General features: G+C 50.6%; 1 protein-coding gene and 3 long non-coding RNA genes across 7 annotated transcripts in view; 2 read left to right on the forward strand and 2 right to left on the reverse strand.

The window, feature by feature from the left end:
• SMARCD2 (SWI/SNF related BAF chromatin remodeling complex subunit D2) overlaps positions 1–1,037 on the reverse strand; it is a 14,931-nt gene extending 13,894 nt beyond the window's left edge. Inside the window, exon 1 of the mRNA XM_080564664.1 lies at positions 853–1,037. Within this exon, the coding sequence (XP_080420790.1) occupies positions 853–1,020 (168 nt within the window). The 5' untranslated portion in view covers positions 1,021–1,037. The remainder of the gene's footprint in view (positions 1–852) is intronic.
• Positions 1,038–5,226: 4,189 nt separating this feature from the next.
• LOC308181443 lies at positions 5,227–9,420 on the reverse strand. 2 transcript variants are annotated; one of them, XR_013941463.1, is made up of 3 exons: positions 8,773–9,420; positions 7,793–7,870; positions 5,227–7,172 (listed from the first exon to the last, which is right to left on the reverse strand). It is a non-coding gene; the product is annotated as an uncharacterized lncRNA (long non-coding RNA). The 2 variants fall into 2 exon arrangements; XR_013941464.1 differs by having other exon boundaries at positions 5,227–6,949; positions 8,773–9,418.
• A 62-nt stretch (positions 9,421–9,482) lies between these two features.
• Positions 9,483–16,792, forward strand: LOC308181444. Its single transcript, XR_013941465.1, has 2 exons — positions 9,483–9,713; positions 12,904–16,792. It is a non-coding gene; the product is annotated as an uncharacterized lncRNA (long non-coding RNA).
• Positions 16,793–27,518: 10,726 nt separating this feature from the next.
• On the forward strand, positions 27,519–38,340 carry LOC308181854. 3 transcript variants are annotated; one of them, XR_013941601.1, is made up of 5 exons: positions 27,519–27,702; positions 28,033–28,164; positions 28,843–28,902; positions 37,567–37,656; positions 38,067–38,340. It is a non-coding gene; the product is annotated as an uncharacterized lncRNA (long non-coding RNA). The 3 variants fall into 3 exon arrangements; XR_013941600.1 differs by having other exon boundaries at positions 37,567–38,340; XR_013941602.1 differs by having other exon boundaries at positions 27,521–27,615; positions 37,567–38,340.
• The last annotated feature ends 31,652 nt before the right edge of the window (positions 38,341–69,992 follow it).

The following is a 69,992-nucleotide window of genomic DNA, read 5'->3' on the forward strand; positions in this document are numbered from 1 at the left end:
TGCTGATCGGATTTCCTTTCCCGGCCCTTGCCTGTCCCCATTCTTCCCCCTAATATCTGCAAGCACCTGCATCGCCGTCTCTCCAGCTTCTTCCTGAAGACACGCGGCTGAAGTTTTAAACGGTTGCCTCTAAGTTTGCAAAGGATGCGGGCGAATGGGTTTCGGGGCATGAGACGTGCAACGGCGGCCGGGCTGCGAAGGCAGAGCCGCGCGCAGAGCGTCCTGCAGCGGCTCGCGCCTCCCCGCTGGGTTTTCTCCCATCGCCAGCGGCCCCCCGAGGGTGCCCGACGAGGACCCCCCCCGGCCCCAAACACTGCTGTAGGGCTGATCGCTTCGCCTCCTGCAACTTTTACGGGAATTTCCAAGCGCTCACGGCGGAGGCACAAGCAGGCGCTTCGGAGGACGCGGGCCTGGCAAACCTGCAGCCCCCCCGAGGCGCCTCGGGCTTTTTTGGGGGCCCGGGGGTGCCACCTGCCCTGAGCCGAGCCCGCGGGGGCTCCGCTGGGGGGGCTCGGGCTGCGTCCGCCCCACGGGAAGGGCCCCAACGGCCGGGCTGGGTGCCGGGGGGGGGCCTACGGGGTTCGAAGCTCCAGGGCTGCCCCCCCCGGCCCAGCGACGGCTCATGAGGCCTCCAAGACCCCATAACACCCCCCCGGCCCCAACGCCCTCAGGGCCCCCCCGGAGACCCCTCACTTAGGGCCCCCCGAGACCCCTCCGGGCCCCCCCGAGCCCTCCCGTCCCGACCCCAGCCCCCCTCAGGACCCCCCCGCCCCGGCCTTAGCCCCCCTCAGGACCCCTCCCGGCCCGAGCACCCCTCAGCCCCCTCCCCCCCCGGTCCCCCGGCCCCCCCACCTGGTACTGCGCGGCCGCGGGCCCCATGGGCCGGTAGCCCGGAGCCGCAGCGGTTGCCGGAGCCGGGCTGGGGCCTCTCATGATGCCGGGCCCGGGCCCGGGGGGCGGCGGGGCGGCGGGGGCGGCGGGCGGCAGGGGGCTGAGCGGGAAGGCGCCGCGGGCGGCCATGGCGGGGCCGGGCGGGCGGGGGGGGGGGGCGGGGGGGGGCGGCCCCGCCCGCGCTGCGATCGGAAGCGGCGGCGGCGGCGGCCGGGGCTGGAGGCAGCGCGCGGCACCCGCAGGCCCCGCCCCCCGCGCAGGCCGCGCCCCCTCGCCCGCAGCCCCGCCCCCGAGGGCAGCCCCGCCCCGCTCGTGACCACGCCCCCGAGGGCAGAGCTGCGGCCCGGCAGGGCGGGCAGGCGTGGGGGGGTGCGGGGGTGTGTGTGTGTGTGTGTGTGGGTGTGTACATGTGTGTGTGTGTGGGTGTGTGTGTGTGTGTGTGTACGTGTGTGTGTGTGTGTGTGTACGTGTGTGCGTGTGTACGTGTGTGCGTGTGTACGTGTGTGTGTGTGTGTGTGTGTGTACATGTGTGTGTGTGTACATGTGTGTGTGTGTACATGTGTGTGTGTACGTGTGTGTGTGTGTACGTGTGTGTGTGTACATGTGTGTGTGTGTGTACGTGTGTGTGTGTACGTGTGTGTGTACGTGTGTGTGTGTGTGTGTGTACGTGTGTGTGTGTGTGTGTGTACGTGTGTGTGTGTGTGTGTACATGTGTGTGTGTGTGTGTGTGTGGGTGTGTACGTGTGTGTGTGTGTACGTGTGTGTGTGTGTGTGCGTGTGTGTGTGTACGTGTGTGTGTACATGTGTGTGTGTGTGTACGTGTGTGTGTGTACGTGTGTGTGTACATGTGTGTGTGTACATGTGTGTGCATGCATGTGTGTGTCCATACATGTGTGTGCATGGGTGTGCATGTGCGTGTGTGTCAGTGTGTGCGTCGTGTATATGTGCGTGTGTACATGTGTGTGTGCAAGTGTACATGTTTGTGTGCATGTGCGTACATGCGTGTACGATGTACGTGTGTGTACGATGTACGTGTGTGTACATGTGTGTGTATGTGTGTACATGTGTGTAAATGTGTGTGAGTGTGTTTGCATGTGTGTACATGTGTGTACGTGTGTGTGTGTGCATGCATGTGTGTGTGGGGTGTGCACGTGTGAGTGTACGTGTGTATGCAAGTGTACATGTATGTGTGCATGTGTGCATATGTGTGTGCGTGTACATGTGTATTTGTGTACATGTGTGTGTACATGTGCGTGTGCATGCATGTGCATGGGTGTGTGTGTGTTTGAGTGTGTGTGTGCAGGTGTACATGTATGTGTGCATGTGTGCATATGTGCATACGATATACGTGTGTACAATGCACGTGTGTACATGTGTGTGTACATGTGTGAGCGTGTTTGTATGTGTGTACATGTGTGTGTGAGTACATGTGTGTACGTGTGTGTGAGTGTGTTCATTGCTGTCCACCAGTGCATGCATGTGCATGTATGTGTGCACATGTGTGCATGCCTACGCATGTGTTTGTGTGTGTGGGGGTGCGTACAGACGTGGGGGCGAGGGCACGCACGTGTGTGTCAGTGTGCGGGTGCGTGCACGGGTGTGCGCGTGCGCAGCCCGGGCGTGACAAAGGCTTTGTGCGGCGCTGGGCACTGAGCGACCCTGGGCACAGCCACGCGGGCGAGGGCCGCGCAGCGCAAGGCCTGCGGCACCGGGGCCTGCGGTGCCCTCCTGGCCCTCCGGCCGCATCCCTTTTGGCCCACACGGGGTGTGGCGGGGAGGGCAGCGGCCGGGCCATCCCCCAGATGGGATGCGAAAGGCTTTTTATCTTCTAGCACCGGATTGGGAGTAATAAAGTGGATGTTTAACAGACCTTCAGCTGGAACTGCAAGTGAAAATGGGCACCCTGAGGGGGACGGGGCCCTCTGGCAGCTCCGGCGTGCTGTGACGGGCCTCATAACAGGGTGGCCGAAAAATCCCAGTGTTCACGTAGGGGTGTTCGTTGTTTCCTGTTTCTCTTTTCCATCCCATGCTGCGAGGCTGCTGCTCGTCGCTGCCCTGCAGCTTGTGGGGTCAGGGCTGGCCCTGAGCTGCTTTGTGGCCGTGCCGTGAGGAGTCCCTGGAGGGGCTCAGATGGGGAGATGTGGCAACGCTGCCAAGTGCCCTGCTGTCGGTCTGCTTACCCAGAAATCAGGCCCCACAAGCAGGGTGTCCCCTTTGAGCTTTGCTTCATGAGCACTAGATGGAGCAAAGCACCAAAAAAGTGAATTTTCCTGTTAAATTACATCTCCCACATCACTGCTATTTGAGTCAGTCCTGGTGGTAGACCCCCACGTCTGGAAGAAATGGGGATGAAAGGAGGTTTGGGGGCACTTTGTGCTCCCTGCCTGGGGCTATCCTTGCCTGGGTCTCGCTCTGCCTCCCTGCCTGCATGCTTCCACCGCATGCACCATTATTAAAATCCGTGTCTTCCCTTTGGAAGGGCTGACACTTCATTAAGCAGAACATGAAGCCCTGCTCCAGTGGCAATTATAGAGCCGCTAATAACCCTTAATGAAATCCCATGAAAGGCTGAAATACCAATCGACACAAACCACATTAGTTCTCTGAAACGAACCCCGCGTTTATCAGCAGTGACGCGTGGAGCCAAGCCATGCTCAGGGACTGTGCCCCCTGCCTGGGAGCTCTCCCCCCGTGACACCCCCTCTGGGCCGGCTTCGTAACCTCGGTGCGGATTGGGTCACTGTCTGCCATCCCACTAAGTCTGCCACCAGCCTTTGGGGAGGTTTTCCAGGATTTCACGGCAATTCAGGTGCCACATAGTCCCTGTCATAGAATCATAGAATATCCCGAGTTGGAAGGGACCCGTAAGGATCATCGAGCCCAACTCCTGGCACCGCACAGGTCTGCCCCAAAATTCAGACCGTGTGACTAAGAGCACAGTCCAAACGCTTCTTAAACTCCGACAGGCTTGGTGCAGTGATTCCTATCCTGGGGAGCCTGTTCCAGTGGGCGACCACCCTCTCAGTGAAGAACCTCTCCCTGATATCCAGCCTGAACCTCCCCTGCCTCAGCTTGACACCATTCCCGCGGGTCCTATCACTGGTGACTAAAGAGAACAGATCGGCGCCTGCCCCTCCACTCCTCCACCCTCGTGAGGAAGCTGTAGGCCGCAATGAGCTCTCCCTTCAGCCTCCTCTTTTCCAGGCTGAACAGGCCCAGTGACCTCAGCCGCTCCTCATGTGTCTTCCCCTCTAGGCCCTTCACCATCTTTGTCACCCTCCTCTGGACACTCTCCAACAGTTTTACATCCTTTTTGTACTGCGGTGCCCAGAACTGCACAGCGTCCATTTGGTGAAGGCACTGGGAGCAGTAAGAATGATGCTGAGTTTCCTCTCCAGCACCTTCAGCAGTGTCCAGGCACTGGGACACATCAAAATGGCAAAACTGAAGGTGACAGTGAAGCCTCTTTTTATCTCCGTTATCAGTGAAGAGCTTCCTGCCAGCACACTCCTTCACAGAAATAGGTCAGCAGAGGATCCTTTCAGCCCTTTCCCTCTCCTACAGGGCTTGACCTCAGCGGGACTTTGTCATGGTCTCGTTTCTGGTGGCTTCTTAGCTCAATGGGATGGCAGCAATGCTGGGTTTTAATTTTCCTCCCTTGTTTCGCAATGGGCAACACTGGGCACCAGTTTCCTTTCTCATAGGAATGCCATGCTCCAGGGCTCAGGGCTGCTTTTCCTGCTCATTGGTAGGAAGGAAACCAGAGACAGAAACATCACCTCTTTTTTTTTTTTTTTGTCCTTTTTTTTTTTTTTTTCCTTTGCTGAAATGTAAGAGATGCCACTAAAACCAAATAAACTTGGGGAAATAAGGTAGATAAACAAAAGGCTTACAATGAAGAAATGCCAGCACAACAGCAATTTAATTTGCCTGCATGTGTGCTCTGCAGTCAGTAGGTACAAGGCGTCCTGCCGTGATGCTGCAGGGCCCTTGCACAAACTATGGGCTTGCGGGGAGAGAAGGCGAGGATTGGGAGGATTACAGCTTTATTGCTTTTCCAGCGCATTTTTTGTTCCTGTTGTTTTACCGTGAGCACACAGAAATCCCCAGGGCTTGGAGCTGAGCACGGCCAGCTGAATGACCTTCTGCAAGTTGCTCCTTCTCCCTTTTTCTCCCACCTTTTCCACACGGTTGCGGTGGTAAATGCTCCATCCCAGCCGGCCTGGTGCCCCCTCTATGGGGCAGAGGCTGCTGATGCATCACGGCCTTGCTAAGCAGAGCCAGGCTGCACGGGAACATCTCCTGGGGGTTTCCAGACCCACGATGGGTGCACTTTGCAATCATTTTATTGCTTGAGAGATCCTGCAGCTTGATCGCTGCTTCCCTGCTTCAATTCATCTCCAGGGGGAAAATCCTGCTTTCCTTTTCCCCTTAGTGCTGAGAGCCTGGAGGTGCCAGGGGAGCTGATGGGACACGGGGTGCTCGCAGCAAGCTCTGCTCAGGGAGCTGATAAGGAGCCCACTGGGCTTTGGGCAAACTCCGGTACCCTCCCAGCACCACGCCACCTCCTCTCATTACTCTGACACTAGTTTGATTTCCCCCTGTGACATTTTCCGAGGTGTGGAAGCCCCAACACTTACTTTGCTGGAGTTCCTCTTCAAATTTTGAACTTTTCCACTAACCCACCAGGTGCCAGATCATTAGCACAGGGTCAAAGCGCAGAGGATGCTGATTAAAAGACCTTCTCCTTGCCGACTAGGAGCAAATGTAATTATCCCAGCTTCTTTTCCTATCATGTGGCACAAACTGATGCCTAATTAGTGAGGCCCTGTTCATCAGCACAGACGAGGTTTGGTGCTGCTCTGGACGGGCTGCCTGTTAGCGCAGACTGCAGGGAACTTCCTCTCTGGATGAAAAGTCAGGAGCATCTTTTGCATATCTTTCAATTAAACCTCCCTGTCTGGAGGTCAGCACAGTCCCTTGAGGCAGATACGATTAACATATAAATTGCAAATCCATGCCAGTGGCCAATTTGTGCTTTTGGGGATGGAAGTGAGATATTTAGCTTATCACAGTCACACTCTCGGGAGATGGAAAGACAGGCAGGGGTGGCGGAGGAAGGCAGCAGGGAAAAATATCATTCGGTGAGCAGCCTTGGTTGTGTCAAAGAAAGGCCAAGATGACTGCACAAGTCTGTAAAAATATCCAGATTTTGCAAATTCTACCAGTTACGTTTTATTTCTTGGGGGACTGAAGCAGTTTTTCGGGTACAAGCCATAGACCCGGTCTGGACTGATGACCAAGGGCCCTTTGTGTGGGTATCCCGCAAGTGGGACACGAACACAAGCTCTGGTGAAGCAGCAAGGCTGTGCAGGCTGACATCCCCAGGCTGACATCTCCTGCAAATGGAGAACCTGCCTTTGCTTGACCAGGAGGAAAAGGAGTCTTCCAAGCCCAGCAGTTGTTTTTTTTTTTTTTTTAAAAAAAAGTTCAGCCCACTGATATTTGAGCTCCAACACAAGGAACGGCCCCTGCCCAGCTTACAAGGAGGTCCTACCTTTGGGACACCTTGTGAAGACCACTTTGGACCTTCTCCTTGGCCACCTCCCTCAGGTGTAGGTCTCCCAGCTGGGAGCCTGAGGCTCTCATCTCTCCCTGGTGTGGTGGTTTCTGAAGTCCTAAGCTGGGCGTCACCACTCAACCTCCCTTCTCTTGCCACGGAGAGGAGCTGGAACAGCTCAGCCAGATAAAGGGCTGACTTTGCTGAGAAGGGTCCCCTTGCTAGGATGGAGTGGCAAACCCTGCTCTCAGGGCTGCAGACCTTGTTTTCACACCTTGTGCTTTCTTCCAGCATTAGCAATCCTCTGCTTCATCTGATCCGGACCTGAGCTGATGACTTCCAACCTGAGCTGAGGAGCAGGGAGCTCACTGCTTCCTCACTGAGAGCTCCTGGGACTGAAGCAGAAGAGGGAGATGTGGATGGAGGATGAATGACAACAACTAAATCATTCTTCCAAGCTGATTAGTGCAGAGCATGTTGGAGTCAGGCTTGAGAGAGCTGGAAAAAATGAAGGAAAAGGTTCCAGCTAAGGGATGGTTTTCTTATCTTTCAGCATTGCTTTTCACAACCTCCAGAGGTTCCCCAGCTCCCGTCATGTGGCAGGGTTGGAGACGGTGGCCGCAGCATTTCCCAGCCTGTGGGGATATTTGTAGAGGGAGGAGAAAGTTTTGCATGAACCTCTGGGCAGATCTCTGCTGTTTGGGTGGCGTACAGGTCGTGTCTGTCAAAAAAATGACAGAAACCACAACTGGGCTGGATCCCACATCTTCTACCACATCACCGTATGTGCAAGAAGAAGCCAAAGAGAGGGGCCACAGCCCTCTCCCACCATGCGTGGGATCACGCCGTCACCAGGTAAAGACCCTGCGGGGCTACATCGCACCCGCAGCCTCCAGCCATGTGCATCTTGCAGGCGGCTGGGTATGAGCCTGCTCTGTCCCGCTCTGAGCCCTGCCATTTGTTCGTTAGGGATGATTTCCCCTCCTGGCTGTAGGACCACGGGCTTCGTGGTGCCCCTCTACATCTCAGGGCTCCACAGCCTGAGCTGGCTGCTGCTGGAAGTCTCCCAGCCATGCAGGTGCTGTGGCAAGCAGGCTCAGAGGTCACCAACCCCCCCACCCAAGCAGGTGTGCTTCTCATTTTGGAAAGAAACCTTTCTTTTTAGGTGATTCTCGAGCTGGCTGCTGCAAAATCTCCATCTAGCCATGAGTGCCTGTAAGCACATGCCTGCCCCAATCCATCCCAGCTCCGTCTGGGTCCAGCCCTGACACAGCCCTGCCCACAACACACACGATCAGGATTTGAGTTATCAGCCAGGGAACCAGGTTTTAAATTATTTACCTGTGCAGGGAAGGCTTCCTTGTCAGGAGGGATTTAAACCGATGCTGGGAAGATGACTCCAGTTTAACCTTCTCCGGGCTGTAATGAGATTTAATTTGTCATCTCACCGCGGCGTCGTTGTTCAGTGAATGTAAGCTTTCAGGCTGACTCTGGAGCCTGTCAAACTCCATCCCTGCTAAAGGGTTTTGTGATGGGCTTGGGATGGGTCGCGCTGCCTGGAGGCTGGGGACAGTTGCTCTTGGTCCCCTCTGTCCGCGTGCGTTGGGTGGCAAAGGCTGGGCTCGGCAGGCAGCTCAGCCACGTGGCACTTGGTACTGTGGGATGGAGCTGGCACAAATCCCTTGTTTTGCGGCACGTCTCAGCCAAGAAGCTTTGAGAGTATCGGCTTAAAACCACTTGTTAATGCTGAAAATTTCAGATACCAAGAGCTGGGAAGCTGCACCCCTGCTGGCAGGTGAGCCAGGTCCCCCAGCAGAGCTCCAGCATCATTTCCAGCCCCATCGCTTCCCCCCATGCCGCTCCAGCAGCGACGGGCTGCCCCACTGTACTCCGTCTGCACAGGCAGTGACCCCAAGCCACCCTCACCTTCCTAGGCACCTGGTATTTAAACAGATTAAATCTCTCTCTCTCTCTCCTTTTTTTTCCCCCTCTTTCTTTTCATTTTTATCCCTTCACGGGATAGCATTAGGTCAGGAGCATGCCAGAGGTGCTGATCCCAGTGGAAAACCTCCCCTCTTCCCCAAACCACCCGTTGCCACTGGAGGGACTTCGCATCAGCATCAGCCCCTCCACAAACGCTTCGTGCTTGGGCACAAGAGGGCACTGAAACACCACCACGATGGGATGGTTTATGAATGCAAATGGTGCTGCCACAGCCATGAAAACCCTTCTGCACCTTCCCTGGCTGCGGACGGGGGTGGGGGGTGAGGAGGATGGTCCTGTCCTGCACCCTGACGTGCATGCCCATGTTGCATCCTTACCATTAAACTGCATCATTTTAGGAGCCAACACTTCCTCCTGTGTGAGCAGAGCTGTATTTCTGGGCCTCGGACACCATCGCTTCCTGGGACACCCAGCAAAGCAAGAGCAACAAAATCCCTTCTGCTTCGTTCTTGCTCAACTCAAACACCTGCTCTGTGCTTGCAAAACCAAAGAGCACCTTCGTCTGCTGGGGCTGGAGCAGGTGGAAATCACCCATCTGTGCTCTGCAAACCAAAGAGCGCTTAATTGATATTAATCTAATCAATGCAAATCATATTAGCTCTCCTGGAAACACTGGGTCTTTACCAATAGCAACACTGACTATTCTATATAAATCAAATTTACCAGCCTATAAACATTAGCACATCCCACAGACATATTCACCCTCATAAAAACATCAATTGCTGCCTGACTATATTAGTGGAAATAAATTACAGAACTTTATCTCTCTGCCACGATTATGGGCAAAACCACATAAAAGAGACACTTGGAAGACGCTTTTGTGTCGATTGTTACAGAAGCTGCTGATGCTGTTCTGCTTCTTCAAACCACTATGAATTGCATATAATTAAGGGATTTGAAAACCTTTGATGACTAAACGATAAAAATGCCCCCTCTGCAAACCCTGAAGCACCTGTGTGAGCAATTTTGTGCAGGTGAGGAGAATAAAACCAACTTACTAAGCATCTCACGTTGGAAGGGGAGCATAGGATAGGTTCTTTTATGCTGCTCCTCCAGTGAAGGATGAACAGGAGAAAATGTCTGACTGGGGGGGGGGAGAGAGTTTGTGCCATTCAGCTCCTCAGAAAGATGGCTGTGAGGTGACTTTATTTCAGTGTGAGCATCTCTAGAGCAGCAAAGTGTCCAGTGGAGAGAGACACAGGAGGGAACTGGATGAGAAACAAGGCTTGTGCTTCAAGCAGGCAGGGTGATTAACCATGTGAGCAAACCTCTTAGGGAAGGGGTGGGTTTTCCTGCGGAGACTCGATGGTTTTCAGAGAGATGTTTCATTCCCATGTGAGTTATTGGGGAACTTGGGAAGATGGAGTGGCCTGAGCTGCCAAGAAGGTTGGTCCCAATGACTGAACATCGGATGCTCCTGTGAACCTGTGGCCGGAGGAACAAAGGGTTACGTGGGGAATTGAAGCCTTCAAAGCCACGGGACGTGTCTGCAGGTGTCCCCATGCAAGGGACAAGCTGTACCTTTCCCAGACCCTCCAGGGTACCCATGGGTCTCAAACCACATTTCTCTCACCACCTGATGATCCTTTTGCCTGATCCTTCTTCCCTCCTTGGTGCTGGTACCCAGGCTGGTTTAATGTGCTCTGCAGCAGATGAGCCTGGGGACACCTTCTCCTTAAGTGAAGACCAGCTTGTTGGCTTCTCTGCTAGTTTCCCACCCCGTAGGGTGTTGCCGGCTGTCCCGTGTCTGTCTTTCCTTCCTGAGCAGGGTTTTGTCGTCCGTTTTATCCCATATTCAGGCTGGGTGACAGCGCGGTGCTTGCTTCCATCAGGCGGGAGTTAGAACAGGTCTCCCATTTTTCTGCACCTCTCTGCTCTTTTTATGGAGGCCCTATCCTCCCAGGCTGTCTCAGGTACGCGGCAGTCCCGTTACCATAGTAATGTCTCGCCGTCTTGCAGCCTTCAGCGCTCGCATCCCGATAACGGCCCTGCACAGGAGAGCAGTGCTGCTGTCCCCCTGATGCTCGCAGTGGAGGTGGGCACTGGGACAAAAAAAACGTGAGTGAGAGGTGGGGACCGAGCAGCCCCTGGAAGTCTCACAGACCTGGTGTGGTTGCCCAGGTCGTGGCGAAGTGGCCGGGTCCACTGGGGACCTTCCCTGGCTGCTCATCTTCACCCTGTCTTGGGTCTCTCAGCTGTCCCTGCCGCTTACCGCCTTGTCATTTCTCCCTGTGCTCGGTGACAAGAAGTGATTAAGGGGTTTAATAATTTGGATTTCTCCCTTGCTTCTGTCCAAGGCTGTTCAAAGAACAACAAAGTGACTCCAGTACGATTACGGCAGAGTACAAGCGCCCAGGGACGTTTCCTTTGGCAGCGCATCCCTTGCTGTGCTAATAACCACGAGGGCAGTGACGCCTCCCTGGGGCACGTCTCTGAGTACCCAGGGTGGGCTCCTCCTGGGCACGTATAAAGGCTGCACAGCCGTTTGCAGTGGATTTTTGATGTGCTTTCCTTTGGGTGAATGCAAAATAGATGCATGTGCCTGACAGCTGGGCTATAGAGCCCTTGGTGCTTTGTAGGTTATTCATTGACAGGGCCGGCATTTAGTGCAGGAGCCTGGCTCCAGCCCAGCCTGCTGGGGCTTGCTGTGATGTCTTAATGCTGTACCTGCCCTCTGGCAAAGAAAGCACAGAAACCTGATGCTGTAGGGCTGCCGGAGGGGCAGGGAAGTTGGCTTGGGGCTGGAGGCAACAGTCTTTGTTTGGAGTGGCTGGGAGCTTGGCTTTCCAGTAAAAGTGAGAATTTGGTGCTCAAAACCGGGGTGTGGGGGGGAACCCTCTGTGGCAATGTGATGCCAGGACGAGTCTTCAGCAGGTCTGAGATCACAGCTCAGGGCCTCCAAGGGGGTGCAATCACCCTGTTATGGTGCCACATTACCCATTCCACCAGCCTGGATTTGCCTGGATCTGCACCCAAATGTGTGGTCAGCCTGTAAAAGCTGGTTCCCCCCTAACATGCAGCTGGGGCAAATGCTGGCATAGATGAGCTTTGGAAGGCTCCTGTCTATGTGCAGTCCAGCAGATCCCTCCAGCCGAGCCCTTCTCCATCAGTCAACGGGAATGGGATGCTGCTGGGTCTTTATCCCAAAGCCAACACCCCCTTGCAGCACCCAGAACCCCGCCACATGCTTTGGTCTAACACTGACTAATTACTGGAGCAGTTTCCAGCTTGGACAGCTAGGAACAACATAAATCCTTCTGTGGAGGCTGGACTTCATGGGCAGAATGGAAAAAGTAGGAGGCAGCCAACAGTGGGGTCTGACCTGCCTGTCCGACTGGCACTGGTTGGACGTCCCGACAACTCTAACCGACTTACTGCTGGTTCTGCAAATTGCCCTATTAATGACAGTTCCAACTCCAGGGTGTGCAAATTATCCGGCTAATGACACTTCCAGATGCACTGAGTGCCTTGGCTTGTTCAGAGCCAGGCGGGAAGTCAGGGAAAGCTGAAAGGTGAGGAGCAAGAGCAGGATGGGATGCCACCATCTCGCTGGCAACTGCTTGGCTGGACCTTGTCTGGGAGGTTGTCCCCCGTGTCCTGCTGTCACCGTGCCTGGCGCTGCTGCTGCTGGTTCACCCTGCTGCTCCTCCTCCTGGGTGTAGGTGCAGGATGGGCTCTCCCCATGGAGCAGGAGCGAACATGGACCTTCCTCCCCAAGTGTCCATGCACAGGGATGCTTGGGGACAAGGAGCAATGTGCAGAGGGGATGAGCCCATTCTCTGCAGTGTGACAGTGTGAAAGCTGATGTAGAAACCAAAGAGAGGGCATCTGGTCTCCACTGATTTAATTAATTAGTTAATTAATTTTATTTTTTTTTTGCAAGGAGGGGGCTGTGGGACAGGGGGGTGCTTTCTGAGCCACCTGGGTTTGCTGGAGCTGAGTCCTGTCCACCAGCACTGCAGCAGCTGCTTGCGCAGCTCCTGGGCTGAGGGATGCAAATAGCTTTGGTATGTCAGAAAAGGCTAACGACTGCTTAATTGGACTCCTCTGCATGCTACCTGCATGTTAGCAGCTGGTTTGGCTCATGACCAAGGCAATCCGGGCTCATGGAAGCTGTTGTTCCCATGCTAGCTCTGAGTGAAAGCATTTCCCTGGCTGACTCCGGTGCTTCGGTGGCTTGGGTTTATCTGAAACCAAAATGAATCACCCTTTAGAGCAGCGGGTGATGTGATAAGCAATTAATAACTCAGCCACAGCATCTTAAAAAACACTTTCCTTGCTGGCGTGCCAGCATTTTGGCAAGCCTCAGGACATGGGGTCATGAGGACAGCAGTGTCTCATCTCTGCTGGTTGATGTTCAGTGGGGGCGAGGGGATGCCTGAGCTGCCCACTACACGTGGGATAGCTAGGTTGAGGATTCAAGCATGTTTCTTGCTTTCTGGCTCCAGGATTTATTATTTTCTCTGAAGCTGAACAATTTTATCAGGAGCTGCACAGCAGTATCCCCTGGTTTTGTGTCCGGTGTCTTCGTGAGTGGTGGACTGAGAGCATCCAGTCAGAGGGAGCGATGAAAACCTCTCCCCGCGCACACCAACAAAGTGTCCCCACCACGGCGGGACCTGGGACCTCTCGTCACTGAACTCCATCAAACTGCAGAGCAGTGTGAGGGCTGGTGGAGGTCCTACAGCTTTTGTGGTGATTCTTCGTCGAACAGAGAAGAGCAGCCCAAATTAAGGCCTTGCCCAAGAGGAAAATGGGCAGAACCTGGCCGTTAGATTGGGAGTTTGGAAGCAGCCAGTCGGCCAAGGAGCAAGGTGTTGGCCTCTTCTACAGGACATAGGAAGGAGCTGGTGTTACTGTGGGATGCAGATTTAAGGCACTGAGCACAACAATTCATGAGAAATCAGACTCTCTCTTAATTCCACAGTTCACAGTTTTTTTTGTTGTTTGTTTTTTTCCCTTTGGTATAACTCTGGATTTTCTTATTATCTGCCTAAAATGGTGATCCCTTTCTAAATGCTGCCAGATGATAGATGATGGCAATGAGTTCCAGAGGCCAAGTGTGTCATGCCATTATGGGTTTCTCTAGTGAATTTTGCTTAGCTGTTTCAATCCCTTGCTCATGGTATGGAGCTTCAGAAGAGCATGATCCTTCCTTTGGTGCAGAAAGAAACCCGATGATGGAGCTGCCCACCAGGAAGTCATGCTCAAGGTGGTCCTGAGCACTTCTTCACCCACTGATATGTCTTCAGCTATGTCCAACCATAGCTTTAAAGCATCCATAATTAATACCTCTGCTAAAGACAAACAGTGTTCAGGAAGATTTATCACTTCTTCTCTTGTAATTACCTGTCAAAATTAAAATAATGGCCTTTTAGAAGGAATGGAGAGTTTTTTTCTTTAATTAATTAAGTATGCAGCTTGTCATGCAAAATCAAGGTCATCAAGAGAGAGATGCAGATGACTGCCCCACCGGCGTGGCTCTTCTCACAGCCCAGCACATCCCCTTGGGGGAAGAGTGGGGAAAGCCATCTGAGGAAAGCAGAGTGCATTTACTCGAGCATCTAGGTCCTGGTGGACCTTAAGGAGCTGAAATGATGTTTTATATGTGTATATTCTCTGCGCTAGAGGCCCATCAGCCTGTGCACTCTGGACAAGGATGCTTAGAGGAATCTGTCCTGGGCCAGTCTGTGCAGGCACAGACCGAGACACGGTTACTACCCCCAGGCGTGGCTTTGTCAGCAGAAGCATTGCGAGAGCTGGTGTCGCATCCAGCAGACAAATCCCCCCGTACAGGTGGGCAGCACTGCTCTCAGGGAGGTGTGAAACAATCTCCAGTTGCAGCTACTCCCAGCTGAACCCTGTGGGGCACAAGGGACTAGGACAGAGGCTGTCAGCACGGCAAGGATGCTGCTTTTCGATCGGGACCTCAGCATCCCTGTGCTTTAAGATGCTCTTCTCTGGGGAGCCGGTGAGCTGGTTGTGCAGGCTTATTTCCCTCTGATAACAGACTCTATTAGCATGAAGTATTGCTTTCAGTGCTCCGGTGAAAAATGTTAGCTTTCTTCGTGAGAGGTATCTATTGGGTTAGGATTACACTGCCCATAAATAATGGAGACAGGCTCGATTCCAGGCGCTTTCCCAGCCCATAATTGGAACACCATTATAAATTGTAAACATCTACTTTGTACTATAAATGCACCTTTAAATGCAGCAGACAGGGGATTGTCACGGACTGGCTGCCCGGAGAGCATGGAGCAGCCCCCTGGTGTTGGCTCCAGGTGATGAAGGGGAGGGGGGCTGCAGACGTCCTGTGGGGCTCTGGGGGCAGATCTTCAAAATCTGGGGGTGCCCTTGGTCTGCTTCATGGAAAAGCTCACAGAAGTAGAGCCCCCCTCCCCCCCCTTTTTTTTTCCTTTTTTTTTTTTTTGTGTGTTTTCTTTGTGGAGAAGTAATCCTGCTTCTATATCTTGTCCTTGAAGCTTGGCTCTGTGTTTTTTGGTTTGCCCACATCTCAGCATCCTTTTCCCCATCCCACATCTGAAGCCTGCAGCAAGAACCAGGCTGGATGTGGAAGGCACCTGCAGAACATGTGGACTTTTAATTGGGAAAGAAAATAACCTGAACTTCTGAGGAAGCAAGACCTTCTCCTGTAATGTGTTATTTTTGGCTTTTCATTTACCGTGTGCCTTTTCATCCTGCTGAAATGCTAATTTTCCATCAAAAAAACAGCCAAATTTATATTTTTCAGCCATCCCTGCTCTTCATTTAAACTTTCTCTGGAGGCATTTATAGGGTGCGAGAAGGGTCCTGCAGTGGCAGTGGGGGCAAATGGCTCATTTACCTCCCCTCACAATATGTGGTGACCCAATGTTGACATTTATTTTAATGTATTATGGGGCTAATGATTTTTATAAACAAGATCCTTTTAGCCATCAATGTGTTTGATTTCTCCAGAAATCAATCTCTAAAGGAGCCAGTGACCTTCTGCTGGCTGCTGCAGTTCCACAGATGCTCAAGGAGGCTTTCTGGCACAGCAGCAGCCGGAGGGACCTTCATTTCCAGCATGCAGAGGTGCAGGAGAAGACCTGGGAGTCCAGGGTATGGGATCACATTGCCATGTGGGATATAGGACAGAAAACAGATGTACATCTCCAGGAAACTGGCTTCCATGGTGCACTTCCTAAAAGTGCTTGGGGCAAAGAGCACAGGATGCTTGGCGCCACAGTAAAGGGGATTGGAAATGATTTGGTTCTGGTGTTGAATTACCTTCAGAGTGAAAAAAAAGAAGGCATCAAAGTGGGCTTTAATCTAGCAGAGAGAAGAGCAGGCAGTGCTCATAGTCGTGACAAGAGGTCCTATCTCAGAGTGGGAGATCTGGAGGACGGGGCTATCGGATCTGATGGTGTGGAGGCACCTGGCAGCTTGGGAAGTCCCTGAACCACTGATCGCCACAGGGAGACCAATGGAGCCAGGAGGAGGCTTGCTGGGGACATCTTCTCCTTGCCCCCAGGCAACATTTGCTTCTGAGGATCAAAAGGACCTGGGCTTTGGTCTGAGGCACAAAAGCATCTGTGCCATCCTGTGCCTCCTCGTCCCTTCTGGATCATCATGCTGGAGCACCCCTGCAGCAACCGCCTGCATCAGAAGCTGGCACCCAGTCCTGCAGAGCAGCAGAATTAATTAGATAGCAAAGCCTGAGCGCCGGGCAATGCTCATTTTCTTCTACTTGTACTTTGGTATTGTTTATTAATTAGATAATATATACAAGTTTATGTGAATCTCATTTCATATCCCAGCAAATTTGCTGGGCAAATATTAATGGCTATAAACACCAAGAGACTAGCAGAGCCATGAGCGGCTTAGGTTTATTAAGAACAAATCATGCTAGACAAACTTAATTACATTTTTGATGGAACTGCTAAATTAGGGGATGAAGCAAAGGAAGTAGACATCCATATATCTTGATATAGCTAAAACTGCAAAGCCTGAACATGAGTCCTGTCCACAAAAGGGAGAATGCCAGGGCTGTATTGCAGCATGGTGGAGGTTTGCATTGCCAGCTGCAGCTCTCTGGAGTTTCTCTTCCTCAGGTATCCTTGGCTGTGAGCTGGGAAAGATCCTGGAGGATATTAATGAGGATGCTGCACCATTTTGGCAGCAGGCTTGTTTTTCTCCTCACCCCGTGCATGGGCAGCTTGCTGCAGTCAGGGTTCAACACGTAGTCAAGCCCTGCCATCAGCAAGAGAGATTTGTGCTTAATGCAGCCCCTGGGACTGCCAACGCTGCTATGGGGGATAATGCTGTAATGCTAATATCAGCCTAACTCCGTAACAGCTCTGCCAGCACGACTGTTACAAAGAGAATAAGAGAAATGGCACTAAACGCTCGCCCTTATTAAGCCCCTAATCCCAGCTCTTTTTTTTTTTTTTTTTTTTTTTAAATTTTCTTCCCACTAATCAGTTCAGACATTGATGGAATAAATTGTTGGGTTTATAAGTTGATTTTCCCTTGCTTCATCTCAGATCAGGTACGTTGGTGTGAAGCAGGGAACAGGACTCTGGGAGGGCTCATGGCACCAGGGTTGCAAAGGGAAGTTGGGATGGTATCAAGAGGGTCATTCCCATTTAGATGGGGTAGTTTGGGCTCCTGCATCTCCTGTCCCCCTTCTACCTGCATTGAAGCACCCCTGATCCTGCTTGGGTATCGTGCAGACAGGCAGGGCTGCCAGTGGAGCAGCATAAGGGGACAAGCCACCAAACCTGCCCCAGGCACTAGGGGCAAGAGCAGCATCTTTCAGCAGCATGTTGCTTTTGGGGTACTTCCATACCAGCAAAAGCCTTGCACAAAACCATCACTTCGCATGGCCTGGATGAGCTAGAAATGGGGAAAAACAAAGCAAAACAAACAAACAAAAATTTCCCTGCAGTCTGACCATGCTTTGTGAAGATGAATGCTGCTACCAGCCTCCCCGGCAGCACCACCGAGCTCTGCTGCCATGCCTGGGTGGGTTTTCAGAGCCTGCTGACAGCAACACCCCCTCCTCAGCTCAGCAGCTGCCCCAGGATGCTGTGAGCCTGGGAACCCATCCCTGGGGCATGCTGAATGTTTCAGACCTTGCTGTTTTATCACAGCACCTTCATCAGAAGGATGCCATCTGCGTTGCCTTGTTTAGCCTGATTTGCTTTGTTCCTGGCCAGGAAAAGCATTTGATCACCTGGAGCAGCCGTTCCCTTTGTTCAGCAGACCTGCGTGCTTTTACGGCGCTTACCTTCAAAGACAGAGGGGTTTGAGAAGGAGGGAGAGCTTTGCGTGCCGCATGGGGAGGCTTTTGCTGGGATTTGTGTGCTTTTGCTGTATTACTGCAGCCATGAGCCTGGGTGCCTTTGAAAAAATTTCCATTTCCATTACAGGAATGAAAATGCAGTCATTTAATGTTTTCATTTTATTTATTTATTTATTTTTATTTGCTCCTATCCCCTTCTCTTTTTTCTCTCTCTTCTGTTCCTTTCCCTAAGAGGGAAATAATGCTGATGCGCTGCAATGAATGCTGTTGCTTCATTTTGGGGTGCTCCATTCCCACGGTCCCTGAGTTGATGGCCATAGAGAAATCAGGAGCTTGGAGCTACATACTCAAGATGTATAAAAAGCATGAGGTTGTTCACACAGAATCACTGGTCCCTTTTATTCCTTCTTTGCCCTTTGAGCACTGTTTCAAGGTGTTTTATTTTATTTATTTATATTTATATAAATATATTTATATATTTATATTTATATATACACATATATTTATATATTTATAAATATTTATATTTATATTTATATTTTATATATTTTTATTCTTCTCGGATTCCACAGAATCTGGGAACCTGCTTGAAACAACAGGGAGCGCTGATGTTCCTATGGAATGATGAGATGCTGGGGCTTCAAGGAACAGCCTCGCTCCATGAAGCTGGTGCCAAAGCTGAGATGCAGGAGCCCCATGGTTGGGATGGGTTTGGCTCCAGATTGGGGCCAGGAATTCAAGGGTTTCCTCTCCTTTGTGGCACAATTAAATAGAATTACTACCATGGGACTTTCCAAAGCAGGTCACTGCTCTCTTCCCCTCATCACCAGGATCCCAAGGAAGTAGTGGGTTCCCTGGAAGTGGGGCAAAATCACAAACTTTTGATGCAACCTCTTAAAGGTCTCACCCTTCCTTCTCCAGAATACCTTGGTTTTATCCACCAATATGAACCACGCGGTCGTGCTTAAACATCTTCAGCTTATCTCTGCACTTCCTCTTTATACCTCAGGTATGAGTCATTTCTGGTGTATGTTGGGTTGTTAATAGCCCTGGGTGTTCATAGGGTCCAGCTCAGAGAAAAGGGACAGGTCAACCCAACGTCAACACCCTCTTATCAGAAGGCAAACAGCAAATCCGAGGATGTGCAGCAGCTCCGTGCACTCTCAGCCTTTCCCAACAGCAGGTGCAAAAGGCACAGACTCTTCCCAGGGAAAAACTCATTGGAAAACAGAGATTTTAGCATCTAGGAGCTGGGAGCAGCTGCTTGCAAAATAAATGGGTGTGAAGGGGCTTGATAACGTGATGAGCCAGGCAGGTCTGCACCACCTGCCGCTGCAGCAGTCCAGTTTTGCACCACTGTTCCTTTTTTTTTTTTTTTTTTTTTTTTTCAGCTGAACATAACCCAGGTAAAATTGATTCACTGCCTGGAACTTTGTAACGAAAATTAATGTCTTCAGTACAGAGCTGTTGTTTTCTGGGTGCTTGCAAACCAACAACCAAAATGTAGTGTGGTGTAAAATCAAGGTTACCTATGTTTTGAATGTTAACGTTTTGTTGTTGTTATTATTTTAATTGTTTTGATTTATGAAGTGTTTCTCTACCAAATTTCCCTGATATCCATCATGATTACTGCAACTTTACTGAGCATCTGGATGAAGTTCATTAGGAAAATGAAACACGTAGCTGGTTTTGGAGAGCTGGGCATTGCTTTTACGGACACTGGGACATTGTGGGTTGGTCAGAGCAGGGCTTTGCAGAGGTGGGATTGCAGAGGTGGGATCACAGCTCTGTCTTCTGCTGGTTTCATGCATGTTCGTTAAGGCTTGGCATTTCTGTCCCCAGGGACATAAGGAGGAAATTTTCTTACATTGTCTAACAGGTTATGGAGCTACCATCTGATAAGGTGGCAGGTGAGGACCATAAACTCAGTATCTTAAGTGGCATCAGCCAGAGCATTATGTCTGGCCACAATTGGAATCAAAACATCACAATTCAGATATTCTTACCGAGGAAACATCATCGGCACATGCATGCAGAGTGGTGACGGGACAAAAATTTGAAGGCACCACCAGAGATTCCTCTACACCTGGAGGAGCATCCCCTGGCTGTTGGGAGCCCTCAGAGGAGCTCCAACAGTGAAGGGATTGCTTTGGGCAACCAGCTAAGGAAGGAGTTCAGAAAGTGCTTTAGCACCATTACGGCTTGAAATGTGTTATACAAATGAAAATCAGATGTTACTCCCCTGAAGGCCTGCAAAGGGCTTTCCTAAATGGTGGCCTATTTGTATACATCCAGCTGAGAGGTCTAACCTCAGGAGTCAGTTTGTGCAGCAAAACTGATTAAATTCTCAACAAAACCAGTTAATTGCATGAAAACTCCCCATTAGCTGAGTTCCCATCCACAATGAACCCTATTTGATAAAGATGCATAATAACGAAACTAACCTGGGACCAGAGTCAGCTCTTCTGAGGAGTTTGTGCTGCCGATCAAGGGTGTGAAGATACTCACTGGGATGGAAGAATAATAAAGCTTGAACCAGCCTTTAGCACTGAGGGCTGGTGGTGCAGGCCAAAACAATGAAGTGACGATATCTTTTAGAAGATGACATAAAACAATTAATCTTTGGATTTACTGAAACGTGATAAAGCCAACCATGAATTGTTACAGGAGCAGAGTTTGTCCTCAAACAGCACATCTGCAGCACCATTGCTGCTTTCTGAAGGCTTCCCTGGAGAACCTACTGCAGCCAGTTAGGAGCCTGGTGCTGAGGTGCAATCCATGGCTAAAAAACCCAGCCATGAACTAGGACAGTCACTTGTGGTGACCATTCCCTGGAGGTGACCTTTAGCTGCCTCTTCAAGAGGGAACACAGAAAGCAACAGCAACCAAGACTTTGCTATTGCTCTGGATGTCCTGATAGTCTTGCTGAGCCCCCAGGGCATCAAACCTGCCCCTACAAAGTGGAGAGTTGCCCATATCCCTTGGGATACCAGCCAGCATGCTGGGGGTGATGCATCAGCCCCCCGGTTTCCTCGCAAGAGAAGGGCTCGGAGAATCCCATGGACTCGGTAGGTTTCACTCTAAAGGTAATCATTGTAAGCTCCAGCAACTATTTGTTTACCAATGGGGGATAAAGGGAGAAACCCTCTGAAACTGCCCTTCACACAGTCTTGCTGAACCGAGCAGGGACCAGCTCAGCCTTCAAAGCCAGTCTGCAAACTGGGGAGTCTGGTGGGGGTGGTGTTGAGCATTTGTTTCTCTACATTTATTGGGAAAGAGTTTTGCAGGGTCTCTCCTGCCCTTCACACTTCTGCAGCTGATGCCTTTTAAAGCTCTCAGGCCCCCTGCCAAGGTGCCAAGATGAAAGCAGCAGGGAGAGGGGGAGGCTGAGTGCATCAATATCATTACTCCGTCCCCACCATGAAGGTCAGGATGGGAACAACGGGGATATGGGGACACCAGTACACAGGAGCCAGCTGCTCTCCTCCTTACGAGTGTCCAAATGTCTCTGGTGGGGACCAGCACCCTGTAGGTGAGGACAGCAAAAACATCAACCACAGCCTGATGGGAGCAGGGCAGGAGTGTGAAAAAGAGAGAGCAGAGAGCTGCTGTGAGTGTCCTTACAGCTGGGGAGGGAAGGATGTGGTAACTGTGCAAGAGAATCAGGCTGAGAGGCTGCATGGCCACGGGCATCTGTGCTGCAGTTCAAGGGTGTTTGTATAAGTAAAGTAAAAACTTTCTTCTCCGAAGAAGCCACTCTCCCTGGTCACATGCATGCACACACGTATGCACATACACTTAACAGCTGCACACCTGCATGCACACACACGCACATGTTTCTTTCTACTTTCCTGCACTGGCCAGCCCTGCATGCTGTAGATGAGGTTCGTCTCACCTCCTTTTTGATCCCTGCGATGCTGACGCGGGGGCTGAGCTCATGCCTCTGCTCCCTCTCACAGCTAAGGCATCCAACCCACTTTAGCTTTCTGCCTCCTGGGGAAGCTGAGCTGGATGGAGCAAGGAACAGGTATAATCTGTCCTCTCTTTTCTTCCTCCTGCCTTTCTGAACCCCATTGCACAGAGCTACCAAGGCATCTCTGGCTCTCACCCAAGTCCTCGTTGCTTGGAAAGCCTTGGCTTCTGGCTGCACTCCCTTTACCACTGACATTATGGATTTTACAATGATTTTTTCCTTGTTCCTGGCCACAAAAGTGCTGTTGTTCCTGCTGCTGAAGCATCACTGTAATTGCATTGGGACTACTCCTAGATATTCCCCTTGGCTAGGTGAGTCTTGCAGCTGATCCATATTAAATGCAACATGAGTGTGTTGGACACCCTTTCCTTAATTTTTATGTATTATTTTTTTTTAGTAATTAAAACTAGTTCCAGGTGACTGGGTGGATACTCTCAGAGGTTTGGGGGAAGCAGGCTGAGTAGAGGCGATGCCTTGTGGGGGCTAAGCATGGTGCAGGAAGGACAGGGCTCTACATGGACACCGCAGGTGCAGAAGGACCCACAGAGCCCTCCAAGCTGACATTTCCCCCTGCAGAACCCAACTGCTCACCCAGCCCAATTCGCTCCTTTTTAAATAAATTTCTTAAGTACCTAACAGACTTGTCCAAATGCCCCCACGCAATTCGTCAGCACAGTCTGGCACTTTTTGCAAGCAGAATCTTCCCTGCCAAGCTCCCACTTCCCTTCTCCTTGGGGACGGTGATGGGATGGGTCCACTTCTGCCTACGCTGTGCATCCAAGCAGCTCTTTGAGGATTTAATTATTACGGGGGTTTTAGGAGTGTGGGATTTGCCCATCCATTGAACACCTCTGCACCACCAAGTCCCAACTTTCCAGTTTGGTTGTGCGCAGCTCCTTCAGGTGAACTTCAGCAAGGTTCAGCTCCCAGTGAAGGTCACTGAAGCTTTAGGCTTCCCATCCCGACAGCGAAATACAGCTGAGGAGGTCTCTAGGAAAACTTGCTCTGGGAGCACGGTCCACCTTTCTGGTTGCAGCCCACTTCTCGTGATGCCCATGCCTTTCAGCAAAGCGTGGCAGTGGTCCCCCTGGCTTGGCTGCAGGGGTTTCCACCACATCAGCACCTGTCACTGCCTTCTGGCTCTGTGTTTTGTGGATTTGAATTTTCATGGCTAAGTCAGCTGCATTGTCCACTGTGCTGCTTCAGCCCTGTAGGCAGGTGGGATGGAAGCTTCATGGGGAAACCACTTGTTTTCCTGCACTCCTTTCTTTCTATTAAAGTGACAAATCATTAGTACCATGCTAACAGAATCCTTTTGGTTTCTCTGAACTGTCTCCTAGCTGTCTGATAAATTGCTTCATAAAGGAGTAAATGAACCTGGCTGGTGATCAATTGCTATCCAGCATCAGTGCAGACGGTAGCAGCACTTCTCTTCCCTGGGGTTATCAGCAGGGATGGACACTCCCAAAGGTCCTGGAAAAGCAGGGAGCAAGGGAAACAGAGAGGCTGAGCATCACTGCATGGCACGAGGCTCTCATGCTCAGTCTTGGGATGCAGGTGAGTGGTGTCTGCAGGCCTGCATGTGCTGCTTTCCAGCTGAGAGCATGCTCCAAGCTGGTAGCTGGCAATGTGCTGAGAGTGTCTGGGAGGGCAAGAGAACGCTGCTGGGATGGTCCGATGTGTGCTATGTGCACAGCAGACTGGGCAGGATACTCCCCATCTCATGGGAAGGAGGTACAAGCTGTCACTGCCTCTCAAAAATGGGTCCGGTAGTTTTGCTCTCTGTTGTAACAGAACAACAAAGTCCTCAACAGACATGAAAATTGCCTGAATCAAGCTTAAATATTACAGTGTGAGTCAGAGGCAGCCCCTGGTATCTCTGCTGGAGCATGCATTAGGTGACTTCTGCCTATTTAGCTGTGAAAGACTTTGCCTACTGCCTGCTGGCTTCCTGGGGATGGAGATTGCCATCAAGGTCGACGCTTTTTTAAGAACTGAAAATAGCTGAAAATAAGGCGGCATGTTTTATACTCTTCCTCTAGCAGTGGTGGCTCGCTCTGCACCATGCTCCTTTATCCTGCATCCCGTGCTGCTGCACCCATGGGACACCCAACAAATGCAATGACCTGGGTCCCTTCTGCACTTCCCAAAGGACTTCAGAGATGAGTAAAACACTGATAATTAGAAAGAAAACTGTAACAGAACCAATCATCACCTTATTCTTGAGATTGCTTTAATAGATCATGATATATCTACATTGCTTCTCCAGTTCCTGGGGACAGACAATACCTGCATTACTCCATTGATGCCATTGACTCTTCATATCAACAGTGGGTATAAATCTGCAAATTGCTTTCTTCCTGCATGTCTGTTCGCCTTCTGCTCATTTCTCCAGGCTCCCAGATACCTTGAAGAGAGTCTTATGCTCTGCTCATCTGTTTTTTCTCCCATCTACGTCTTGAAATCTCACCAGGTGATCGGTTCCAAGGCAGTCACGTGCTGCTTGTGTGCAGAGCAGGGGGTCGAGGCGGGCAGGGGTTTTCCAGCATTGAGGCAACTCGAGGCAGCTGAGGAAGCTGCCAGGGCCCGGCAGCCCTCGCAAGGGTGGCTGATGAGGTGCGGGAGGAGCTGGCAGTGCCCTGGCCATACAAAGGCGGCCCCTGGGGAGCGCGAGAGACTGAGGAGGTGGAGAGATTAAGGGCCATCAGGGAGTGTGAGCAGGAGTTAGACTGGTGGAGCAGCTCCCTGCCATGCCTTCGAGAAAGGCATGGGGGTGATACACCCCAAATACCTGTTGACCCTCTGCCCTGTTGCTGTTGGGCAGAGGGAGGGGAGCTAAGAGAAGGAGAGGACTGGAAAAAGGTCCTGGAGCTCAAGGGATGGGTACGTGAGGATGTGGGGGAAGGTCCACACAGGAGGTTGTCAAGGACAAGGAAGTCGACTCCACACCTCAAGACTGCCTCCACCAAGAGGGAAAGAAGGGTAATGGTCATAGGCAACTCCCTTCTGAGGGGAACAGAGGGCCCCATATTCGGCCAGAGCCTACCCATAGGGAAGTCTGCTGCCTCCCTGGGGCCCTGGTCAGGGACATTACCAAGAAACTCTCTGGCCTGGTTTACCCCTCCGCTTATTACCTCTTACTGATAATTCAGGTTGGCAGCGATGAAATTGCTGAGAGAAGCCTGAAGGGCTTAGATAAGGGCTTAGCCTGAAAGCTATCTAAAGGGACTTAAGGGAACTGGGGTGGTTAGTAGATGGAGTAGGAGTACAGGTGGTGTTTTCCTCTGTCCCTTCAGTGGCAGGGAGGGATACTGAGCAGACATGGAAAGCTCAGCTGATAAATACATGTCTGAGAGGTTGGTGCCATTGTAGGAATTTTGTTTTTTTTTTGACCATGGGGCGATTTACTTGGCACCTGGCCTGATGACTGCAGATGAGTCCCACCTGTCCCAAAGGGGGAAACGGATCCTAGCTCAGAAGCTGGCCAGGCTCATTGAGAGGACATTAAACCAGGTATAAATTGCTACAGGGGGGGAATGAGGCTTGATAGAGAAGAGCCTGGGAGAGCAATGCCAGGGCTGGGGGTGAGGGCAATGGCATGACTCAAGTGCATCTACACCAGTGCATGCAGCATAGGCAACAAACAGGAGGAGCTGGAAGCCATTGTGCAGCAGGCAAACTATGACCTAGTTGCCATCACTGAAACGCGGTGGGATCACTCCCACGACTGGAGTGCTGCAATGGATGGCTACAAGCTCTTCAGAAGGGCTAAGGAGGGGCGGTGATGTGGCTCTCTATATTAGAGAGTGTTTTGATGTTGTTGAGCTCAGGGCTGGGAATGATAAGGTTCAGTTCCTATGGATAAGGATCAAGGGGACGGCCCACAAGGCAGACATCCTGGTGGGGGTCTGTTATAGACCGCCAAACCAGGATGAAGAGATGGATGAGGTGTTCTATAAGCAGCTGGCGGAAGTCGCTCAATCACCAGCACTTGTCCTCATGGGGTACTTTAACTTTCCGGACATATCCTGGAAATACAATTGGACTAGAAGCAGTCTAGGAGGTTCCTGGAGTGTGTGGAAGACAGCTTTCTGACGCAGCTGGTTAGTGAGCCTAGCAGAGGGGGTGCCCCGCTAGACCTGCCGTTCACAAACAGAGAAGGACTGGTGGGAGATGTGGTGGTTGGGAGCCGTCTTGGGCAGAGTGACCACGAAATGGTAGAGATATCTATTCTTGGTGAAGTCAGGAAGGGGGTCAGTAAAACTGTTACCTTGGACTTCCAGAGGGCAGACTTTGATTTGTTCAGGATGCCAGTAGGAAGGGTCCCTTGGGAGTCAATCCTGAAGGGCAGAGGGGTCCAGGAAGGCTGGACGCTCCTCAAGAAGTCTTCAAGGTGCAGAAGCAGGCTGTCCTCATGTGCTGTAAGATGAGCTGGAGGGGAAGAAGAACAGCATGGCTGAACAGGGAACTTTTGCTGAGTGTCTGGGAGAAAAGGAGTTTATGTCCAGAGGAAGAAGGGGCAGTCAGCTCGGGGAGAGTACAAGGCAGTTGCCAGCATATGCAGAGAAAAAATCAGGAAGGCCAAAGCCCAGCATGAGCTCAACTTGGCCATGATCTTAAAGGTCTTCTCCAACCTTAATGATTCTAGGATTCTATGAAATGTGCTTTTTGTATCCCAGTCCTTGGTGGAGCTGACGTGTCATTGACGATGAGATCAACATCTTGGACTTTCCAGCCCCTGAATGAAAAAAGCTGCTCTCCCTTTTTAGGCTGCTGAGGAGCAGTGTCAGGTTTCCCCAGCAGGTGCCCACATCTCCTGTGAATTCAGAGAGGGTTTGAGCTTCTCCGGGACACTCAGACATACAGCATCCAGCCATGGCTGCGTGGTTGACTCAGTAGACTGGTTCCGAGAGGAAACCCGTGAGTGTAGGGTGAAAATTGACTTTTTACTTCTTTGTGTGGCCACAGACTCTTGTGTTGCTGCTCCCCGTGGTCCTTGGTGCCCACGCCTGTCCTCCTACCACTTTTTCACAAGGCTTCTTCCCACTCCCATCAGTTCATGTCTCTACAGCTGCTTGAGGCTCTGTGGCACCAGCCAGACCACGTCTAAGCCATCACGGCACACTTTGGTTACACAAGCCCTGTAGTTTCCACCAAGTCATTCCTGAACTGAGAAATAGCTCTTACACACCACTCAAAGAAACCTTTCCTGCTCTTCATACAAGCACTGCCGGCTTTTCCACACAAAACTTGGCATTACAAGAGATTCTGAATATCCGTATGAATTCCAGGCACCAGATGACTCCATGCAGCCTGCTGCTGTCCTGCAACACTTCTATTTCCATCCCCTGCCTTGCTCTGTTAGCTCTTCTGTTCCCCCTCGCCAGGGCTGGAATCCATAAACAAGTACATTGTTCTGCAAGAACAATGGTTTTTCTGGCTGAAATATCTGGGAAAAAATATCTCTGCTTGAATCTAAATGAGAATGCATTTTTTTATTTTTCCCTTGCTGAAAAGAATTAATTATTTGGGGCAGAAGAAAAACTTTTTGGTTTCCATATGGGAGTTGGGAGGTGCAAGGCCTTTGGTGGGAGTTCAACCATGGCCATGGTGCAAGATTTGCATGAAACTTTCCCACCACCTGTGGACTGTGTGGTCTCAAGCAAGAGATGTTCTCAGGCTGTGTAAAGACCTACACCAATCAATCCCATCTGTTTCCAGTTAGCTCCATTCCTGCCCAGACCCTTTTGGGCACACCCCAAAGGGTATATAAGCCTTGGCTGGCCCCTCTATGAGTGGTGGATTTGGTTTTTGAGGGTCTTTGTTGTGTAGAGCTTTGTTTTAAGTGGCTTGACTTGTGCTCAGCTCCATCATGGGGGAGGAAGATGCTTGGATGGTGAAGTGGGTTTTGGTGTGGGGGTGTCCTAACTCTGCCCTGGGTTTCCTCTTTTGTGACTGCCAAGCTTCTGAATTCACAGCTAAGCATGGGTGAGCCAAAGCTCAGCTTCTTTTCAGTCTGTAAGCTGTCCCTGGGTCTTTCTCTGAGGCTTTTATTTGTCTTTCTGGGATTTCTAGCCCTTGGTATGTGCATGTTACTTTTCCTTGCACCATAATCAGCTCCCCAAGAAACTCTGTAGATTATGTGGTCTTCTTCAAAGAGTCTTGTAAAAATGTATTCACAGGGCTGGCTTAACTTAAATCTCTTACAAACTCCCTTTCTGCTTCTCCCTCGTTCTGTTCTTTGCAAGTAAAACCTTCTTAGGCAAAAAGCATCCTCAAATACTTCTGTTATTTCTCCAAATCTTCCTTCCCCACCAGAAGCTTTGTGTGCATCCATTGCACTTGTGCCCAGCTCTGTGAGGTGTAGAGCGATCTCTGCACCACCCTCTGGTTCCTGCCTCGCTGGGGTTCACCTATAGTGGCCTGCTGGGTGAATCCCTCCTGGGGCTGGTGAGTGATTTAGCTTCAGCTGCACTAACTCTCCCCTAGTCACTTAATGTTACAGCTCTCTAAGTTCTCCAGTGCTTAGTACCTCCTGAATCTGGCATCTCTGTTAGGCAAGACTGATTGCAGAAGAAACCCGTTATTTAGAGCTGTTGCAGTGGATGGAAGTAAAGTAAAACATGTGTTAGCATCAAACCGAGTGCCTGCAAAGGAGTGTGTAGGGGACTGATGAATCTCTTGGAGGAATTTTTGTGGCATGTGTTGGAGGCATCCCTTTGGGTCCTGAAGCACTCTGACAGCTTGGCCTTGGCATTAACAGTGGAAGGAGCTGGGATGCATTGTCTTGCAGGATCTATGACTGAAGCAGCCACTTTCTTCTTCTTCACCATAAAGACAAACCAGGGCACCTTGTTAAAAGCAGCCCTGTCCTGTTTGAGTTTCTCTGGGGAAAACATTGCTCCAAGTCTCTGCACTTCTTGTTCACCCTAAGACTTTCAAGAATGACACCTACTTTTGTTGTATTAATCTTCCTTTAGTCCTGGACTAACTTTTACTGGCTGAACCCAAGGCAGGCTGCTGGCAGGCTTTCCAGCTCTTGGGGCGAGCCTGATTAAAAACTGCACAGATGATGTCTTGGTAATAGCAAAAATAATACAGCTCAACTGTGTTTTTTTTTCTCCCCAGGAAATAAAAAGAGGGCAAAGGGATGAAGACATGCTCAAAGCCTTTTCTGAGTTCCTGGAGGTATGTAAAAATTCATCAGGTGTTTAGTGTTTTCACCTAATGGTTGAAATAGCCTCCTTCATGGAGGAGGCTGTAATGAAATGTGTGTTGTTATGATATTACAGATAAGTCTCAGTGAATCCTTTTCAAAAGGAAGAATTTGCCTGGGTATGGGCTTTCAGTTATAACTCATGTTAACAGATTGCCTGGTTTGACAGGCACTGAACATTTCTTAATGAAAAGCCCTGGTTTTTCCATTTTTTTTTCCTCTAGAAAATTTTTGTTTTGCTGGAAAACTGAAAAGTCTCAGACTACTAAAACCTTGAACTGGTTCCAGTCATAACTGGAGGAATAAACCCAGCTATATTTATATGACAGAGATTGATGGGCAGTAAACTTGCCCTGTAATGTGGTTTCAGCTGTTGCACCTCAAACATTCTGAGGCTTTCTGCAGGTGCAGGTATTTCCAGCAAGGTCGGCTCAATGATGTTTTGTTTCTAGGCCTTTGGGAACAAGGCTGGCAGTTCAGGACATTCTTTTGTTGCGGGATGCTGACTTTATGAAAACATACTATTTGCATGGCAGATGATGAAAGATGGCCCAGAAAAATCAACTTTCTGGAGCAAGGGATATTTCTTTCTGAAAAGGGCCAGTATGATAGGCAGAAACTGATTATTGGTCATGGTAATAAAAGGTTAGGCAAGAAGTTATCCAGCATCTTGTTTGGCTCGGCAAGTTAACTGGACACTTCTTGTAGAGAAAACAAGCTGTGTGGAGCTCCTGAAATTTTTCCTGGAAACTGGTTTTCTGCAGGAAAGATCTTGACTTTTTGGATGGGGGGAGGGGGGGGGGGGGGAAACCATGTTGGGGAAAAAACCCACCTGATCTTTTCTGGTTCTCTTAAAACATAAAGGTGCAAAAAAATGACAACATCCCAGGAATGGCCATCACCCTGCACCCATACAGGGCTGGTGGACTTCCACTGGGAGAAGCATTGTCCCAGGGGGATTTAAGTGCAACTCCAAGTCCTTGACATGGCCCCAAGGAAGTATTTAATGTTTGCTTGTAGTTTGGGCATGGTGCCCTATCAGGGCAGGGGGCAGCAGTTGCGATGCCCTACAGAGCAAATCCTCAAGGGCTGGAGGGGCTCTGAGCACGGCTGAGAAGTGTGCAGCCCCTTGTGCACCCAGCTGTGCACAGAGCATCCAGCTGTTTCACACAGAGCTCTGTGCTTGCAGACAGATGCACCTCTGTGTTTAACCCATGGGTTCCACCAAACAACAGATGGGAGAGTGATACAGAGCACAGGAAATACATCTATTTGTCAGTAAAGAGATGAAGATTAATCCAAGGCAGGGTGTGTGTGCTCCAGGCAGGGCTGGCTCTGCATGAGGGTACAAATGTAGCTGCGAATGAGATAAGAGGCTTTGCGTTGCAATAAAGCAAAGAAACACTGCTGACAATGTGCACAGCGCTGCTTCCTGAGGGTGGGCTTAAAGCTGAAGCTTGCGAGAAGGAGGTGAAAAAACCAATTTATCTGTAAAGATATGGTAGGGAAAGGGTGGGATTTCTGAATTTCGGTGATGGGAGTAGGTCAGAAGCATGTGGGCAGAAGAAAGTGGTGCAAGTACTGAGCCTCCAAACCCCCAGGGAACCCTTCTTCTGCAGCAGTGAGTCCCTGCAGACCCCAGGAAACCTTCTGCCTTCAGGAAAGCTGGGCACTTGGCTCCGTCTGCAGTGTCTGTGCAGAGATGTTCCTCCCCGGGACTTGGGCATCCTCCCCTTTTCTGGATGACTCCATGCTTGGCCAAGGGTGCTCAGTTAGCAGCCCTGTGGCGTGTCCTTATGGGATCCAGTGGCTGCATCAAGCGGAGCTTTTGAGGTTTGGTTTGTGAGCAGGAAAACCTACCTTGAAGCTGAAGTGTACCCATTGAGAAGCCAGCCTGTGCAACCTGGCTGTTGCTGGGACTTCTTTCTTTTCCTTTGTTGTGGCAAAGAGCAGTCTTTTTTTTTTCTTTTTTTCTTTTTTTTTCCTTCCCCCAGAGTGCTGCAGCATGCAGCTGGCCCAGTTTCTGGGAACCAATACAATCCTGGTTGTAGCCTCCTCCTCTCCAGCTTAATCCTGCATACCTTGGCTTTGTTTTCTGTGTTTTTTTTTTTTTGTCACCAGCCCCAGGTGGCATGTGGCATCTGTGCAGTAATTAGGGCTGTTTGCTAATGGCTCTCTGCAGATAGCAGTACACCTGTAAGGTCATTAGCGGAGGTGTGCTGTGAAAAAGATGGTCCTACCAAAAGGACAAGGCTGAGCCAGCCTGTAGAGAATGCCCCTGGCCATATGGGAACAGAGGGGAAGCCCAAGTGAAGGGGTTTGGGCAGTGATGGGTCAGAACTGGGGGTGCACTGCACTTTGTGACCTGAGAACCAGGTCATGGCAACAGGGAATGAAATCGTATTTCACCTGGATGTTTCCAGCAAGGGAACATTTGAGCTCTGGCTCCTGGGACATAGGGTTTATTTCCTACCCGTCCTTTTTCTGGCTCTGCTCATGGGCCTGGGTATTTGGGACCTTCTCAGGCTGTGGCCGTCAGGAACTGCTCACAGCAGCAGTGTTTTGAGAGCCTGATTCCCAGTTTCCCCCTTCCCCTGATGGAGCTCCAAAGAGATGGGTGCAGGTGAGCTCCTGCAGAAATGCCAGTGGCTTCTTGATTCAGATTGACCTCTCTTAGTGAGGAAAAGTTTCCCCAAAGGTGTTTCTCTAACGTTTTTATAAGCAAATATAGCAAAATGCAATAAGCAAAGGTGAGAGGAGCGTTTAGGGCAGTAAAAAATAAGTGGAAAAAGGGTTGTTGGGCAGATCAGAGCTGAAGATGAGGCTTCATCTAAGCAAGAAAACAGGTGAAGTGACATTTAAGCTGTATTTTATGGCAAAAGCAGTAGCAAATAAACTCTGCAGAGCATCTTACTTCATTTATTGCTTCCCTGTAAACCATGGTGACTGTTGGAGTGTTGGGCAGAAGAGGGAAACCTGCAGGGCTTAATAACTTCAGGAAAAGTGGTGTGGCTTTTTTTTTTTTTTTTCCACTGGGAAGAGCAGCTCTTCTCCCCTTTGTGACACAGGGAGACCTCTTGCTGCTTATTATCTCTTTGCAGCATCAGTCCTTCTGGCTAGCAGTTCACAGCAAAGGATTCCCAGGCCAGCAGAGAGAATGTCATTAACATATGGAGCTAATTGCACTCTCAAACAAGAGCCATTGGTTTCTATCCCCACAGGAACGCTGGTTTTTGAAGTCAGCGCTACACTTGGCATTGGTGTGACAAGCAGACAGTGCAGAGGGAGGTGATGGGGACAAAGGGCAAATGCTGCTCCTCTGTGCTTCCAGTGCAATGGAGGCAAATCACACTTTGAGTGTGATGTGGGTGAGTTGTTAACGCTAATGCCATGGCTCCCCAGCCATTTTGAGCAGCACACTATCCTCCATCATATGTGGGTCCTGGCGAGCAGATGCTGTGGCATGCTAATACAACCTGCTATCGCTGCTGGGTAATGAAGTTCACCCATTATCGGCTTGTTCTGCATTAGCCTCTTCAAAGATGCAGTTATTTTGCCGCTTGTAGTGCTGGACTATTTGGGGACAGGAGATTCATAGCTGTTTGCACAGGAAATGAAGCGTTCTGTCCTTAATCAGATTCAAATAGAAGCAAGTAGCAGCTTTTCCCGTCAGTTAGGAAGCGTGAGTATGGCTTTTCCCCTGCTTATTTGTTTCTTGGCTGTTTCAGTGCTGGGTGGAAGAGTTGTACATGGGGTGAATCACAGATCTGCAAAGTGCTGCTGGACCCACTTGAGCGTGACATAGTACATAAATATGGGAGATTATAAGAACTGATTCCCTGGAGATAGAGGAGAATAAACAAACATCAACACTTCCCAAAGAGAAATGGAGTTCACTAAAAATCCCGGGTAATAAGTTAGCTATGGAAAAGGGGTAGGAAATCTAAACCTATGCAATGTTTCGAGCATCGCATTCCGACACTTGGGGAGAAGTGATAGCTCTATTTTGTTTTTTCCTTTGTGCTTGACCATTAGTCTTCGGGGAGGAAGAGATCTGCAGCTCTGCTGTAGCTGCAGAAGTGCAGAAGCATCTGTGCTGCCTGGAATAAGTGGTTTTCTTAGTGATTTATTGGGAGCATGTCTCTCTTGTCTCTTGGGGTTCCCCAAAATACTAATTTGCCAAAAATCTGATTTCCTGCATGCACATGCTGTTTCACCCCTTGCAATCCTAATGCAGTGGTCCACCAGAGTGGCTGCCCTACACTGTACTCTCAGCTTGGTCTGGATGTCCCCAGGGTTTTGGGGGCTGGAGCTTGTGAGTCCACATAGCATAGCCCAGGTGGGTGGTTTCAGCACCCTGTCACTATGCTTGGGCCTTTTTTAGGTCTGAATGGATTGAGTTCAGGGGTTTTAGGAGCTTTTGCATCACTCTGCCTGTGAACCCTGCTCTGGGTTAGGAGGACCAAGCAATGCTGTGGGCTCCCAAATGCCGTGTTGTTGCTAGTGATGCTCCATCACTTGCTTTTGCTGTTTTCAGCCTTATCTCTTTAATGATGAGAAATGTAGACCTCTTCCCAAAGCTGAATTTCTCACATTTACAGAAATCCAGGGGCTGAATCTTGAAGGGAAGCCTCACCCTTATTGCAAAAATCCTCTTGAAAGTGAAAAAGAAATCCTTCTAAAAGCAAACTGGGATGGCTTTGATTTTGTTCTCTGCCTGTAATTTCTCACCGTCCCCAAACCTGGCTGCTCACCCAACTGCTTTTGAGGTACCCTTTAACAGAGCAGCCTCCTTCATGCTCTTCATGACAGCACCGCTCCCCTCTGTTAGATCTGTTTAAATGACACTCCCAAATGCTGCTGTTCTTCTGCTTTTAGCAAATCACCATATAGCCACTAATATGATATGAAGAAGCATAAACACTTTTTACGGCCAGCAATAGTCATGGATAACTTCTTCATATTTAAACTTCCCAGCCCATTAGACCTCCTTAAATAATTCATGTTAAATCATCGTTTAAGTATGTGTGGTATTGCTTTGAGTTGATTGTGGACTGTAATATACTTCCACTGGGAGTAGTAATGTTAACACAAGTTACTGATTTAATATAGGTGACTGCAAATGTTGTGATGCTGCCTTGGGGCTAGGGGTGACATTTATTATCCATCACTGGGTTAGGTAGCGGAGGGGTCTGACCAAGCCATGATGCTCCAAAACGGGCACAGACTGCTGGAGAGAGGGCATTTGCAGTGTGCTCCGACTGTGCATCTGCTATGGGGCTCCTAAACAAAATTCAAGAGGGTTTCTTGGTCCCAGATGTCCCACAAACCAGTTCTAGCAGGTGATGGAGGTTGACTGTCCACATGATGTTTATCTCTAATCTCTTCTCTTGGTTGGCATCCATGTTTGTTTTCCTTTACAGTCTTTGCCTGATTTGCCTTCATGTTTAATGGATAAAAGCTTTTCCCTCCTCCCCTGCTGCAGATGGCAAGTGGAGAGCTCTGCTGTGGCAGCAAATTCCTCCCAAGACAGATGGAAATCTTGTTGGAGCCGTAAACTTGTCTTGGCGGTGTCAAGTTGGCCATAGAAAACTAAAATATTGACCTGCTCTTTTCCCACAAAACATGACTAATTAGCTGAGCTGAGTGCAGCAACAGAGGGTGGCTGGTGTTTCTGTAAGGTCTGATCTGACTGTTGGAAAGGTATTTGCTTCCAATTGTGAGAATTTTTTACATCATTCAGGTGGAGGGTGGCTTTTGGAGACTGGACCTAGCAAAGCTGTTTGAGGTGGGTTGTCCCCATGCTGGTTCCTGAAGTCACTCGGGAAACTTCTCAGAACTGAGCCCTAGGAAACAACGTTCTTGTCCTCTTTGGAAATCTGGTACTTGAAGTGTCCTGTTTTAATGATTCTGCCCCAGTTCTTGAAATCACTTGTCTGTGTAGAGAGCTCCAGGATGGCTTTGGTCATGGTAAACAGGGCGCACAAAGCTGTGAGTCAAGCCAAATTGAAATCTGCTTAATCCTTCTTAATCTGAGCAATAATAAAATTAATGCCTCCTGTTCAAGTGGGACCTTGGCTCTGTATATCCTAATGCTCACCCATGGGAACAGTCCCCAGCTGCTCTCCTCCCTGGAGGGGTGAGATGTGGCTGGATTCAATGCCCCATTTTAAGTCAAATCCTGCTCCATCAGCTGCAGCATCCCAGGCAAGAAACCAAGGGAGGTTTGCCTCTCAGCCAGCATGCATTGCAGTGGGGTGTGCACAGCAAATGCCCCCAAACCACCACCAGCAGCTCGAGTGTGACTTACAGCTCCAATCTCTCTCATTCGGGGTAGAGATCCTGGCGGTCCCCATTTGCACTCTGATTGCTGTGGACCTAGCAATTTTGCTTCTTCTATAGTTTCCTGAGTTAGTTTGGTTAGTAAACAATAATGGAGGAAAAGAGATTTCTGACTTTGGTTTTGTTTTTTCTAAGCTTCAGCTAAGACCAGCAATTGGAGCTCTGTGCCTGGGGTCAGGGAGTGGGTTCAGCTGCTGTTGCTGAGCCATTTCTCTGCCCATGCTGTGCCTCCCATTGTTTCATTGGCATCCATGATCACATGGCTGCTACAGCCTCATTTAACCCCCCAAAAATGACTTCAGCTTCCACAAGACCCACTGTCAACACTTCCTATATGAAGGTTTTCTGGGGGCTCCCGTGTGGTTATATCTCTTACAGCAGAAATCAATACCTCCAACAGGGAGCAAAAGCCTCTTTGTGAAACATGTCTTGAACAAAACACTTCTTTATTTTGCCAGTGAAAGTATTCAGCATGTGACTGGTTCAGCAGTGTTGCAGAACTCTGTGATGTGTTTCACCAGGGATTTCCCCAAGGCATCAGCTCTCATCCCTGTGAGCAGCTTTTGCTCCAGCTGAGCAAGCCCTCAGGTGTTTTAATCCCAGTCACCAGCTCCAGAGATTACAGACATGTTCTGGCTGATGGCAATTCTCCCCATCTCTTAAAGATCTGGGCAAAATCCCTCTTTAAAGATCTGGGAAAATTTCTCTCAGCCCCTGCAGCGTTGTGCCTGAGCAGCATTGCCTGCTGTCCATGGGAAGGAGGGAGCAAAGTTCTTGGACAGCAGCATCTGCCCCAGCAGCTTGTATCTCAGTCTTGTTTTCCTGCAGGGCTTGGAGCCCCTCCTCCATGGAGGGATGGAGGAGAGCTAAGCTGATTAAAAGCTTTAAAGAGATGTTTTCCAGTGCTGCCTCTGAGACCAAAGCTCTGCTAGAGCAAATGACGAGGACGTACAGTCTGTCCTCACCATTCCTGTGCTGTACTTCTCTCCTCTCCCTGACTCAGCAGTGACCTGGACTGCTAGGTCAGAGATCAAGCCAAGAAATGAGATTTAATTCTAGTTTCCCTTCTGTTCCATGCATAAATCTCCCCCATGCAGGGCTGTTTTCATTTGTACCATCCCTGGTGTATTCCTGAGATCTGATAAGGAACAGCATGGCTGGGGGGGGGGGGGGGGGAGGTGGGGGAGAATGTCTCCATGTGCTATTTTGCAGCCCTCCACCAAACCCTTATTATGGAGCAAGCCTTGAATTTGTGTTAATTTGGCACTTGCACTGAGTTTGATAGCGGTGCTTAAGCAGCTCTGTGCTGCGGTGGGGATCTCTGAGATGGATCCCTGCTGAGATGGTGTGATGTTCTTATTCTTCTTGCACAGAAGTGTTGTCCAGAGAAGCCTTGTTCTGCAGCTAGACTTGTCCGATTAATAGCAAAGGCAGAGTTTTGCCAAGACCAGGCTGGCAGTTCTCAAAGGTCAGCATGTGATGGCATTTTCCTCCCCAGCCCCTACCCTGGGGCTCAGATGGAACAGCCTTGCTGTGCATGCTCAGGGCTGTTTGCAGTGGGGAGCACCAGAATTTAGTTATCCACCAGTTCTTCAGCCCTGCTCAGGCTCCAGGAGGGGCATGGAGATGTTGAGGAGATGAGCATTAGGCAAAGGCTGCCGTTTCTTGTCCTGAATGTCTTTGCTGTTGGACAGAAGCTGTTCAAATGGAGGATCTGTGGTGAAGGTATGCACCTGGGGTTCCAGGTGATGATGGGGACCAGAACCCCGTGCTCCAGGCTTGGAGGTCCAGCCTGAGCAATGAGAACTCAAAGCCCCTCTTCTCCAGGTGCCCATCCACCGTGTCCCTTCAGCTGGTCCCCATCACCCAGGACATGCTTTTATCCCATCACAGTTCCGGCTGGCCATGGCAGAGTCCCCCTCTTTAATAATCTGGGGGTAAAAGCAGGGTGGTACGTGACCAGTATTAGCACAGGGGAGTGGAGGAACCCTCATGGTGCGTCTCCGCAGCATCCCCACCTCTTTCCAGAGTGGGGACCTGCCACAGCACCGGTGCTGTGGCCCCTCGGATGCAGTGGAGGTGCCCGATTTGCTGCTCAGCTCTGGCAGGACGAAGTCTCCAGCCCGGAGGGGTTGTAGATGCTGGGTTCAGTCACTAGAGGGAGGGATGCACGCACCGGTGGATTTCCAGGCAGAACTGGCAGCGTTTTGCTGGCATGACAAAATCGTACCCCATTATACTTCACGCATTTTGGTAACACAGCTTAAATCTTTTCTCTCTTTCCCTCCCCACAGGTGGTTGGTTGTGTGTGTGGCAGCTGGTCTCTGGGAGAATAACAGCAAGGCTGAAAGCACACAAACAGTGCTTGATTGGGGCTGGGCAAGGTATTGAAGCGGGACAAAGCAAAGGTTGCTGGCACTTCTTGTCTCCTTGAAAAAATAAAGGGATGGTGGCTCTGTGCCAAAACCCCCAAGAAGCCTTCTCCATCCCCAGACCAGGTGCAAATGCAGGGTCATGGGGGAGCAGACCTCGGTAATGTCTGGGGGTTAAACTTCTGAGTGCATTTTGCTAGGTACCTAAATCATAGTAATGGTACCTTGGGTCTCTGAAGGGTTTGAGTCCAGGCCAGTTAGAGGTTTCATGACCCACTTCTGCCCAGTCTAACCAGTAAGACAGGATGGAAAGTTATGCCTGGTGTCCTGTGGGATTACTTCTGACCTGCAAGAACAGGATTGCACAGAAACAGCCAATTTCTGTTTACAGCAAGTTTTAGTGAAGTAGAAACTTTTTGCAGAATGTTCTTCAGCCTTTGCTGCTGCTGTTGTTATCAACCGACACCCACATCCTGGCATCTCTGAATGCAGACAGTCCAGTGAGGAAAAGGATAGGACTGAAATCCCAAGGTGAAAAGTAACTACAAGCTCCTGGGCACCAGGAAGCTGTGAATCACTCAAACATGTGATCTTGCAGCTTTAATAAAAGCCTGACTTCCTCCAAAATCATTCTGCTTTTTATTTCCATGCAGTGGGAAAACAGCAAGATAAAGGGGAAAGTGGCCTATAGCTTTGCTTCTTGGAGAGCTTAGATTTTCCCAGGCTTGGCTGTATTGGCAAGAAAAAGATGTGGAGTTGAGGCAATTTAAGAAGTAAAGGGGAGGATGCTTCAAGGAGTGCTCCAAGGTAACTCCCAGGGCCTGCACAGGAGCTGTGAAATAACTGGTGACACACAATCCACATTACAGATAAATGGGGAGAAATTTCCCATTTTTCTCTAGAAATAGAGCACAATTTCTGCAATTTGGCCAACTCTTCTCCAATTTTCTGTTGACCTGGGATGCTGCATGTGATACTCCACCAGCCTGATGGCAGTGTGTACATCTGCACTTAATGATCTCAAATTGCATGGTGCGAGGCAGCTGCCATCCACTACTCAGCTAAGAATGCCTCCAGAAAGCAAACAGCCCCTTCTGCCCTGAGATGCTGACTGCTGAGACCAAACACATCCCAGCAAGCCCCATTTTGGGCTGTGCTGCTCTTGACAGGTGAATTCCTTGAGGTTATTCGAGATGTCACTGCTAACTGCTACTGGGCCCAGGGGTGTTTATTTAGTAATCATTGTAAGAGAAGAAGATGCACTGTGATTGATTTTAAAAGCAAGACAAACATTCCATGAAGCTTTAATGCTGTAATTGCTGATTGGGTGCAGATGAGCATGGAGGGGTGGAAAAGCCAAATTCTGGCTGCTCATAAAATGTGCTGCTCCATGTAGGAGAAAATAGGGACCTCCCCCCCCCCCCCCCGGGTTTTATTTATGAAAGGAGATCCAGAGTCTGGGGATGCTGGCATCCCTGGGATAAAGTCTCAGCCCAGTAGCCCCAGGAACTGGTGACTGCTCTGTGCTTACCAAGTTGGCAGAATTTCTTTGTGCATGTCCTTACAGAAATGAAAAATTACTGGAAGAGGCTTTTGTACCTTTCCTCCCTGCTTTGGGTTGTAACCATGGGGCTGGCACCTACTGCGGAGCTTCCTCTCTAGGTCTGACTTGCACCTTCAGCAGCCTTCAAAGTCTCTTTCCTGAACTGAGTTTTCTGTGCCCCTGCAAAAAGCTTGTTTTCAATAAATATTTCCTATAAAATCTTCAAGTGGAAGTCTTGTCCTTGGGAAACCCCTGGGCTTCAGTAGATGTTGCTGGGGGAACAGGGAGGACTCTGCAGCCCCATTGCTACCTAGTCCCAGAGCTGGCTTTTCTGGGCACCCTCTGTGGTTGAGAGGCAGAGGCATGGCCCTGTTGGGGCTCTCATCCTATGAATGGGGCTCTGAAGGACCCAGCTGCAGGGCTGGGAGGGCAGGTTCTCTACCACAGCCCCTTCTTGTGACTGGATTGAAGCACTTGAACGGGTTTTTGTGCCAGGGATCCAATCTCTTGATCCTGAACTCCAAGATGGGCATCTTCACCATAGACTCACACCTATGCAAGGGCTCTGGTTGCCTCTGCCCTATGCAGGGACATCGGTGCAGCCTCAGATGGATGGAGAGATGCAGGCACGTCCCAAGGGTGAGATGGGTGCTTGGAGAGGCTGTGCTGGGCAGTGCAGGAGCAGGTGGTTTGTCTGCTTGATGGCTGAGAGCATTTTCAGGCTTTGGGAGAGCTGCGGATAGGGCAATGCAGTGCTGGAAGCAGAAATGTCTTGTTCCTACCCAGTGCAAAGCTGGGTCCAAGCAGCTTCATCCTTCAGCACAATGTTCCCTTCATTGATGCATGGCAAAGGCTGACCCCTGGGCTTGCTCTGGCACTGTCAATCACATGGGACTGGAGCTGCAAAATACAATGGTGAAGGAGAAAAAATCCTCTTTGTGCTACTGCAGAGAGCTGGGCAGAGGGTCAGCCTGCTTGGAAGTCACTGCTGCCAGGAGAGGGTGCTGGGAGGAGCAGCAAAGGGCAGAGCTGGGCTCACCACACGCTCTCTTTGCAAGGTTTCTCTAGCTGGTGCTGTTGGGTGTCCAGGAAGCGTTCCAAGAAGTTAATTAATTTTCTCTCATCAGCAGCCACAGCGCCAGCAAACACAGTCTGGAGGAGAGCATTGCTGTTTTGCAGCAGCAGCTCCCCCCCTTCAGTTACAGTAATAGTTACTTTGTCTTGACAAAAATGAAATGTCAAGTGGTGACAGAGAAAAATATTCTTGTAATGCTAAGCAGTAACTGGGTTTCCAAAGTGCTGGGCTCTGGAGGTAATGGGGGAAGCTGAAACCGAAGCAGCTGAGACCACACAAGATTAATTCAGACTCCAAATGAGGCTTCATACATGATGTGTTGCACCATACATCACTGTCGTGCAGACACTGGTGCGTGTGGCTCGGAGCTCACTTGTTTGCTTCAGGACCTGCTTCCTCCAAGCAGGCTCTGCCAGACATGCTGATGGGGTGGGCTCATGCACATCGTGGATATTTGCTGCTGACCCTTTTATTTCAGGTAGGGAATTCAGGAAGTGAAGGATACAGGGAACAAAGCAAGCAAATTCTGCCCCCAAAGCCCTGTGGCAGGCTGCGTTAGTAGGAGGTAACCCTGGAGTGATGGGGAGCTGTGCACGGACCTCTGCATGAAGGGGACCACAGCCACCATGCATTTTCCCATATTGTCCCCTCAGAGGCCACCACGTTGTCACATAGAGCCTGGTGCAGCCTCTTCCCAGCAGCTGGGGCCGGGCTTTAGTAATTTTTGGACAAACAAGGACTTTACTTCCTAGATGACTTATTTGCAAGGGCTAATTCAGACAACAGTGGCCTTGCTGTTGTTTTCCCTTTTGAATTGTCAGGCTGGCATTGTAAGTGCCATACTTTGATTAAAGTTTAATTTCCCTGAAGAGTGAAATATTAATGGGAATAGGCTTAATACTGTCAATAGGAAACAGACCCAAACAGATAATTTGCTAATATAATGACTTGGGATTTTATCTATTTCCAGCTGCATGATTGCTCTTCTGCTATGATTTTGCGCAGGTAATAACCATTGTCGCCTCTGTTCAATGAGAAAACTTAATGAGTTTAGAGCTAAATCACCATTTTGCGCATTCATATCCTGGCGTACCCACACTACTCCCCAGTCCTCTGCATGCTTCATCTTGCACCCTTGGGGGGTGGGGGTACCAGCCCTGCTCTCATCCATGTGGGAGAGAAGCTGAAACAAAACTGGGGCTGAGACCCAGGACTTTGGGTCGATTTAAGCATCCACCCCAATGACTTTGCTTCCAATGACCAGGGTCCCCAAATACTCTTGAGGCTCTGCATCCTAGAGTTTCCCAACACTTGTGCTCATGGGTGGGTGCTCTGCAGACCTCTGGGATCCCCAGTCCTCTCCTCTTCCCCAGCACACTGCAATGCACCAAGGAGCATCTACTCCATCATGCTCCACCACTTACTTTCAATCCAAATGGTGAGTTCAAAGAGTTGCCCTCTTAAATCTCAGCTGCTGAAGGAAACAAAAGGCAGCAAATTACCTGGAGCAGTTCCCTGGCAGGTAGGATGTGATGTTGAGAGGCGCTACAGGAAGGTACATGAGAGAGTAGATGGGGAGAAGGGCTGGGACGTGGCCTGGGGGCAGCACAACCTGCTTGGTCTAGTGTGGGCACCTTCCCAACACCTTGGAAAGCATATGAGAATTGGGGAGCAAGCTGTGATGCCTTTCTGAAATGCGTTCCCAGTCCTCACAAGCTCGCAGTGCAGGTGCTTTTGGGTACAGACATGATCTCTTTGCATTTGAATTTTTTCGATATTTTTTCCTTGATTATGCCCATCACTTTTTGAAGTTACACATCTTGCAGCAAGGGACACTGCAGGCATAGTGCGAAGACCACATTGCTGCCCATAGAAAGCATGGCTTTTGCTAGTTCCCTCATTTGCTCCCCTCCCCCCCCTCTTTTTTTCCTTGAGATAAACAATAAGCAATTATTTTCTGTTCCTTTTTTTCTGTGCCGTTCAGGGTTTGATGTACCATATCCACTGTTCAGTAATCTTCTTTTCAGTTTGGCCTGGCCTAGTCTACTCAACTGTTCCTCATCCAGAAGGCGTGCCAGGGCTTTGCTCGCCCCCATTACCCTGCGCTGAACCTTTTCCAGCCCTGCTGTGCTCTGCAATAGGAGACCCAAGCCATGCTCAACATTTGAAGCATGGGCATGGATTATACAGCTCTCTTCCTTATGGGGGTGGATTTTATTCCCATGGCGGTAAATCCCCTCATTTCTCAGTGCAATCCTGCTGTAGCCAGGAAGGGCATCAGGGATGGACTCGGTGCTCAAAAGCTACTCATCATCTCAAGCTCCATCAGAAGGTCTCATGGGGGATGTACTCCCTCCTGAACACCATGCCTCCGTCTCTCAGGATGTTGTTTCTCTTCTCAGCTAAAGGGAGAACTATCTGGAGTGCCAGCTTTCCTTCAAGTCCTGATGTGCTTGCCAGCACCTGGGGCATCCAACCACTCCAGTAATAATTCCAACAGCAGTGGTACCAGAGTTGTTTCCATGCCATGCTTCCTGTTGGCGCTCAGGGCAAGTGTTTACACCCATCTCCAACAGGTTTGTGTGTTCAAATCTCTGATTTTCCCCACAATGGAGATTTTCTGAGTAGCTTCACCCAGCTGTCCCTAGTAAATAAAATACTGTGTTTTTGGTGTTTGGAAATGAATGCAGATCGAGCTGGTTTCAGAGCTGAGCATATGGGCTGTGTTTGAGTGCTGGGAACGTGTTTGCTTGTGATTTAATAATACTGTGAGTCATGCCTGTACCTTCTCCCAATTACTACTCTTGCATCTCTTTGTTGTTGAGTGCATGTTCTGGAAACTCTGTTTTCCTTGTAAAATCAATTACATTCCACCCGTTATTAGCTGACAGGCCTCACGCCAGCCCTGCTTGCCAAGAAAACCCCCACACTGGCCAGGGTGTGATCAGTGTCAGCGATGCTGCAGGTGGCCAGGCCAGGAGGGTGGACCTGGGGCCAGGACTAGGTTGGGCACCATGGGGCCAGGATGAGACACAAATTCCATTGCTGCTGAGCACAGTGTAGTCAGGCCCTGGTGTTGTGCATGCTTCCCTGCTCCCCTGGCACGATCAAAGCCCTTCAAAGAACCACAGAATGGTTGAGAATGAAGCAGCTCCGCTCCAGCCCCTGCTCCAGCTGGGGTGCCCAGAGCGGGGTGCCCAGGGCCAGGTCCCGGCAGCTTCTGGAGGTCTCCCAGGAGGAGCCCCCACAGCCTCTCCTGTGCCAGCTCCGCCACCGCCAGGGCACAGAAGCACTTCCCGGCGGTCAGAGGGCACCTCCCGGGCCCCGCTTCGTGCCCGGTGCCCCTGGGCCCGGCTCCGTCCTCCCCGCGGGGATTTACGGGCACGGCCGGGATCCCCCGCAGCCTCCCCTCCAGGCCGAGCAGCCCCAGCTCTCGAAGCCTCTCCTCCCAGAGGAGCTGCCCTGGTCCCCCCACCTTTGTGGCCCTCCCCTGGGCTCTCTGCAGCCTGCCTGGCCTCTCTGGTGCCAGGGGCCTAGCAGCAGGCTCAGCACTGCTGGTGCGGCCCCAGCAGCGAAGAGCAGGGGGGCAGGATCCCCTCCCTCCGCCTACAGGTGATCCTGGTGCAGCTCGGGCCACCACCAGCTTTCCTTGCTGCAGGGCCCCTGCTGGCTGCTGCTTGGCTTCGGGCCCCCCAGGACCCCAGGGCCTTTCCTGCAGAACAGCTTCTCAGCCAGGTGCCCCCAGTCTGGGCTGGGCTTGGCACTTCTGCTGCCTGAGCTCCATGAGGTTCTTATCAGCCTATTTCTCCAGCCTCCAGTAGAAACTGACCCTTCCCTAAGTCATCTCCATGTGGTCTTGCAAAGCTCGTTCCCTATCCCCGCCACAAGGTGTGCCTTTACAGGTACCTTAAAGGAGGCTGTAGCGAGGTGGGGGTTGGTCTGTTCTCCCACATGTCTGGTGACAGGTCGAGGGGGAATGGGCGAAAGTTGCGCCAGGGGAGATTTAGGTTGGATATTAGGAAGAACTTCTTTACTGAAAGGGTTGTTAGGCATTGGAATGGGCTGCCCAGGGAAGTGGCTGAGTCACCATCCCTGGAGACGTCTAGATGTAGAGCTTAGTGATATGGTTTAGTGGAGGACTTGTTAGTCTTAGGTCAGAGGTTGGATTGGGTGATCTTGGAGGTCTCTTCCAACCTAGATGATTCTGTGATTTCTGCACACCTCTGACCCAGACCGCTGGCAAATCCTGCCTGCACATAACCGTATTAACCACAAACTCTTTACTACTGCAGAACATGATTCTTTCTGAAATGAAGTCGGATCCTCTGAGACTTCAATAAACCTTTAAAGGAGTTTAATTAAAAAAGCATAAAGCCTGGGAGGATCAATGCAGCGTTAATGACCTGCAATGGGGCCACGTGTACCTTGTTCTTATTGACCTGCGAGGTAGGAAGAAACAGCCGTGCAACCTGAGGTCTCTCATTCAGCCTCGCTGGGGCTCTCCTGGCCCATAGGAGGAACAGGAGCTGCCTGCTCTTGTTTGCATCCAGACAGCTCCCAATTAAAACTCACACAGTGCTGGAATACTGCTGGTTTTGCAGTCCACAAGAGGTGTGTGGCTGCCAGCAAGTCACCAGCTGGCTTCTCAGCAGCCCTGCTGGGTGGAGAACTTGGAGAACGGAAGGACACGTGAGAAAGGGCTATGGAAAATCACCCAAGAGCAGAAAAGCGTAATAAATAAAGTTTTAAAAGAGGGGAGTCTCCTTCATTTCTAAATCAAAAAGTTGTTCCCTCCCTTTCCCCCCATCTCACGCGGGAAAAACAAAGCAAAACAGTTAAAAAAACTTGCAGCTACCGTTTGGAGATGGGCTGGAGAAGGAGATAGCTGCTGTCACCAGACATCTCAGCAAATACCCATTGTTTCTCAGGAATGTGCTTAAAAAAGACAAGGAAGTGGAGAAGAAATAGCTCCTTTTATTTCCCTCCAAGCCCATCCCTTTGGTCTTGAGTTAATAGAAAACATATTTTTGTGTCCTGAAAGATGCAAGAGACATTTGTGGATGTGTGCATCGGAAAAGAAGCCCTGTCTGGCTGGGAGGAGAAGGAGCTGGTGCAAATCTGGACCTTGAAGAGGTAGAGGGAGACATGGACAAAGGCAGAGCTGTACAATGAATCTTTCCACGAGAGGGAAGGGAAGGACATATTCTGCCCACAGTAGCATAAGGGGAAATGAGAATGTTTTTCTCTGAGTGCACAATCAAACTTGTCAGAGAAAAGCAGATGTTTTGGGCAGAAATTTGCATGTAATCAAACCCTCCGTTTTTTGATTGAAAAAAATTGTCAGTGGCAAATTTCCAGCCCACACCCTGCAATCAAAGTAAATAAAAGCTTGTCAATGAGGAAAGCGGATAAAAGAGAGCCTGGGTGAGAAGTGGCCACGTCTCCCCACCCTGCCTTGCACTGGCCTCATTAACCCAGGGCTCCCCCAGTTTCCCAAGCTGGGCTTTGGGATTCATTTGCACACTTGGTGCTCTGGAAACCCCACGTTTTGTGTTTATTGCCTTGAGACTTGGACAATGATGTGTTTTCCATCCCTCCAGCAACTTTGCAAGCCCTGCTGCCTGCAACAAGGCTCGTACAATACTCAGGACAGCTCCTTAGGACATGGGGAGCAGGCATGCAACCTATAACCACCCAGAAAATGTATTTTTAAAGCTGCACATTGCATTTTTTTGTGTGCTTCTACAGGTGTTTTTATGTGCCCAACCTGTCCCTTGCACCTTGCATGCTCTTGAGGAACAACATTACACAGGGATCAATGGGGTCCACCCTGGGAGCAATGGTGATGGGGTCTGCGCTGGTGCTGGATTTTGCAGAGCTCTGCACCCCTCTTGGGGAGCTTGCTTTACAACACAGGAATCTTTTGCTCCACAACCTGGCTCAGGGATCGTGCTGCTTTCAGCTGACTTACACTGTTTTATTGGATTTGCAGCAGCCTTCAAGCCAGAGATAAAATACATCCTTCCTGTCTTAAGAGAGTAAATTATTGACATACTTAATAAGCATAACTTATCATTAGCCATAATTCATGCTGGTGACAGCAACGCAGGCGTTCCTGGAAAGCAGAGTGGCATTTCATTTCAGATTTCCACAGACTGGTCTCCTGCTGCATGGGCATCCGGTGGCATGGATGTCTCTGCACCTGTCCCTTGCCACAGCAGTGGCTGTCCCAGGGCCTCGCACAGCATTCAAGCTGTCTCAAGGACTGATAGCTCAATTAAATGGGTAGCTTTTGCAGAGCTGGCAGGGAACAGGAGGCGTCCAGCTTGCAGCCATGTTGGGCCACAAAGCCATGGTCGAGGACACGTTCTGCTTCTCCCCAGTGCCCAGCTGCAGCCCATTCTGCTCCTGCTGGTGATGCCAAAATCCTGGCAGGGTGGTTGCAACCAGCAGAAACTCTTTTCCTTTGATTTCTGTTCCATGTTCACTCTGGTCCTTAATGTGATCAGAGTAGGGAGGAGATGTTCTCACAATCTTCCTTGCTGGGAAACAGAGTAGCTAATCATTTGTAGGGATGGTGAAAGCCCTGGGCCATTTGCCAGAAGTGCTCAGGGCACTCTCAGAGGAAGAGGAGAGACTGTGAGGCTGTGAGGAGACACCCTCCCATGCTAGGGACATTGCCCAGGGCCTGGGGCTCTTACAAGCAGCAGATGGAGTTTGATCATGAGGGTAATGGGTTAGAGGTGTAGGATAAGGTCTGGTTGTCCAGAATTCACTGCTGTTTGATGGAGGGCTCCACGCTGATCTCCCCTTTCCTGGCCCAGCAGGCTGCTCCCAGCTTCCCTCCAGCCACTGGCAGAAGGAGGGGAGATTTCTGGTCCACATTTCTCAGGTGGGACCTAATGAGGCTGCTCGAGATGTATGCTTGCCATCTGGATGCCCCACACTCATTCAACCCCTTCACCAAACTGCCTGCAGAAATTTGAGGTCTGCTCCCAGGGAGCACTTTGTGGCCATGTGGGAGCTCACCCCCTGCCTGTCTGGTGCCCCAGCTCAGGGCAGTGGTGGAGGTGGGGAAGGAGGGACAGCAGGAGAGAGCACGTGTGGCCCTGTGTGCACCAGGAGGTGACAACGCGCCCTCTGAATAATCAGCAAATTCCCAAATTTTCAAGGTGTCTTGCAGTAAATGCAACCTCTGCTCTCTGCAACCATGAGCGCCAGCCTGGGAGTCTCAAAGGCATCTTGGCATGTTGGATGTCTGCAGATATGTGTTTGTGAATGCCTGAGAATCAGTGCTAGCTGATTCCAAATAAAGACTCAGTTGGGGAAATATCTTCTTTTCCTTTCCTTTCCTTTCCTTTCCTTTCCTTTCCTTTCCTTTCCTTTCCTTTCCTTTCCTTTCCTTGCCTTGCCTTGCCTTGCCTTGCCTTGCCTTGCCTTGCCTTGCCTTGCCTTGCCTTGCCTTGCCTTGCCTTGCCTTGCCTTGCCTTGCCTTGCCTTGCCTTGCCTCGCCTTGCCTCGCCTCGCCTCGCCTCGCCTCGCCTCGCCTCGCCTCGCCTCGCCTCGCCTCGCCTCGCCTCGCCTCGCCTCGCCTCGCCTCGCCTCGCCTCGCCTCGCCTCTTCTTTTTTTTCCCCACACAGTTTGCAAGAAGTGAAGGTGGCTAAATCCATCAAGTGACAGCCAGCCCATTGCACATTTGATTTGCTGGATGGCTTGAAGACAACTGTATGTTTTCTAGTGATGCTGATTTTCATGCCACCTCTCTGGCTTGGCAGCTGTGGGAGCAGGTAACACGGAAGCAGGGCTGTCTGTGCTCACCGTACACCTTGCAGCACGTGTATCTCCACAGGGAGGCACGCATATTGCACGCTCCCCTGACCCAGGGTGCTTCAAAGCCCATGGAGTTTTATTGGGGGCAGCAGTCAATGCAAGACATCTTTCCATCTCTTCCCATTTTTCTTTCTCCCTGGTGCAAGCACTCCTTGCTGTCAGCTCTCTCAGCAAGACTCCTGCTGGATGCCAGAAGATGTTGGAAGTTTTAAAACAGTTCATAAACCAGTCTTTACTGGAGGGGCAGCCCTGCAGCAGCTGAAGGAGTTCCAGTTTTACAAGGAGACACGAGAAAGGCTTTGGGGCATGTTCATGCTCTGCCCATAGCATCCATAATGCCCATGGCCATGCAGGGACCCATGTGCCTGCAGAGCTTGTACAAAGAGCTCAGCAAGTGAGCTCAGGTTGAGCTGGTCATTTGTGAGTGAAGGGCAGGCTGGTAGCATCAACTAGCCCTGTTCTTCACAATCCCACAGTCCTGGCGTACCCAAACCTACCTCAAAGACGCTATGACATGCCCTGAGGTGGCTGCACCCAGATGGGCTGCACCAGTCCCAGGGGCTCCTTCCAGTGGCTCTGCAGATGATGTCCCGCACTTGCTCTGCAGCAACCAGCCCTCAAACCATCTCGTGTTTCCAGGGGAGAAGGTGATGGAACACAATCTGGAAAGCTGCGGAGATGCTGAGCTGCTTGCATGGGGGTGGGGGAGCCAGAAGGTGGGATTTGCCTTGGTCCATGGCCCAGACTGCGAGTCCTCCCTATCAACAATGCGAGGCTGGGAGCATCTCTTCTCCGAGGGCATGAAATATCACCTTCTTTGGGGGAGAAACAAAGTAAAGAGCCACTTACAGCATCTCCAGTCTGCATGGCTGGTGAAGTGCCGATGCTGGAGCTCAGCGAGGGGATATTAGTCACGCCTTATTGCCTTTAAATCCTACAGTAACAGAAGAGTCTTCCATTTACTGTTTTAAATAAGAATCAGCCTGATGGAGTGTTCCCGGCACAGTGTATCAGCTTCCCCGCTGCCCAGCCTGCCTTTAAAGGATTAAGCTTTCACCTTGCCTCTTTCCCTGCAGTTTGTAAAGAGCAGCTCTGCCTCCTGTGTCCCCTGTGTATAAAGTGCTGTTTGCATGAAGGACTCCCTGCAGACAGGTGAATGGCGAGAGCAGGGCTTCCTCCCTCCCCGCATCCCCTCTTCCTCCTCCGTGCATGAGAAAGGCCCTGAGGATGGTGCAGGCTTGGTGCTGTGCCCGGAGATCTTGCATCAGGGTTTGTTCTTCATCCCTTCCTCTGTCATCTTGGTCGTGTGTGGGCTGGGTGATGCGCAGGCAAGGGATGGGGTTGGCAGAGTGAAAAATCTCTGCTACCTGGCCCTGGAAGGAAGGGAGAGAAAGAAAATAGAAAAGCATGACCAGGCAGGATGAGCATATGCAGGTGAAATCTCCTGTGCAGAAAAAGCTGTCAGCCTCTGGACCTGCGCCATCCTATTTGGGACTGGGTGCTGTGGCATCCTGTGTGCATCCTCCAGGCTCCCCAGCAACCAGGAAACTTTCATTTGGGCCTTCCCACCTTTTCCAGCCTTGTCTCTGCATTCCCAGATCTTAGAAACTTTTGCATGCTTAAAAGCAGTGCTCTCATTCCTTTTTCCCTACTTAAATTATTGATGGAGATCTACAACCTCCATTCCAGCTTAACAACTTCTTTTTTGCTGCGGTTTATTACCAGGATCAATCAAATCAAGCCCTGATGGCTTAAAAATGTGCTTCCTTCTCTCTCTCGTTGTTATTTGCTTGTTTATTATTAGGAAAGACAAGTTTTGGCTCCAGGAGGTTTTGCTAGCAGTAAACAATGCCATTAAAAGCAAATCAGAAGTCCCTGCTTTGCACAGAGCCGACCTCTATGGAGCGGCAGGGAGCACCCTGTGCTTGGGTCCCTGCCTGCCACCGACGCGGTGGTCAGGGCATGGGGACAGGTTCCTGGCTGAGCACACCCAGGTGCTGTCCTACAACTGCTCCTCTCTGGTTTCATGGGGTTTTGCCCAGATTTGTGTCCCCCCGTTCCCATCCTCACTGGCACAACGGGACACCTCCACCCTGGCCATAGGGTGCTGCAGGGTCAGGAGGCGGCTCATGGTCTGGGGAGGTGGCTGGTGCCCAGGTCTTCGGAGGCTTTAGGGTAACCCTTTCTCCTGCTTGCACAGGGAGTGAGGCTCCCCATGTTTTGGGGATCTGGGCTCTCACCTTAGGGCTCGGTCCCCATTTTCCACAAGGAGCAAGTAGGAGGCTGAGCTTAGGAGGTGGTGGGACATCACTCTTTTGTGTTTACAGGGGGATTCATGGTGATTTCAGGACTAAAGGGGATGAAGACGAGGATGATTTTTCATGGTCCCTTCCAACCCGGGCTGCTCTAGGATTCTATGATCCTATGAGAAGCTTGGAAAGCACCACCTCTTCACCCCCAAGCTCCTTCCCCAACAGCCAGTCTGCCCTGCATGCTCTCATCCTGCTCCCAGCCCCTGCTCCAAGTCCCCCCCACCCAGGGCAGCAGAGCTGGCCATTCCTCAGCTCCTGCCGAGCGTCATCCAGGGGAGCTTCACCTGTCAATGAGGCTCAGTTCTTGCAGCCATTGGGTTGCACAAACACCCCCCTTCCAAAATCCCATAGCCGAAGAGAGGGGCTTCGGCATGCAGGAGAGCTGCATCCAAGGCACCAGAGAGATGCAGTGCTCTTCATAACTGCCCGCTTGGCTCACAAGAAATGAATTGAAGAGTGATGGGTAAGATAAACTGCTTGTTGTTTTTTTAATGCATGCAGTGAAGGAGTTTATTTTTAAACCCGTCTGTGAGTGATGCCTGGTTTGATCTTCTAAATGAATCTGATTTATTCTATTTGCACTGGGGCTCAGGAGAAGAGGGACTGAGATGGATTTAATTTATGCACTTAACTTCGCCTTGGCAGGACTGTGACAACAGCAGACAAATCGAAGCTGAGAAGCTCCCTCCAGTGATCCCAATGATGCAAATGATTTCCCTGGTTTTATCAAATGATCTCTAGTCAGTAGTCCCAGGTTGACATCTGGGGCAGGTCCTGGCATGGCCCTTGGTGGAGCCAGCAGAACCAGAACTGGGCAACTTCACCAAGGGCTTGGGACACCCACAGAAGCTTTCCATACTTGACCTAGTGATGTGTTATCCTCTTCTTATGGGACATAATTTCCCAGCCAATTGGTGTCACTTTACCCAGCTCCACCTTGTAGTGTGTCCTTCTAGATAGGTCAGGGTAGGGCACAAGGGCTGAGTCTACTATTTCATTGGGAAGTCAATGCATGGAGGGATTTGCTGCCTTGTGAGCCATTTGCCGTGTTCCTCTCCCCTCATCGGGGAGGGCTTTAGAGCTTGTCCCTAGGGCAAACAAAGGGAGACAAATTACTTCTGCAGCAGATTGATGACCTCGACAGCTCTGTGAGTGCCTCAGCTCTTTGTGGGACCGTTAGAGAAATCCTGCCGACCAGATCTCATCTCACGCAGTGGACACTGCTGTAATCCATGCTGAATGGAAACCATAAAAGTCTGAATTACTCTCCCAAAAGCCTCCCTTAAAAAGAATGTGACCATAAAAACGAGTCTTCAACCAGGCGAAATGATGAAGTCACTGGTGCGGAGGGGAACAATCATTCACCACCACTAAGCTGTGCATCACCCAGGATAATTATCAATTATTGTAAACAGAGCAACTCCCCTCCAGAAGCTAATGAAATTTCACATGGAGCACACTCTGGGAGATGGATAGTATTGGCCTGGACAAGATTCATCTTCTCTAATGTGCTGCTTATTCCTGTTTATGCATCTTAAAGCTTCCAGTGCAAAGCACCTTCCTGCTGGGAGGAAGAAGGAGGCCTGACATGCTCTTGTCTATAGGCGGCTGCTCCGACTGCCTTGCTTGCCATCCAGCACGTCAGCCCCCAGTGGATGTTGGTAGCACTGGGAAAAGGTTCCCTTCCTCCTTCCCTCTTCCTAATCCCTGCCTCTGGGAGCTCTCTGCCTTGCCAGCCTTTGGGGATGTGTTTGGCAGAGCTGGTGGTGGGCTCAAGTCCAGCATCCGAGGTGCCTTGTCCTCCTCCCCATCCCCTCTGGGTCCCACTTCCCTCCTCCTGAGCATCACCTGCCCTAAAGCCATTCTGCAATCCTGCATGGGCATGCTCTGCTATAAGCCATCAAACACAGATGGAAAATAATATTTCATGTGCAGTTTAGCTCCAAGCTCGGTGCACATTTTGGGGTTTTAATGTTTTTCCTGGGTCCTGGCACAGCATTTGTAAACCTGAGTGTGAGGAAGAAGGCCAGCAATCCTGTCCAGGCAAAAAGACACTTACTTTGCTTCTAAATATTTAATCTGTGACCCATATGACAAACTACTGCTTGTAAATACAGCTATTATGCCTTATTTTGATATGCGTAATTGAAACACTGGGTCCTGCACTCAGCAAACAACCACAGAGTTCACAGGGATGGTTTCCTCTGGATCCACCCAGTGCCTGCAGCACCTCCTCTCCCCACACGTGGGTGGTGGTGGGGTCTGCGTTGGGGAGGACGCTTCCATCTCCCCAGCTGGAGAAGTTCCTGTTGGAGACATCGTTTGGTGTCCTCCAGGCTCTGCCCTTCTCCCAAGGTCCTGCTACCACTCCTCCTGGCTTCTGCCTCCAGCACCTACTCACCAAGGCCTGGAACTGCTCCTGTACTTTTATTTTTGCAAATGAGCATGACTGCACCAAGAATAGACCCTGCTCATAGCTCTGCAGCTGAGTTTGCAACCAAGGCAACCCCACCGCCCGTGGCACCTCGCATCTCAGAGCTTCGGGTTGCTGCCCCATCCCCTCCCTGTTATTTCACCACAGAAATGAGCTCCAGCACTCCTCCCCTTGAGTCTCCAGGAGACCTCAACACCCTTAGTGCTTGCTGAGGTCAGTGGTTGCTTTTGAGGTCGCTTCGCCCACCAGCAGCCCGGCACCTTGTTTCTTAATGAGCTGGAGGGGGTGATGAGGAACGTGGCAAACTTCATAGCTGCTGTCACTGATTTAGATGAATCACAACCAAAACAGGCTCTGGGGAGCTTGGGAAGTGCCTTCTTGAGACAGGTGGATGCAAAAGGTGACGGAAAATGAAATTCATGCTTGCCAAGTGACAATGATGTTTGTTGGAAGGAATACTTTTACGTACATTTATGGGTTATCAGGGTCTGAATTTGAAGTAGCTGGCTGGGCACCATGCTCAGGTGGGGACATCACACTCTGAATGAAGTCCCAGTGCCCTGGGGGGCTCAGAGGCACATCCCAGAGGGATGCAGGGCTTTGGAAGAGGGTGATGACCAGAGGTATGCAGTCTGGAGGACAGCTTGAGAAAGGGGATGAGAGCAGGAGAATAAATGAATAAAGTGGTCCCTGGGGGCAAAATGGGCACCTCTCCCTACTTTCTTCTTGCCCAGAGACCCACTGGGCAAGAAGATCTTTAGAGACCTACTACATCCCTGTTTCAAGCTGTGAACCAACAGAAGATGCAGTTGTGGGGGACACAGATCAGCTGTAACCGAGTCTGCACTAAAATGCAGATCACTTTAATATTGCACCATTTGGGGAAGTAGCTGGTGCTGCACATTGCAGGAAGCAGAGCAATAAACATAATGTGCTTTCTGTTAGTCTCTGGCTGGAAGGTGGTGGAAACCCATGGGGCACCCCATGGCTCAGTTCACTGGGAGAACCAAAAGCCCTTTCCATGGACCACACCATCCTGTCTCCTGTTGCACCTTGATTTTGAGGCCATCACTTTTCTCTGTGGCTGCTCCCTCTCTTCTGGACATGCCCTTGCCCTCCCCCAAGCCATGCTTACATAGCACCAGGCGTGGGTGTGATGGGGATATTTTTGTAGGACAGCAGACCCTACTGATGAACACATGAGGAAGGCACAGCCCAGGACCCTCCTGGGCCTGAGTGCAATGAGCTAGAATTAGATAGGATGGCCCCACTGTCTCTCCTGGGCTGGTATCAAATGCCTGAAGAAGCCAAGACCTCTGCCAGCTGGGATTGCAATGAAATTCATCCAGGGACCAACAAGAGAGGCTCATGAAAGCACAGAGGAGCTTTTGGGTGACCAGTGTCCTCTATGGCATCCTCAGGGCAAACAATCTGCATCTGACAAGTTCCAGTCCTGTGAATGGTTGTCAGATGAACCAAGGGAGAGTACTGCCCGTCTCAGTGCTTATACAAACCCCTCATGAGAGCTCTTTTGCTTTTGCAGCTAGGAAGAGAAGAGGAGCCACGGAGCAGCTGGCATCCATGGCTGAGTGGGGCAGCTCTGACTACAGGTGGTCCCTTCCCAAAACTACCTCCCCCCCTCGCCCCCCCCCAGCCCCGAGCATAGATCTGCACCCACTTGCATGCACAGAGCAGCCCAGACCCTGCTTCCACCAGCCTGATCCATCTCTCGGCCTTGGCTTGTTCATTTGGCCGGTTCAGGGCTTGCAGCCCGACCCTCCCTGCTGCAATATGCTCCGTGTCCCCTGCTTTAGCTGGCACGGGCTGGTGCCTGGCACTGGGATCTCTGCCTGCCACGCTGCGTGAGCCCATCACGTCTGGGCACATCAGATGTTACGCTTGACAGACAGACTGACAGATTCCAGCCAGGGAGGCTGCCGCATAGGACCGACCTGCTCTGCCAAAGGCTGGTGCAGTGATGGGTGGATGGATTTGGGAACCGTGACTGCAATCTCTGGCTGGAGCTGGTGGGCAACCACGTGCATTTGCACACTGGCTGTGTTCCAGTTTGCTCTTCTTCTGATTTTTTTATTTTTTTTTGGGGGGGGGAGAATTTAGTAAGCAAAGAGGCTTTCTGCTCCCGGAGAGTCCCTGGAGTGACCATAGCCACCAGCACTAGAGACCCTCCAAGGAAGGAAATGGAACCTGGACCCAGCTGGGCTTGCAACTGAACTGAGAAGAAGAGGAGAAACAGCACAGAGTGGAAAAACAGTTGGGCTGCTGTACATCTGTGTCAGACCTGTTCCAAAATCCCTGCCCTTCCCCGGGGGATGCCACCACAATTGTGCATGGGAACTGAAGACAAGCAGCCTCTGTGGGTTTTTGCAGTGGGAAATGCTGTCCCCCTGCAGGGCTGTGGTTTGTGATGGCCATGGCTGGCTGTCCCTTTGCTGGCACATGTGGCACCATCAGGGCCTGGAGAAGCCAAACCACAGCTGTTGGGGGCTCTGGAAAAGCAGAGGGAGAGAAAAACTGTGTCCCAAGAGAGATCACCCTCCTGTCCTGCACCCTCAACTCCAGGACCCACCACCACCTCTTACCCCAGAGCAAAACTAGAGATTGAGGGCTCTTCCCAAGCCCCACCACTCTGATGCTATGGTCTTTTAGAGACCATCAAATTACTGAGCTGCAGCAATCCCCAAACCCTTTTGCAACATTTTCCAGATGAAATAGGCCAGTTTTGGGCCATGGCAATGCAGCGTGTATGCACTGAGAATCCTGGTAGCAACTCACTGCTTCTTGGCTCAGGGAAGAGCAGGAACCCTGCAGGGTGTCAATATTTTTTTTTTTAAGGAGAGTGAGACATATTTCTGTATCGGGAATAACAATGCAGAGGCAGGAAAACACACAGAGGAGGAGAAGGAAAATAGCAGCTTCTGATAGTGTAAACCTCAAGTCAAACATGAAACACATTAATATTCATGCCCTTAGATTCAGCCAAAAAACAACAATGCCTGCAGTTCTCCAGAAATGCTCTGAGCTCCTGGGCTGCCATCAGCCTCTGTGTGGAGGAGAAGGCAATGAAACCTTACGAAGCCACTGAACTGTGGGGGAAGCATCGTAACAAGCAGTTCCCATAGGGCTGGAATTAGGCTTTGGCTCTTTCTGTCCAACTTAACGCAAAACAAGGACAATCATTCTGCCAAAAACATCACTCTAATTGCTCCTAATTGATCTCCTTGCTGGCAGTCTCTGGAGGGAGGCTCATGCTGAATGGACCATGGAAGTGTACTTTACAGTTTGTGATTATCAGGAGTGATAAAGCGTTGGTCCTCAGCGCGTCCGATGGGAGAGAGGAGCATTGTGCATGCTGGAAATCAAGGTGGTGTAGGGCAGAGGTGGGTTTCCCTCCAGCTGTGCTCTATGTGCTTAGGTGACCTTGGGCGAGTGGCTGTGAAATGGAGGTGACAGTGATCTCCTCCCCGTGGGGACACTGCACATGCACTGCTGGCAGGCAATACTGCTGGAAGACAGCAAGGGTCTCCAAGAATATTTGCTGGATTTTTTTTTTTCTGCTGCTTGTGGAAATTGTTCAAGAGGCAAAACAGCTGCAATGGCTGGTCAGGGCTGTTTGCTGTGCGATAAACACAGGAGCTGTGCTCTGGCCTGGAGACCAAGCAGCTCAGTGCAAAGCTGAGATCTCTTCTTATCCAAAAATGCAGCTGCAGTTTAGAAACCACTTGTTGGGGCTGCTTCTTGTCCTGCTTTTTCTCCTTGGGCATTTCTGGGCTTCCCATGGACCTTTGCTCTTTGTTCCAGCAATATCCCATCAGATATTGTTCACTGACCCTGCTGCACAGCATAGGTGTACGTAGGACAGTGCCCTGTGCATTTGCCCAGTATAGCTACAAGGAGGACTGTCCCCTTGGATGCTAATTCTGGCTTTGCTGTATGAGTCTTTTGAGGATGACTTTACTGAGCTCATGCAGGGCCAACTCCCCTGTCAGCCTCGCTAAATTTCAGATTTGCCCAGCTCTTGCATGGAGTTCCATCTCCCATGATGGCTGTTGAGGAGAGGAGCCTGGCATGTCTGACAACGTGACCTCGGGTGTCTCAGAAGCCACTGGTTTGCAGAGCTGCTTGGCAGGGTGCCTCCACTTTGCTCTCCCTGGGGTGTCTTAGAGGTAGCCTTGCAAACTAGGAGAAAAAAAACACAGATAAAGCTTAATGTTGAGTTTATGAGCAAAGCCTGTCACCTTCTGAAAGCTTCTTTTTGAGTGGAAACTGGACAAGCAGCTCCTCATTTGGAATGCAGAGCATAGAGCCTGCATAATTTATCAAGGACAGTGATAGACCTGGGACAGCCCAAAGTGCTTGTTGCTGTTCCTCTCTCCCTCCCACAACTTCTCCTGCCCCCTCAGCCATGCAATTTGGAGGAAGAAAACACACCCCTGATGCTGACTCACCTGATCTGTTAAAGACAACCTACACACTGGCAGGGCTCTGCAAGCCTGTGCTGGAGGGGCTGCAGGAAGCTGTGATTAATGCAGTGTTGAAAGATGAGAGTCCATGCTCCATCCTTCAATTTGATGGATGGACTCTCATTTTGGATAGAGCGGCTTCCTGCAGTTCACTGTGTTTTGCCTTCACCACCCAGCAGTGCCCTCATGGTCAGAGTCCTGGCCTTGGGGAGATTCACTGGGATGAAACCAGGCCCAGGACATAGAGTGGGAGGCAGCAACACCAGCTGCCCTGCCAGCAGATGTGGGGCTCACAGCAAGGTGCTCGCAACCCCTTCACACCCTGTCCCTAGCCCTGATGGAGCTATCAGCCATTGGGCTACCCCTCAGCCTCCTTGGTCCCCAGGGATGGAGTTATGACAGCTGGGGTCCCACCAGAGCTGGGGTCCCACCATAACTTCAGCAGCAAACTTGCTGCACTGAAAAGAACAACCCACTTTACCAAAATTTCACTTAAACAAAAAATGTCTGAGCAGATCTCCTGGCTGTCCCTCTGCACGTTTCCCACTGTTTTCTCCTGCTGGAGCTGTGAAAGCGCTGGCCTGGGTTCTGTGCTGGGGCCTCCTAGGGACCTGGATCAGCCTCCAGTAGATCGAAGCCAGGCATTGCAATGTTATGAGGAGCTTAGCTGGGGCAAGGACGAAGTGGCCCACGGAAGGGGCTCTTGCTGCTGTTTGGATGAAATGCTCACACTCAGCTCTCCTGCTTATTGACCATTGGGACCGCTGCTTTTTGGCTCGGCTGGGCACTCCTGCTGGGGTGAACTGCCAGGGCCTCTGTTCTGGCGAAATGGTTGCCCCTCAGCAGCATTGCTGCAGAAGGTGGAATTACTTCTGTGTTTTGCAAGCTTTGGCAGGAATTCTTGCATCAGCCACAGCTGAGCAGGCCTGTGGCAAAATGCCACATAGCCAGCTCCACGCTGGGTGTGAGGTGGTGGGCCATCCATTTGGTTCTGGCTGCTGGCTCAGAAGTACAGAGGATTTAAAATGTTTGGCTCCAGGGCAAGCCAAGAAATTTCCATCAGTAATTACATCTGGTACAAGCCAATAATTTCATTTTCACTCAGGTCTTTCAGAGGTGCCATCCCACCTGGCTTGTGAAGGGCAGTGGTGGGGAATGCAGCACTTCAGGTTGTTGGTCCAATAGCTCATTAACCACCTTGTTAGAAAAATGCATCGTATTACCACTTAACCTTCACAGAGACATTGCCAGATCTCGGAACAAGATGCTTCTCAAACTAGAGGCCGGACTTCCAAACAAAAAGAATTAGGTGCAACGAGCCCTTCTCTTTCTGCTTTTTGGGAGGTCTGACCTCCACTCAGAGTGCTAAGACTGTGGGTGAAAAGCAGCAGCTTCAGCCCGCTGCAGCCACCACCACCGTTATCAGCAGGCTCCTCAAGGCAAAAACAGCCCAAGTCCTTGGCTGGGATACCAAGAGACATGAACGCAGTTAAAACTCTCTGAGCAAACACGAGGATGCACTTTTCACCTCTGTAATTAATTGCCTCCATGGGCCTACAAGGCAGAGCTGTGAAGAGAACACTGGGATCGTTTGGGAAGCAATCAGAGACTGTCCTGGGGGAAGAAGGATATGGAAATTGGTAAGTGTTGATGGGACAAATGGCCATTTCCAACTCCTGATAGCCATCTATTTATTTAATGTGTGAGTAAACACTGTTCTTAAGGGGGATAACATGTGTCGTCGGAGCTGCTGCCTTCTGCATTAAGGTGCCAGTAACGACGTTTATGGTTATTTTTTTATTTTATTAGCAAATTAAGAAGGAGGGAGCTGGGTGGTGCAAACTGCTCGCGCTGCTCTGCGGCAACATGTTGGGACCTGGCAGGGCTTTGTGTGAGCGTGGGTGGGATGATCTGGATGGACCTGGACACGTGCCACCCCCTGCCTGCTACCTGCCATCTGTGCGAGCGCTGACCAGGCGTTGCTCCAAGCCCCTGTGCCACCCGTCCCCACTCCTCTGGTGTGATTATAGCACAAATGTCACATGCATGGAGCCCTCCCCACCGGACATGCAAATGGATTCTGCCCATGTGAACATCTACACCAAGAAACTTAATTATTTGCTGAGCGGGATGCTCAGGCACCGACCAGACCTGTGTGTGTTGGCTCTGCACACAGCTGGTGCATGCGTTGTGCCCCTGCTTCTGTGCCTTTATGTGCCAGCCCATCCATCATCATGGTGGAAAACCATCTCCGTCCATGTGAGCCTTGGGGTTTGGCTGCTGCAAGTGCTCAGATCAGCTCTTCTAACACACAGACAGCAACCGTTCTGAGTCACTCATGCCTTGGGAAGCAAACACTGCATAAAAACCCTCACCAGGGAAAACGTCAGATGTGCATTTAGCATCACGGGCTCCTGAGAAGATGGCAGTCGCCTGTCAGCCCCCACGCCAAGCGGCGTTTGAAGTTAATGCCTCCCGACGCAGAGACGAGAAGACCTCTGAAAGCACGAATTAATAAAAGCGTTGTGCAGGGAGGAAATGCGAGCATGGCGGTGACAAGGAAGAGTCTTTTTGATGATATCGAAGCAGAAAGAGAGACAGCAACAGCAAAGGATATTAAAAAGATGAGAGAAGAGCTGAATTTGACTGGATGGGTATGATCAGGATCAAAACGAATTAAGACCTTTTACAACAAAAAAGTGTGTGAGAAATAAGTTTCATCAACTAAAATTAACAGGACGAAACCTTCAGCTTCCTGTAGACAAGCTGGCTTTATGAGATAGGGAGAGAATTCATCACTCCTGGAAAATCGCTAACGGTTTTGGCGGGTATTTAAAAAGCTCCCTGACAGAAGGAAGGAACTGGAGCATCCAAAAAGCTGGCGGTTGGCAGGGGCTAGATAAAGCTATCTCCAAAGGTTTGTGCTGCAAAAGGCTCCTCTGCTGAAAAGAAAATGCTCAGTGGGTTCTTCTTGAGGCAGGCTGGCTTAACCACTGCAAAAAAAAGGGGGCAGTTGGGCTGGCTGCTCTTACTGAACGGCAAGGGAAGGGCTTCAATGCAAACAGGCATATTATCTGGAGGTTTTTATTACTGAGTACATAAAATGGGCTGAAATCAAACAGAATGGTTTAGTCTTACCAAACTTAACTCTTTCAAACAGCCCCAGGGGCATAGAAAAAGAGCGAAAAGCTGTGGTTTATTTGGCTTCCCCTCCATCTCAGAAGAACAAACAAATTTTTCTTTTGAGACTCCATAAAACTGAGCCCATGCTTAGTTTCTCTGATGCACCCAGAACATGCTGCAGAGCCTGCCAGTGCTGCCATGAGTCAGAAATGGGAAAACCAACAGGGAATGATGAGCCTGAGCATGCCACAAGAGGTGCCCCTTCATGCTCATACGTGGTTGGAATCAGACATGGTGTGATCACAGCTCCGGCACTGAGAGCTGTCACTCGGGCATCCTGCAAAACAGTCCAGACCAGGGTGGCATCACTTTGCTATTTTAAGCTCTCACTTGCACACAAATGCTGAAGGGAAAGATGTGACAGTCACACGTGCGCATGTGCTTTTTAATTTTTAAGGACTTGTCAGCTTTAAAGGCAAGGTTGGGAGATGTAACAGCTTTGTCGTGTTCCCTTATCAAACCCACAACAGTGACCTTCTTGGCGCTTATATCAATCACATCAGCCAGACAGCACATCTCCGTCACGTGCTGTGTCCCAAGAGGGGCTATTTTGCCTTCATGCAGGGAGGTCTCTGAGAAGGCCAACGGCATCCTGGCTCGTATCAGGAGTAGTGCAGCCAGCAGGGCCAGGGAGGTGCTCGTCCCCCTGTACTCTGCTCTGGGGAGGCCGTACCTCGAGTGCTGTGTTCAGCTTTGGGCCCCTCACTACCAGAAGGACATCAAGGCCCTGGAGCGTGTCCAGAGAAGGGCTACGAAGCTGGGGAAGGGCCTGGGACACAAGTGCTGTGAGGAGCAGCTGAGGGAACTGGGGGTGTTTAGTCTGGAGAAGAGGAGGCTCAGGGGAGACCTCATTGCTCTCTGCAACTACCTGAAAGGAAGGTGTGGGGAGCCGGGGCTCATCCTCTTCCTGCAGATAACTAGTGATAGGACTAGAGGGAATGGCCTCAAGTTGTGTCAGGGGAGGTTCAGGTTGGAAATGAGGAGACATTTCTTCTCAGAAAGAGCAGTCAGGCATTGGAACGGGTTGCCCAGGGAGGTGGTGGCATCACTGTCCCTGGGGGTGCTCAAGGAAAGGTCGGACATGGTGTTCGGAGACATGGGTTAGTGGGTGACATTGGTGGTAGGGGGTGGTTGGACCAGATGGTCTCGGAGGTGTTTTCGAACCTTAATGATTCTGTGATTCTGTGATTCTAAGGTTGTGTGTTAGCAGATGATCTGGCTGCAGGAGGAGGGACGGTTCCCCTGGGAGGTGCCCTGGTGCCAAGATGTGCCTGTGTGTGAGAGCCAGTGCTGGGGGGCAGGAATTTGGCCAGACTGGGACTTGAAGCAGAGCCCCATCAGACCCACTGGCATGCCAACATCTTCCCTCAGGACCATGCTAGTGAAGCAGCCAGAGCTGCACTTCACAGGTTTTTTAGTGGCAATGCTGCATATTTGGAGGAGGATTTCAGCATGCTAACGAAGTCCAGAACCCATGTGCACTCATGAGGCCAGCTGACTGCCCTCTGAGACCACCTTTGCCCCAGGCAGCCTCTTTGTGTTTTTGAGTGAGCGGCAGAGGGAAGCTGGCAGCTGGAGCATCCCATCAATATTTTATTCATGCTGCCTTGCAGCTGCAAGACGTCCAGCTCCAGCAGTCTCATCTCTTTATATTCTGATACCCGAATTTGACGGAAGATGCTCACCTGGCTGCTGGGCAGAAGGCAGCACCCAGCCAGCACCTTCGCTAGCCCAGCAAAATGAACCAAATGCCAAGGCAAGACAGCGCTGAGGGTCACTGTGCTGCAAGATCACGATGGATCCTGGACACGTTATCTCTGATGGGTGTCTGTTCCTGCCTTTCTGGTGACAAATGGGTGCTACACCTCCTAAAATGTCAGTGTGTGGAAGAGATCAGCAGTGCTATGCACTTTTATCCATCTCTTCCTCTTGATGGAGGGGAAACCATGCAGGGAGGGGTTTTGGGCAGCAGCAGGATTGAATCAGCTTCTCCCACACTTATAAACAGGAATGGGAAGCCCCAGCACATCCCATTGTTTTCTGCGTGTTTGCAGATCTCAGCTGGGTGTCACTTCACTGCGCCATTCCGCAGCTTATTTTCTGTCCTACTCTCTTTGTTTTTCAGTATTTCTTCATCTCCTGTTCACTCTTCTCCTGCAGCCATCAGGAGCTGCAGCGGCATCCCTGCTGACAGCAAACAGCTGGATCAGAGACAGACCACAGCATCGTGGGGTGCGAGTCCCAGGCACGAGAATGGAGCATGAGGAGACCTGCACTCATTTCTACTGACCCTGATGGGAAAGGACAGATGTTGGGTGAGAGGCAGAGGTGGCCACATATGCAGAGGATGCTGGAGACAAAGTGGATACAGGGCTGGGTGCTTCCAGGTATCTCAAAGCACTCGCCCTGGCATTGACTGGAGGCAACTTGGTCTGAAATAAGAAATAGATATATCTGGCTGAAAAGCAAAGGTGAGAGGAGGAAGCTTTCCAAATGCAGGATGAACTGAAAGAACAGACTTGGCAAAGAAAAAGGAAGTATTTAGAAAAGCACAAATAAAAGACTATTACTTATTTGACCTTTTCAGATCAGTACTGTTTTCCCAACAGTTTGCTGCTGGCTTTTTTTTTTTTATTAAAAAAAAAAAAAAGGGAGGGAGAGAGTTAAAAAATCCATCATGAAGAAATGTGTTTTGGGCCACATTAAATTAGTATTTTTATTTTTATTTTTTAATTTTTGTTTGCATTCTTGCAGGAACTGTGCATAAAGCAATAAATCTTCTGCTATGGGGCAAAGCACCCAGCCAGTCCCCTGGGCCCCTGCCTTGCTCTAAACCCCAAGAAATGCTGTCGGAACAATAGTGCAGGATTCTTCCTTCCTTCCTTCCTTCCTTCCTTCCTTCCTTCCTTCCTTCCTTCCTTCCTTCCTTCCTTCCTTCCTTCCTTCCTTCCTTCCTTCCTTCCTTCCTTCCTTCCTTCCTTCCTTCCTTCCTTCCTTCCTTCCTTCCTTCCTTCCTTCCTTCCTTCCTTCCTTCCTTCCTTCCTTCCTTCCTTCCTTTCTGTTGTTTTCCTTAGGAGCTGTTGCTGCAGCACCAGAATTCTGTGCCAATCAACCCCACTGGCTCCAGCCTTGTTTCTCACTGCCTGTGCACTTCCAGCCCCCTTCTCTCTCCCCCCCATCCCTGCTCCTCCCTCCGGCTATGCTTTGCCCCCTGTGCTGCCTCCAACACCAGCGCTCCTAAAACACTCATAACCTGGGCACTCTGGCCACGGGTTGAGCTGAATAGAAAGCTATTTTTGAGGTTGAATTTCTACCCCAAGAGTACTTCTTCCAGCAGTTCCAGTCCCTGGGCATCTTGCAATACCGAACTCGTCCTGGCAAGCACTGAGGCTGCCTGCAGCCTCCACACCACTTCTTTGTTTCTGCTTTTGTAAGCCAAGAAGAAAGGTCTTTGTTTGCTTTGTGGAAACCAGCCCTTGTACGAGTGGTTGGATGAACAAAGTTTGTCTCTTCTGTGCTGCAGCCTCTGGTGTCTGCCCAGGGTGCGAGCTCTGATTGCCCCAGCTGGGCCATTCGGGGCATCTCTGTCTTATTCCGTCTCAGGTTTGGTAGGAAACATGCCACCTCCAAGCATGGGATGCTCTGAAAACCAAGCCTTGAGTATCCAAAAGACAGAGACAGAGCTTGTCCGCACTGCAGAGATAGCTGGAACCAGGCTTTTGGCAGAGATTTCTCTCTGCATGAAGCATGAAACCTGCCAGAATATTTTCTTGTAAGTTTTATGCCTCCTGGGCCTTGCCTGCTCACTGAAATGGCTGGGATATTGGTTGGAAAAAAACTCCTATCGAAGTTTTTTTTTTTTTTTTTTAACTCAATGTGGAAATGTATTTATTCTCCTTTGAAAAATGATCTTCTCACATCCAAAATTCTGGGCTGGAAAACCATCTCGCAGTAGAGCATCCATTGTCAGCTGAGAACGGCCAACCGTTTCCTCTTTTCCTTTCATTTGCTTTGTCCCCCAGACACTTTCATTCCCCATCAAAAGCCCCTGGCAGAGGCTGAATCTCGAGTTGCAACAGTCGTCTGCCCAAAGCAGCAGTGATGGGACCACAGCCCATGGCCAGGTCGCTGCTCCCATGCCCTGGGTTTTTCTGGCACCCTGGGCTCCAGCTGGAACCAAGCAACCTCCAGCTACTTCTGCCTCATAAATGCAGCAACCTTTGACTTCCTGGGCATACAGAATGATTTATTGGTGCAATGGCTCCTACCACTGGCCTGGAGTGGTCATCCATCTTCCACAAATTTGCTGATGGAGCCTTGCAAGCTTTTAATGCTTCCCTAGGCAAAGTGGCCTCTTCTCCCTCAGCTTCTGCTCCTGACTTCCAGCATGGCCATCCCCAGCCCTCCCACGGGTTTTGGCTGGGGTCTGTTTTTAGGCACTCTCTTATGCTCATCTCCTCTGATTTCTGTGACATGTCTTCCTTTGTATGTTTTAGCTTCAGCTTGTTAGATCTCATTTTGGTGGCCTTGGATGTATGTTATTTATTTGTGTTGCCTGACTTGTGCACTGAAAATCCTGCTCTTTTCCATTCTTATATATGATCCTACCTCTGACTTTAGGCCTCTGTGGGATCTTGAAGATCCCAGGCATTTATTCAGACTTCTATCAGATTATTATTTATTTATTATTTATTATTCCTTTATTTAATTTATTTTAATTATTTAATTAATTATTTTTTATTTTTTTATTATATTATTTTATTATTTTTATTATTTTTTTAAAATAAATAATATATATATTTTTAATTTATGCACGTGGTACCCAGTTGTCCCCAGGCTAAGGGACTTTGCCTCTAGCCAAGAAGAATTGCAGAGGAAAGAGCAGAGACGGCCAGACTCAGTCCAGAAGTTGCAACCCACACAAAGCTCTGGGGAGCAGCAGCTACAACAAGTGGCGTCTCCGCCGGTGGCAATGGTGGGAGCTCTGTGAGCTATTGCAAATCCCCCAGATGCCTTCAGGGTGGTTTTCAGAGCCTGCTGCAGGGGCTTGTGGAGCATCTTGCAAAGCCTACACCCAACATTTTAGGCCATTGTATTGTAGGGAGGAGTCCAAGGAGATTGGATCTGGTTTAAATTTCCTTATCCCTGTGTCCTCCAGAGATGTGTGGCCCAGCCTTCTGCTGGCTGCAGTCTCTGCTTTTCTATGAAAAACCCAACAGATGAGATGATTCAATAAAAATCATACTGATGGAATGAGCTCAGGAAGAAGCAGAGCCAGAAAATATTTCTAAATCCCCATGCTCTTAAAACTGAAAACTTACCCAGGAAAAGTTTTACTGGGTCCAGGCAGCAGGAGGCTCGTGCCCACAGACTTTCCCAGCGGAGGCTTTTCTATGCTGTAGCAACTATTAATAAATAATCAGGAAAGTTGTTTTTCAAGGAAAGGATAAGATTGCCAAAAAAGGCACAGCCACCTGAAATTGAAGTCTGCAGGCTGATCGCGTGCTGGTGCCGGGGGTGTGGACCAGACCTGGTGGACCTTCTCCAGGCACGGAGCAGGAGCTGTGGGGGTGCGGCCGCCGCACCTGGCCCTGCTCTGCAGGGTGCACAGCGTCTTGGGCTGGCCAGATATGTCACAGACACAGACTGGCAGCAATAGGGGGGGCACACTGTGCCATGGCTTTTACATCCCCTTCTCCTGCTGTTGAAATGTGCTCAGAGCCAGTGCAGGGATAATTTGGAGCAAATAATTTATCAGCTGCTTAAAGCTGCCTTTTCTGCTTGGCTGGTCCTCTCGCATTTCAGCATAGCTGCTTTCTGAGCTTGCTCAGCAGGTTGGGTTTTGATGTTCCTTTCCTTTCCTTTCCTTTCCTTTCCTTTCCTTTCCTTTCCTTTCCTTTCCTTTCCTTTCCTTTCCTTTCCTTTCCTTTCCTTTCCTTTCCTTTCCTTTCCTTTCCTTTCCTTTCCTTTCCTTTCCTTTCCTTCCCTTCCCTTCCCTTCCCTTCCCTTCCCTTCCCTTCCCTTCCCTTCCCTTCCCTTCCCTTCCCTTCCCTTCCCTTCCCTTCCCTTCCCTTCCCTTCCCTTCCCTTCCCTTCCCTTCCCTTCCCTTCCCTTCCCTTCCCTTCCCTTCCCTTCCCTTCCCTTCCCTTCCCTTCCCTTCCCTTCCCTTCCCTTCCCTTCCCTTCCCTTCCCTTCCCTTCCCTTCCCTTCCCTTCCCTTCCCTTCCCTTCCCTTCCCTTCCCTTCCCTTCCCTTCCCTTCCCTTCCCTTCCCTTCCCTTCCCTTCCCTTCCCTTCCCTTCCCTTCCCTTCCCTTCCCTTCCCTTCCCTTCCCTTCCCTTCCCTTCCCTTCCCTTCCCTTCCCTTCCCTTCCCTTCCCTTCCCTTCCCTTCCCTTCCCTTCCCTTCCCTTCCCTTCCCTTCCCTTCCCTTCCCTTCCCTTCCCTTCCCTTCCCTTCCCTTCCCTTCCCTTCCCTTCCCTTCCCTTCCCTTCCCTTCCCTTCCCTTCCCTTCCCTTCCCTTCCCTTCCCTTCCCTTCCCTTCCCTTCCCTTCCCTTCCCTTCCCTTCCCTTCCCTTCCCTTCCCTTCCCTTCCCTTCCCTTCCCTTCCCTTCCCTTCCCTTCCCTTCCCTTCCCTTCCCTTCCCTTCCTTCCCTTCCCTTCCCTTCCCTTCCCTTCCCTTCCCTTCCCTTCCCTTCCCTTCCCTTCCCTTCCCTTCCCTTCCCTTCCCTTCCCTTCCCTTCCCTTCCCTTCCCTTTTCTCTTTTTCTGAAACTCCAAATAATCCTCACTGCTTTTCTTGAATTTTAATCACCTGTTAGTCCTGTACGGCCAATGGAGCTCTGCATTGGCAGTGCAGCCTCTCCACTGGGCTGCGGGTCCTTTTTCCAGGGACAGCCTCCAACCCCCATCTGGCTCACTGAGTCGGTTTTGTGAAGGTTTGCAGCTCTCCCCTGCTGCTGGGGAAGTGGCAGAGCTGCCACTTGGTGTCTGGACCCAGAAATGAAGACACTGGCAAATGTTTGTTAACAGAAGGTTTGGCTTGGCCGTCACTTTATTTTTTTCATTACTCTTTTAAGGCAGTTAAAGACGATCAGGAAAGGAAAAGGTGGCTGGTGTAGCAATGCTCCAAAACGCCTGGCCCCAGCTGCATGGAGTTTCACAAAGCCACACACCCTGGCTGCTAAAACCTGTTGCTGGGTGGAAAATTATCACTCCTTGAGCAGCAGCATGCAAGAAACCTGATAGCTTGTGGCTTCATACCCTCTATCCTCCCAAGTCTCCTTTGCCTCCAGCAATGCTTGAGCATCTGCCGCATCCTAGGACAATGCTGCCAGAAGGCAGCAGAGCTGGGGGCTGCTTGGAGCCATGTGCGTGGGCACCCAGCCCTGCTGATGAGGCTGTGCCCGTCTGCATCCCAACACAGCCATAGGCTTGGCCTCCCCTCCTCTACTCAACCAGCAGTACTCGAAATGCATGGGGTCAAAGTCATGATTTTCTATTGCATCTTAAAGAAAAAAGTAGCACAGCTATGATTCCTGGCTTTATCACTCCACCTAGGCACAGCACATCTGTGCCTGCCATATCTCCTTGCATATCTTACTGGGGATGAGGACTAGAGCCACAGGAGAGAGCAAGAGGTTGGTTACCAGGCTTAGGAGCATCCTCCAGCATGCTGTGCCCTGGGGATGTCCCTCTGGGCTTTCAAAGCAGTGGGACCGTGGTGCCAGCTCCAGTGAGCAGACCCCAGTCTTGCCAGCTCCTTGCCGTGCAGGTGGGTGGAAGCAGAGGATTGCATGAGAATTGCAGTTTTCTTTGCACATTTCCAGGCTTCCTCCTGAGCGTTCAAAACTGTGAAGCGAATGTCACCTTCCTCAAGGTGGGAGGTGGGAGGAACAGGAAAGGAAACCAACACCCAGTATGGAGGGGAGTTTTTTTAAAGAAAAGTCTTGTGACTGTTGAAGGCAATCTTGTGATTTTCAGGAGGTTTGCTGCTGGGTCACGGCAATAGTGAGCATGGAAATATGCCCAGCTGTTGAGTAGCTGGGCAAAAAATCTTGGCTTGGTATGGCTGGGAGCAGTCAGGCAACATGTCCACTGCTGAGTTGTGGGAGGACAAGGGGACAGGCAGGCCAGATCCTGCCAGACATAGCAGCACACAAAGCAAACCATGGGGAGTGCTCTTGGCTCCTCTCTCCTTCTGAGAGCTGCTCCCAGAAGGTGAAGAGCTCCTGTGTGGTGACCACAGCTCTGAAGTGTCTAAGCCCTCATGGGTCGATACACCTTGTGCATGGAGTGTCTCTCATTTCACTTGTTTCAGGACTCCAAGGTCTGTGTACTCCAGCCAGGAAGCCATGAAGGGGGATACGAGTGAGAGCATTAGGATATCGGGGAGAGCAGTAGGATAAGGATGAGAGCACCAGGGTGAGAGGAGCAGGAGGTGGGGAAGAGCAGCAGGGTGAGGGTGAGAGCATCAGGAGGAAGGTGAGAGCACCAGGAGGTCATTGGTAGTATCAAGAGGAGGGTGAGAGCATCAGGAGGTGGGTGAGTGCATCAGGAGGTGGGTGAGAGCACCCGGAGGTGGTTGATAGCATCAGGAGGTGGGTGACAACATCAGGAGATTGGTGAGAGCATCAGGGTGAAGGTGTGAGGGTCAGGAGGCGGGTGAGAGCATCATTCTCTGTCCCAGCCTTCTGCAGCGGATGGACCTTCTGCAGTGCTCCGATGCAAGGGGCTGTGTGCAACCCCTCATAGGGCTGCGAGAGCACAACGCATCTGGGAAAACTTCTGCTTGCCCTCTGCAAGGGCTTGGACATGGTGCACGTGGGGCTCCCCCCGTCCTGCAGGAGCACATGCATGTGATCTGCCCTCCAACCTGAGCTGCAATCCCTATAAAGCACTGCATGTCCTGGAGGTGCTCCAAAAAGCTGGGGTGGCTCCGCTAAGCCAGGCTGCCTGCACGGTTGGGACCTGGCAGCATCTTCCTGCCTCTGCAGAGTGGACGCCCAGGACAAGCAGGGGTCTCCCCAGCCACGCCACCCTGCTTGCTGCCCAGGGCTGAGTGCTTCTGGTGCTAAACAGCGATGGCTGGAGCTGAGCAACCTTTGTTGCATGTAGTCCATCTTTTACCCCTTCGCTCCAGCATCCCCAGCAATTGTCGTCCTCAAGGACTGCAACTTGTGATCCTTGGATTCAGCCCAAAGCCAATGTCTTTAGAAGTAATATTTTTTCCTTTTTGTTTTTTTCTTTTTCCTTTTTTTTTTTTTCCAGCAACTGTGAAACAAAACACATTTCCCCGCCTGTGCAACGTGACCCTCGCTTGTTTTTGACATCTTAAAAGGGAGAAATGCCATGAGGTTTCTGTGCAAGGGGTTCTGTAACTTCAGGCAGCTGAGATATGGAGCAGCGCTGGATGATTCGAGAGGAGGTGTCAAGAGCTTTCTAAGCCAGAGGCAGGGACTTTTCTCCCAGACCTTGGCTCTGCATCTCCCCCG

The sequence above is a fragment of the Anser brachyrhynchus genome (genome assembly GCF_964034855.1).
Source record: "Anser brachyrhynchus genome assembly, chromosome: 22".
In the NCBI taxonomy this organism is placed as follows: domain Eukaryota; kingdom Metazoa; phylum Chordata; class Aves; order Anseriformes; family Anatidae; genus Anser; species Anser brachyrhynchus.